Genomic DNA, 71,787 nt, shown 5'->3' with positions numbered 1-71,787 from the left:
TGTATGTCGTTTTTTATTAGTATATGTCTTGGACATTTATACATATAAGACACTTTTGATTAGTATATGACGGGAACTTGTGTATATATAAGACTCTTTTAAAAAAAAGACTCTTTTAAAAAAAAGACTCTTTTGATTAGCATATGACAGGGACTTGTGTATATATATAAGACTCTTTTCATTAGTGTATAACAGGGACTTTTGTACACATAATTATATTAAGATAATATGATTTTGATATGTTATTTACTTTCATTATATTTGTTTATCAGGTGCAAAACATAAATTGGTATTAATTTTGTACAGATAAATTAAATAAAAAAAATATTTCAATGGAAAAGTTATTCCGTCGAAAATTGAGGCAAAATTTTTCGAAGGAATTTCATTTATTTTTCGTCGAAATTTTTTGACGAAATTTATTTTCCGTTGAAAATTAATACAAGATTTTTCGATGAAATTTCATTTATTTTTCGTCGAAAATTCTCGACGGAATTTCATTCATTTTATGTCGAAAATTTTTTACGGAATTATTTTCCCGTCGAAATTTTTCAACTGAATCTCTAACTTCGTCAAAAAAATTGTTACCAATGAAAAGATATTCGACGACTTCATTTTCGTCGATAATTCCGTCAAAAAATTCATTTTCAACGAAATTTGAACCATTTTCGACGAAATTTTTCGTTGAAAAAAGGTATTTTTTAGTAGTGATAGCCAATAGCTTTCTAGTGACATGGAATGACGTGGCATATGAGATATTGAAATAACTTTTCTCTTTCTCGTATCTCTTATATTCTCTCAAAGGTTCCTTCTGTTAGGGCTTGTGAGGAAGAGAGTTTGTTCTTCTAATCTTGCATAAAGAGTGGTTATCTCAATTTGCTATTTTAGAGAACCTTGTTCTCAACAAGGGAAATCTTTTGATCGGTGCACTTTCTTGGTTGGTGCTCAAGAAGGGAAGTGATGAATCCTACAAGGGAGGTCGTTGAAGTTGTTTGGTGGTGAGCTTGTAGACCATGGTTGAGGAACTACATTTCCGGAACTGGCTCGTGTGGATTGGGAAGTTTCTTCATCTTGAGCTCTGATTCTTTGTTTGTGCTTACTGCATTGAATCTTGGATGGTTATTATCCAAGTTTTTATAATTGTTGGTTTGTTATGTGTAATAGGTTCTCCATATACTTTATTTTCATATCATTGTATCGTATGCTATGAACTATGTACTTATGTTTCTTGATTATTGAACAAAGTGTTTTACAGAGGGCGTTTAACCCTCTTTTAAGCCCCAGGACATAAGAAACTTGCTCAAGACAAGTTTCTGAACTTCTAAATCTTTCTGTTCTTTTTCTATATGCTTCTTTCGATTTCTGTTGTCTTTTGTTCTTTGTTGTTTGGGAAAAATATTCCCAGATTTATAACACAATCGATCGACATTTTGTCAAATTGGAGAGTAGTATGCCTCCATGCTCCTCAAGTCATTTTATATGGACCGATGGTCAATATTTTATATGGTCGATTAGTCGTATTTGATCAACTTAAAGTGGTATGCCTCCAAGTTCCTATGTGGTAGTCCTTTTATATGGCCGGATGGTCGGTATTTTATGTGGTCGGTCGATTAGTTAGCATTTCATCAAGTTAGAGAGGATATACCTCTATGCTCCTTTGGTGAGCATTTTATACAGCTAGATGGTCAACATTTTATATGGTCGGACAGTCGTAATTTCATTAAACTGAAGATTGATATGCCTTCATACCCCTCAAGTCACATTTTGTATGGTTGGATGGTCGACATTTTATATGGCCTGATGGTGACATTTTATATGGTCAGATGGTCAACATTTTATATGGATGAACAATTGGCATTTTATATAGCTGGTTGATTTGTATCTCATCAAATTAGAGTGATATGCCTCTATGATCCTGTAGTAAGTATTTCATCTGGTCGATCGGCATCATCTCGGCCACCAACAAATGTAGTTGTTCAATAGAACATTTATGCTTCATTTTAAACTCTTTCTATCTTCTCTTTTGATCATCAATACCTTAATACTTAATGGATAACATGCTCTTCCAAGTTTGCCCACTCCATATTTTTTTGGGTATTACAATCCCTATTACGGGCAATTCAAAAGAAGTTTGGTAAAGCACTCTCCAAAATGTGGAATGGTCAGTCACACACAATTATAGAATTAGAATAACGCTTCTTGGGCATTTTGTTCGTGTACAACACTTTTATAATCACATTATAAATATTGTAATTTGACTATATATTCCTCTCTTTCTTTGGAAATTTAAGTGTGAATAATGAGTAATTTAATCTCACATTGATTGAAATGAAATATTTATGCAAAGATTATTAAGTGAAATTACCCATTATGTATAAGATTTTTTTTGTCAAAATATGCATGGTATAAAACCCATTATTGTGATTAAGGTTTTCTTCCTAACTTATTGATAAAGATCTTCGAATTTTTATACTTTGGGCTCCTTTGTTAATGTAACAAGTGAAATTAAAGTTACTGATTTAGCTGGGTGTCATGCTTGAAGAAAAAATTATTAAAAGTTTTAAATATAAGTGATAAATAATAATATCCCCCGTTGATTAACAATTGGACTAAACAATCACAATGTAAAATAAAAAGACATATAAATTTTGATTTAAATGTGATGTCACTTGTTGTGAAGGTATTTTGTGTTTTGGTTGATAAGTTTAGCTAACACTTTTCACTTGTCTCACAAGGTAAAAAAGCATAATGTCCTAAAACTAGAATATAACAACGTTGTCGCTACCACATCACAGCTACCGCCATCACCATCCACTACCACCATCGCCGCAGCCACTGTTGTCACCACCATTACTATACCGCCACCACCACCATTGTCTTAGCCACTGCCATTATCACCACCATGTCATCGCCACCACCGTCACCAACCACCACCACCATCGTCGTAGCCACTGTCGTCATCACCACCATCGTCACCAACCACCACCAACATTGTCGCAGCCACTGCCATCACCACCGCCACTATGCGTCTATGCCCCCACCATTACCACCATCATCGCTGCAACCACTGCCGTCACTGCCATCACCACACCACCACCATCGCCACCATGCCGCTGTCGCCGCCACCACCACCATACCATATGGAAAGGAAAGTGTTGATCCGAAAAAAAATTATGCTTAATAGGAATTATTTTTTATTATATTATTTGTTGTGTTATCAAATACAATTCTCATTATCAGAATAAAAGTAGAACATGTTATGAAACACATTTTTTCTCTCAAAAACTGTTCCAAAACACAAAATATAAAAGAATTGTTTCTTTTCAGAAATAGAATAGTTATTATGCACACCCTTAATCGTTTAATGTGAAATAAAAGAGTTTATTTAATGTAAGCTTTTGATTTCTGATATAAACAGTTCTCTTGTACAAATTGATTTGTAAAAAATACTGAAAATAATATTAAAATATTTATCATAAAATTATAACTACAAAGTTTCTTAAAATCGTCATGATATCACATTATATTTTGTTATTGTTCATATTTTTATGAGGTTTTAGTTTGTCCTTTAACATGACACGAAAAACTTTCCTACACACACAACATTTTGTAAAGCCCATATTTTTTAAAGAAAAAGAAAAAAAGAAAAACTAAAGCACGCAAAATGAATCTCTATAACATTACACAATCACTTTTCATACAACATAACTCTTATAAAACCCTATTTTTATTGTAGTTTTTCTTTTAATATCTCCATTCCCTTACTTTTAGGCAGCTGTCCCCTCATCCTTCACAACAATGTGTGTCTCTCTCTCGTGAAAGTCAGAGTCGAAAAACTGCACTTCCGTAAGACGATATTCGATAGAACCACCAGTACCTCCCCGTTCAATTACCACTGTTGAATCCTTCTTCTATATCACAACACACGATCTGTAATTAAATCACTAATAAAAAAAAATCTAACCACGGTGGACATAGTTGATTACAGATTAGGCCCATTTTCTACAAAATTGTGAGTTCGAATTTTGCTGTCCGATTTGAGAACTTTTATTTCGTAGGTGATATATAATTCTTCTCAGAAATTCTCAAAGAGATTAAAGGATTTACCTAATTCTTGTGAGATATCGATATCTAATCCATATAAATTTGATAAAGAAAAGAAATACTAAGTCATTTTTCACAATATACCTTTTCATTATTAAATAAATTTTACATAAATTTATTACGTAATTTAATCTATTCTATATTTAGTAAGGTTTTAAAAAGAATTATTTAATAATAAAAAATATGTGAAAAAATCAAATAAAAAACTAGCTTACTAACTCGTCGTGCTTTAAGTTAAGATTTACCAAATCATATGGCTGTTGATCAGGCGAAATCATATTCTACAGAATACAGATACATATCTTGAGGGTTTCATTATCCTCGTTGCAAGCTAGCAGACCCCCTACTTCCCACAAGAGAGAGAGACCAATCGTGTCTTGGGCAGTGTTTAAAAACCCGGCCCGGTCATCGACCTGGCCGAAGTCAGGGGTCACGGGTTCAACCCGGGATCATGGGTCACTATGCTGATCCGATTTTATATATTAAAAAAATATAAATATATATATCTTATATAAAAGAGTTTTATAAGAGTTATGTTGTAGGAAAAGTGATTGTGTCATGTTATATAGATTCGTTTTGCGTGCCCTAATTTTCTTATTTTCTTTTTTCTTCAAAAAGTGTGGGCTCCACAAAATGTTGTGTGTAGAAAAGTTTGTTGTGTCATGTTAAATGACAAATGCAAACCCCTATATAAAAATATTAAAAAATAAACCACCAATCATCAAAGATTCAAAATATACTTAATATAATTCACCAATTACAATCACAAGTCAATATTACATAACCTAATTAAAGTATCAAGAGACCAAAGTACAAAACTCATATTCTAATGGGGTCACCACGCTGATCCAGTTCTGCCTCTTTTGAAAAGGTCCTGACAAAGGAAAATTTAAAGGAAGTAAGAATGAGTTTTTGTTTTCCATCGAAGACCATAAAGATTTCATTTGAATGGGTAAAATTCTTACCTTTTCTAGAAGATTCACGGCAGCAAGGTGAAGATAAAAAAATCTAGGTCGCTGGGAGAGAAAAGAACGATTAGATTTAGGTTTCCAAGCATTTTTATTTTATTTGTTTAATAAAACGATATTGTTTCATGGATTTTTTTTTTTAAAATAAAAACATGTAATGACTCCCTTTGACCCCTCTGACCCGGGAGTCACAGAAACTCGGGTGGGTTTTTGGAGTCGAAAGGGTCGATATGCATATAGGGTCCAATTTGTGACCCCAACCCTCAGAGGGGAGGGCTCAGGGTTGACCCGGGTCAACCCGGAAGCGGGGTGGAATTTTAAAACACATGTCTTGGGTATTACGAAGAAAAAATAAAAGATAAAAAAATCGAATCAAGACAGTCGTGTCTTTGTCTTGGGTATTTACTTAATATTATACAATCTTTCCTTACTTTTTTTATCAAAAAAAAATATTTATATATAAAAAAATATCAAGTTATTTTATTATCTTTTATTGAACAAAATTAATCTACATGGAAAGGATTGCACGAGAAAAAATGATAAGATTCGTGAAAAACATTATATTTCCTTTGTTTATTTTCAAAAAATAAAAATAAAAAATCATGAAAATTATTTCTATCCGACTAACTTTTTCTGTAGCATAGAGAACACGAAACACGTCATTTTCAGCGGTTTGGCATACGAAACAGAAGATGAGAGAGAGAAAATAGTTTTTGATAAGTGGGGGATGGTAGCTAGGTGTTGCTTGCCGTGTATGATGGTTGATCCCTTCCGTGTGTTACGTTGGATGACATTGACACAGATACTGTGTTGGTCCATTCCGTAGACAGACTTTAGCGCATTGGATTCGAGATTTCCCAAGCCAATCATAATTAGCCACGTACTCGTAGGAAGAAACATGGTTTGCCGAAAGATATTACTAAATATTCGGGAAATGCAACATGTCAAGTTACATGAAATTTGATATTGTTAGCAAATAATAGTAATTCAGTTCTCACATTAAAATTGAGTATACGAGGATAAGAGTATATGTTTAATCTTTTGAATGATTTAAAAATTTAATCATGAATTTGTTTCCAACATGGTTATTTTTCATAAATGATATTTGTGATTTATTTAAAAAAGTATTATTATGTAAAAAAATTATAATCATTTGAAGATAAATTAATAATAATAATTAATAATTACTTATTTTAATATTATTTTTGTTATATTTTATTACTATTAGTTTATTTTGGTATGATTATAATTTTAGAGAATGTGTCATATTTTATTTAAGGTAAAGTTACTCTTATATTTCATGTGATAACTTTCTCTTTTACATACCTTTCGATAATTGTGTCATTTTTTTTTTAGGTGATGAAACTTACAAATTTATCTCTATAACATAAGATAATTTATCTCTTTCACCGTAAGATTAATAAAATCTTTTATTTAATACAAGAAGATGGTACTCTCAAATATTTGTCACTTTGTTGTGCGTAGGGCTAAGGTGACGTTGGGTCGGACAAGACAATGATAGAGGCAGAGAGTTAGACGTCTGGTCAAGTGACCACCTCTGATCTCACCATCCCCATTTTAGAGTTTCACTTTTTTCTTTTAAGTAAATAAGAAAGTTATAGTCACCTTTATAGATCATCTATCATCAATAATAATAAATTCGATTTTATTTTTTTTACAGTCATACTAATTGAGTAAATCATTGATATTCTATTTTCATTTAATATTAATTAATTGTAATTGTAAATTATATAATAATCTGATCGTATATTTTTATATTATTAAAATTAATTTAATTTCTCAAATTTCATCATTAGGGGTTGGAATAACCGAAGTAACTTTATTAAAGACCAACAACCTCACTCCTTTTAACCTTTTGGACATTGCTTATTAAGGACCTACAAATTGACTGTAAGGTTTTTTTTTTTTTTTACTGTATAGAGGTATTATTGAATTAAGCAATCCTTTTTGCAAAAAATAAAGTTTAAATAAGTGTTAGTGTAAAAAACATTTTTTTTTTGGTAGATAGTGTAAAGGGAGACCGACCAAAGTGTCACGTTTGGACAAAAAATTTACCAGACTGTCACACCAACAGTAAATTTTGCCAAAATGTCACGCGACATAATTCGCTACACAGTGTAGCGAATTATGTATGCAAGTAATTTGCTACACAGTGTAACGAAATATGCCACATCAGAACGCACAGAACCAAAAATGACACGTGTCAAATTTTGCAAAATTCGCTACATAAAACTCCCGGGTCGCTTGGGGTATGCCGGTGTACCCCCATGAGGCCTAAAACCCCATGTAAAGCAAGCAGGCGAAGAAGGTGGCTCCATACGGCAAAATATAGAATATTGAATTTAGGGTAGTGAATTTTGCAAAATTTGACACGTGTCATTTTTGATTCTGACGTGACATATTTCGCTACACTGTGTAGTGAATTACTTGCATACATAATTCGCTACACTGTGTAACGAATTATACCGCGTGGCATTTTGATAAAATTTACTGTTGGCGTAGCAGTCTGGTAATTTTTTTATTCAAACGTGACAAAATGGTTACTCTCCCTAGTGTAAAAAACATTTACTATCAATAAAAAGTACATATATAAGTATGGAGTCGTCCTTTCGTAATCGCATGGAGTCGTCTCGTCGAAATCATTTAGTTGTGGACTTTTGTATCAGAGAAATCAGAAAAATAAGCCTTAGATAGTGTATTCAGTCCCGAAGTTTGACGGTTGTTGCTAGCATAGATTTAATTTAAGGCTGGCAACTACTCTATCTTGATCTATCGTGACATTTGAAGGACATTATATTTCTTAATAATAGATTGATAGAGGATTAAAAGTAAAATCACGTGGAACCATTATAACCCATTTCCATAAGCATGACAGGATATTCATCAACTTTCTGATGGAATCGGATAATTAAGGACTATATGAATTCTCTTTTCTTTAAGTTAGGAATTATTTTTAAGTTAAAATTTAAAAAAAAAATAAAAGGTATTTATTGATTACATAAAATTTTTAGTTTAAAATACATATTTCAATTTCTATCTTTATGTCTTTTTATTTTTTTTAAAAATATACAATTCAAGAAAAGTTAATAAGAACTAAAAAAAAAGCTACTAGGAAGAGCTTTTGGCTTTTTTACTTCATTGCATGAAAAGAATTTTTCATTATAAGAACTTTTCTCAAAACTTATTTGATCGCCTAGCTTCTACTTATAAAAATAAGAGAAATTAAAAATAAGAGCATCTAAACAGACACTTAGTTTTAACAATAGGTAAGTGTTTACATAACTTAGGGGGGTGTATTGGATTAGGATTTTAAAAAACTTTTTTGAGATAAAAAATTCTACAGATTTTAAAAGATATTTTAGAATTGGAGAGACTTTATAGACTTTTTTAGAAGACTTTTTTTACAGTCAAGATTTCATAGGATCGGATTTTAAAGGATTTTAATAGAATTCATAAGATTTGAAAGGACAATATGGATTTATAAGATTTCAAAAAACTATATGAATTTTTAACAAATATTCAAAATTACAAGAGTCAATAAAAACAAATAACAAAGAAATGCAATGATATTAATAAAAAAAATTAAACTTAACAACGGGTTGAAAATTATCTCAAAAATTACTAAGCAACAACTCTCCACATATCAATAAAATCTAATATAATTTTTAACAAACATTCAAAATTACTAAGCAACATCTCTTCACATATCTAGAGTTATACTAGTCCTCCAAGCATTAACATATTCTCGTTCCTACTCTTGGATTTGACCAACGGGTTGAAAATTATCTTCTTCATTAACTCGTGCTACTGAATATGAAGATGCATCTATTGATTCAATTGAAAATTCATCTGAACGACATTCTTTGCGAAGAAAGTTGTGTAGTGCTACACATGCTAACACAAGCTCTGTTTGTGTTTCAAATAGAAATGGAGGTGCTGACTTAAAAATTGTGAATCATGATTTAAAAATGTCAAATATCCTTTCAATTACATTTCTCAATGATGCATGACGGAGATTGAACAATTCATTTGCATTGTGAGAGTCATTACCATGACCTGTAAAAACTTGCAGATGATATCGCACACCTCGAAATGGAGCTAAAAATTGACGTCGATTGGGAAATTCACAATCCACAAGAAAATATTTACCTAATTATATATACAATACATATAAAATTAGTATTAAAAACTAAAAAAAAAATTATTATTTAAAAATAAATGCTTATCTTGGGGCACTTCAAGTCTATTCCTCCTTATTAAAGCATCAGTTAGTAGTCTGGAATCATGAGCTGAACCACTAAGAACATACATGAATTCCAAATCAAAGTTAAAGCTGCTAGTACATTTTGTGAAATTTTTCCATGACGATTACGATAACTGCTTATATCTCGTCCCCTCACCATTGCTGGAATATGTGTACCATCAATTACTCCAATGCAATCCTAAAATTATTCATATATAACAATAATTATATTAATGAAAAATACATATTATAATAATGACAATTATAATATAATAGTTATGATTAGATAATTATCACATACCTTGAAAAAAGGGTAAAACCTTGTGCTATCCCTTAATTTACTGGGCATAGTAGATCCCGGTTTAACCATCAAATCAGATGCTATTAAATTCAAGGCCTTCAAAATCTTATGAAAAATTTCACTTGCAGCAAATTGTGAGCGGCCAAATGTATTACGAATTACACAATATCGAGTATTTTGGCAGATAATTTATAGGAACGATGCAAGCATTTTTTCAACGGAAATAAATCTTGTATCCTTCAAAGGTGTTTTTTCTTTAAGAATTATGCATAACTTACGAAACACATCTGGATACATTCTATATACTTGTCGGAAGATAGCAGGATCCTCATTCAATGCCTGATGTATATAATCATATCTTATACTAGTAATTCGCCTTCTAGTCAATAGACGTTCAATATGTTCACCATCCATCATAATAAAAAATTGATTTAACACATGCATCAATGCATATATTGCCATCATCAACATGTACATGGCTTCATAGAATTCTTCATCTATTTCTTCATCAACTCTTTCTTTGTCAATTCAACGACTATTTCTTCTTCCTCTATGTCATTATTTTATACATGCTCGATTGTGACATTATATGTATATAAAAAAATATACGAGACTGCAAACAATTAAAAAAGAAGAAAATAAAATCCCACGTGAATAACTCAAATAATTCAATAAAAATGCAACCAATAATTCAAAACCTAAAAGAGTCACAATAAAAATCAATAATAGACGACAATCAGGGAGTCATAAAACCTGATACATATATTTAAAAATACAGATGGCAAAAAACAATGAAGCACGTCATTAATTATGAAGAAGGAATACAAAACCCTGATAAATACAGATGACAAACATAATCATTAATCAGGAAGGGAGAATACCAAAACTTGAAAAAATATGAGAGAAAAAGAACATACCTTGGCTTTGAGAAAAAAGTCTATAATAGATTGTGAAATGCTATTGAGAGGAATCTCAAGAAATCCTAGGGGTTAGGGTGAGATTGTGAGAGAAGCATCATATTTATATTTTTCACTAAAAAGTCTCACGAAATTCACACCAATAGAAAATCCATTAAAATCATCGAATTTTTGAATGCCACGAGATTATGATTCCATTGTTTAAAATACTGATTGAATACCAACGGATTTGGACGGATTCTAAAATAATTCTTTAAAATCCTAATCGAATACCACGTGACTTTTTTTCAATCCATTAAAATCCTAATCGAATACCAATGGATTTTTTTGTCCAAAAATAATCCATTAAAATTCTTTGAAATTCCAATCTAATACACCCCCTTTACTCAATGAAAATAATTATTTTTCTTAAATAGTATTCGGAGGAACTTTTTTTAAGATTAATGTTAATAATTAATTAATAGGATTTGCATTTGTCATTTAACATGACACAACAAACTTTCCTATTCACACAACATTTTGTGGGCCCCACACTTTTTGAAGAAAATGAAAAAAAAAATTACGGCACGCAAAACGAATCTCTATAACATTACACAATCATTTTTCTTACAACATAACTCTTATAAAACCCTTAATTAATTACCAAACATAGACTATATTTCTTGATATTGATAGAACTGCGAGTGAAAACGGGCCAACTTACTTCACTCAGGCTGGCTGACCATAAGTATAATAAGTACAAAATGAGTTAACTCGATCCCGCTTATTTTTGTAGTGAGCCAAAAAAATAACCAACTCGTCTCCATCTATATGAGTTGATAGGATATACCGGTTGGTCCACCTCCCAGATGTAGAATTTCTTTATAATATCCTCTCGAAAATAGAGGCAAAACAAGGAAACACCTAATTTTCCTTTTAATTTTTTAAATTAAAAAATGGATTAACTACAGTAGAATTTACATAACTTGTGAATCATCAAACATGTGAGCTAAATAATAACAATTCAAGATCTAAATAAATTAATTTTGTAATAATCTTTTAATGAATTGGACCCAATTAACTCACGAGCATAATCTATTTTGACAACTCTTTTAAGTATCGGACTTAGTGTAAAAATTTGGTCCATGGGGACAAACAGTAAACTAGGAACAAGAGCATAACTTCATCTTGTTACAACTTAGTTCGAAGTTATCATTTTAGGTAAATTATAAAAATCTTTACAACCCCTTGCCCACTTCTAGTTGTTTTTTCGCTTTGCATACATTGTAGATGGAGGAAAACATGTGTCACCTGACCAGATTCAGCGAACTTAAATAATATGAGCACCGGTATACATACGTGGTTAAAGACACTCAGAGAGAAAATAGTGAATACCGAATAGAAACGTATTTTAACACTTGCTTACTCCAATATGAAAAGTGGGAACACTTTGTACCGAAAAAAAAAAGTGTGAACCTTTTAGCTGTATAACTAATACTAACTTTAAGGTTGTTGTCGAATTTAAAATTCATAGTTTTATTAAGTAAAATTTACCATTAACAGGATCCAATAAAAAATATTTTCCTCGTAAGTAAAAACAAATAAACATTGGCAAAGATAGGGAATAAAGAAAATGGTAATGTGGCTCACGTGCCACTGCGACATGTAATGGAGCGTGCAACCACGGGAGCTCCACTCCATTGGACTGACAAAGCAGAAACAGAAAACAAGAACTGTAACCGGAACATGAAGCGCAACAAGATGCGATGCCTCGTATTTGTGGTGGTTAAGGTTAATAATATTTAATAATAGTGTTATTTTAAGAGGGTTTTAAAAGTGGGAAGTGAAGCGTTGTTAGATGTAATGGCGCGTGGGTGTGAGTGATAGCATAACATAAATTCTGATCCAAAACCCGCCCACAATTCCCCATAACATGTCCTTGCCTTGCTTTTTTCCTTTTCCTTTTTCCATCGGTTTCTGAAAGTAGTTGCATTGCCATTACTTCTCTTTACAACAAACAAACACACAAAGCACCACACTCTAACCAGCCCAACCAGGAATCTCTCATTTCTGCAACCAACCAACGTTCTTCTAACCCCAAACTCACACTCATTCTTCTCTTTTGTCACCCTCAGAGAGAGAGATAGTGTGTGTCTCTCTCTCTCTGTGTGCCTGTGTGTGTTGCATTGCAGAAATATGGGGGATATGTATCAGTTTGAAGAGAATTTCTCTTCGTCTTCCTCCTCTCAAGACGAAATCTCTCTTTTTCTTCGTCAGATTCTCCTCCGTTCATCCTCTTCTTCGTCTATGCCTGGATCCTGCAACTCCAACGCTGTAAATGCACAACCTTCTTTCCCATCGTCATCGCTCCAAGATGGTAAGATCTCGGCCCTTGATTCCTCCGCTGGAGTAAACACTTGCAGTTCAATCAAGGGTCAGGGTGGTTCTGCTGCAAATGTGTCTTCCTCGTCTGTGGCAGTGAGCGAGAACGAAACTGATGATTATGATTGTGAAAGTGAGGTATTACTTCTATTCTACACTTTCAGATTGAAGTCTTTTTTTTCTCTCTTTTTTTTCCTTTTCTGTAGTTGTTTGTATGAGTGTATATCTTTGTAGTTTTTCTCTGCTTGACTGCGAAGATAATGTAAGAAACAGGTTTGAGGACTAGAGGTAGATGCTATATTTTGCTTCTCAGCGAAAATTGTTTGTTATCATAATAGGTTCCCGTTTTGACATTGTTTTAATGGTAACATGGTTAACTTTTTGTTCTATTTGTATTTTGGCTAGGTCTATGGATGTTAACTGAGAGTGTAGCAAAAAAAAAAAGAAAAAAAAAAGGAATATAACTTTGATTCTTGGTCTTTTTCTACTCCGGATCTTTGTAAAACTTTTTCATTGGGGTAAAAAAAAGGGGCTAAATTTGTTGCTTTGGTTGGGATTTGAAGTGAAAAACTGCATCTTTTGCTATATTCACTTTTGAAGTACAATTGGTTGACAGTTTCTGAATGTAGGAGGGTGTTGAAGCATTGGCTGAAGAAGTTCCAACAAAGTCTGCTCCTTCTAGGAGTTCATCAAAAAGAAGCAGAGCAGCTGAAGTTCATAATTTGTCTGAAAAGGTTTGTGAATTTCTGTTGATGGTTGTTTGTTGTACTTGGGTTTGATTTTATTTATGCTTATGCAATATTCCTTGTGTCCTTTCACTCTGGCCTGGGGGCTGGGAATTGTTGAACAGCGAAGGAGGAGTAGGATCAACGAGAAAATGAAGGCTTTGCAAAATCTAATTCCAAATTCTAACAAGGTACACAAGCTTCTTCAACCTTATAGTTTAAAGGGTGCACTTTAATATTCATAAATTAGTCTCACAATTGTGGATTGTTTTATGTGTGTGGCAGACTGATAAGGCTTCAATGCTCGATGAAGCTATTGAATACCTTAAACAGCTTCAGCTCCAAGTACAGGTCTATATCTATTTTATATGCTGCATTATTGTCCTATTTGGGAGGCTGGGATCTTTATTTTCTCCTGGTCTTCCTAACTTAAATTGGAATTTAAGTGAAGATGTTAGGTCATGAGTTTTGATATTCTAGCCATTGTTATCTTGTCTGCAATTCTTTGTCTGTAAACAGTATGTATGGAAAACTGAACAATATTGGAAAATTTAAGAAAAGCCTAGCTGGAACTGTTGTCTTTATGCAAAATGTAAATGGCATTCTACTTGAATGTATAAACTGCTACCATTATGCTGAAGCCTGCAACAAAATCGTCAGCAATATTGATGCTACTTATAATTGCGAGTTTTAGTATTCAAAGTATTACTAACAGTAACATTTGAAGTGCCATTGTTTATTTTTGCTGCTATGATAAGCTAGTTAGTTTTTTGTTATTGCTGTTTGCATATATATATATATATATGTGTGTGTGTAAGCCTGAGGTGCGGTTGGAGTTGACCTGTAAATTGTAATTGTGATGAAGATATCTTTATAGAATTCTTTTAATAATATTTTTTTTATCTCTAACTAATGATAACAACTGGATAGGAGAATTAGCAGGGAATAAAAAATGACGTGTCAAGCTTAATTTTTTGTCTCTGGCCAATCAAGCAAATAGGAGTGTTGTTGCCTATTGCAAAGGATGGGTCTGATCTTATTGTGGACTTGATATTGACAATGAAGTTTACAGCAATTAACAAATGGACGCCTTTACTGCTCAGATTAAAAGGAAACCTTCACTCTAAATTAGCATTATAACTACTTAATTCTCAGTTAGAGAATCAACCTAAATCTTGATTAGTTTCATTATAAAAAATAAGGGCAGCATAGACAACAATTTTAAAATAATCTTGCTCGTCAGCAATGATACCTTATGGCCCTCCGAAGCTTTTTCTAGGGAGTGGGGTCATGATATTATTATTTTTACATATATTTAGATAAATGTGATGAATATGATGAACTAAAGCTTACGATTATTAAACTTATGTTATACTTTGAAATGGGTTTTGTTCGATAGAATTGGCTCTTGAATGTAGATAAGTCCTGAACTGTATGTGACCTTTATGATAATGTTTCAGATGCTGTCAATGAGAAATGGATTGAGTTTGCATCCAATGTGCTTTCCTGAAGGCGTGCAGCCTCTGCAATTGTCTCGGATGAATATGGAGTTAAGTGAAGGAAACAGGTCTACCCCTTTAAACATGACAGCAACTCTGCCTCTGCACCAAGAGAACCCCTTGCACTATGCATCCAATCTACCTAACAAACACACTCTGCCAAATCAGTCATCAGGGCCCTATCCTTCATTTATTAACAACTCAGAAACTTCTTTTGGACTGGAATCCCGAATCCCAGCGCATATAAATCCTCTTCAACCCAGAAGATCTTCTGAGGTAAGCTCAACCATGTGGAATGTCATATCTTGTTAAAAGTATAATTTCAGTCATTGTTACATGGTGTTTTCCCTTGAATTGTAAAGCCTATTCGTGGGGAAGACATGATGCAGCATCAGCAACCCAATGCAATCCATTCAGATACCAATCCATTAGGTGGTTCTCAAGGTGCGCATGTTTCTTCTTGTACAATTCAATGTAACTATTCCATTACAACAAATCTCATTACCCACCACCCTCTTTTCAGGGACGTTGGCTACAGTATCACTCTCCTTTAACACGCAAATATCTGAACCTAAGGACAACAACTCCTTACAAACATGCATTGCGGGAAGAGATCAGTCAGGAGGAGTGTTCATAAGAAATAACGAGCCCAACACTATTCTTACATCGCAGTTAAGTAGGTAATTGGTATATGGTGCACATAGCATCTTTGATGTATATCTTCATGCATGCAACTTGTCTTAAAAAGTTCTTCAGCAAACTGCGGACGGGAAAAAAAGACCTGCAATGGTAACTCGAAGACTTTAAAATCAGTTTTTTGGAATTTGCCAGGCTTCCAATACTTTTTGAATATTTGTTTCACATAAAAGCAGGAATCCCTTAAGCTTTATGTGATGCAATTAACAAGCCTCTGACGAATTTAACCCCAGCTTCTCAAGTTGATGAATTATCTATAATGTATGCAGAGATAACTGCCAATTGTTGTACTGTAAAATCTCCTATGATGATTTCAGCTTAAGATTATACTAATCTCCTATTTTTGAAGTTTTTGTGCGTCATTTTCTGAATCGCACATTGCATTCATATGATGTTGCATTTCTTTTTTCTTTTTATGAAGGTTGGCAGGGGGATGGTAGTATTGAAGACTTCTATTTTGTACCATACGTAAACTACCTTTAATGGCTTTACTTTACTGAAATATTTGGTAGAAAGTAGAAACTGATTTAGGTGCAGGATACTACGAAAATTGGAACCTGTAAAAGAATATCCGAAAATCAAGGATTTTCATCCAATCACGACGAAGCTTCTTGTTTGTATCACGTGCTGCATTGGCCTCCTTTAAGGTTCTAAGAAATCAGAGATTCTGAGTCATTTATCTGCTGGTTTGGAAGGAGATTTATTTTATTTATTTATATTTTTCTTGAAACAGCATCATCTACTAAAAGTTAGAAATAATTGATCCGTTTGAATATTTTTATTTTATGAGTTTCACTTATTTATGCCTACAATTAAAGACTTTTTTACTCGTTCTAAAGGTGCTACGGCATTCCACCTGAACATCCTTAGTAGTATATGCTAACAATACAGGGTAATAATTTATCTGAAAAATGGCTTCTATCATTGATAATAATGATTTCGTTTCTTAGCATGCATTTGATGTGTCCATTTTGACCGAAGTTGATCTTTAAGATACTAATCAATTCAACGAAATTAAAATGTATATTATTATATTCAAGGGGATTGCTCCGGTAATAGTCGATAGAGCTATCAAATCATTTGTCCATTGGTGTGAGTAATTTGACGCGATGTATTTTAAGTCCTTCTATAACACATGATTTTTAAAATTAAAAAATAAAAACTTCTTATCTATGTCTGTAATACTATTTAATTTACTTTTAAGATTCAAGTAAAATCATATGAAAAGTTGTTTTTATTAATTTATTTATGTTTTATGCCCTTCTAAAACATTTTTTAATACTATCTCCTTATACCTGGATTTCTGGGATGACCATAATATTTTTAATGAGTGGAGATATTCTTACTACTAGAAAAATTCACTACCAACCCACTACCTCCATAATCATCATTGAATCAACATTTTCTCTTTCTTCAAAAACTTTTTAGCATTCTCTCTCTTTGATCCAATGGTAATTGTGGAGGTAGTAGATTGGTCGTGGATATTTTTGGTAGTAAGAATATCTCCCCTCTACTTTTGTTAAGGCTCTTTAGATGATAGTTTGAAGTTATTTCTTCATGGGTCTTGAATAAAATAAGGTGAGAGTGTACCTTCAAAATATCCCGATACTCTGATGAATTATGATTCGGGCATGTTTAAGTTAAAGAAAGAAGATAAATACCTTCAAGCTTGTGTAGCATTATTTATGTAGCGTGTGAGAAACTATTTTGAAAATTTATCAAAGAGACCCAGCAATTAGGTGTGGTGACAATATTTGTCTATTTACAAAGATATATCTAGGTGACTTGAAATAGCTTTGTATATGAAGTATCAAAGCAGTATGGCACAATAATATTTGATTTAATCATATTCAGTTGTGTTTTCTTCGTGATGAAGGATGTAAGATTTGGGCCTAGAATCTCTTGAATACTGACCCTATTATATTGGTCCACGCCACTATCATTATCATAAATTTTTTGACTAGACTAAGTGGGTCATATTCAATTGCCTTTTTATCAATTATATTGGCCATGACTCATATTTCATGGTAAAAAATTTTGTTGGTGGGATTAGCAGGAAGCTAATAGTATAAATCCAACGCAACAGACACAAATATATAGGGATATGGTACGGTTGTGGACCTCTAATTTATTATAATTTTCCTTTTCTTAGTAATTTGGACTTAAGCTTTTTGTTAGAGTTTCTTAGTCATTTTTTTATTAATTAGACGCTATACACAAATAATAATGGATTTTGCCAAAAGAGTGGTGTGTGTATGCTGACAACATAACAATAAAGAAAGAGAATAAATCATATTTGTAGGTTTTACTTTATCTGTGGATATGAGAATTCTGGATCTTTTGTGCATCTTCTAGAAGCCCAAACTTAAGTGTGATGGTATCGTATTAGAATTAATACTTTACATTTGATATTATCTTTTGATTATATTAGATTCTTAACTTTATTATCTGGACTATATATTAGATAATCATTATATACGAGTCCATAACAAATCCTATTTATAAATTGATTGAGTGACTTGTAACTATTGTTGGTTAGGCTAATATAACATAGACAAGCTGCACTGCAGTGGGTGAATCATGTAAGTATTTGTGATCAATTTATCTTCTCTTTTCGATTCGTGTGTATTGATTTCCAACAAATTAGACGTCCCAAACGCTGCAGCGTTTAGTCAATACATGATTTTGAAATTCTTTTGGCACAGTTTGGGTGAAAGACACCAAAACTTTGTTCTGCAATGCGTGCATGGCCCTGCACTCTGGGTTCTTTATCTTAAAACTTTTTAGTCACACAGCTATTCGTTATAGTGGATGAGATTTGTTGGAACACTGTCTGCACGGTTCCCGAATCGCAACTGAACAATGGTTCTGTTGATTTAAAAAACGATTTGATTGTTGAATCGATTTAGATTAAATAGTTTGGGTTTGCCTTTTGCGGTTGTTGTTATCAATTTACAATTTACAATATGATTGTTTAATTTGATTAATTTCACACTACTGTCTACAAGTAAATGATCCCTGATAATTATATTGTGTGGAGGGATTTGGCATCAAAATGATCAAAGGCTAAAAATTAGAGAAAATGACAAGTACTGCAAAATTTTCATTTTACATGCAATTTTGATAAGAAGCAAGGTTGAGAATAGTATAGACATGCTATAAACCAAAGTGGTACTGTGCTGTGAAATGTAGTATAATAATGAGAGAAGGATAGCTAAAATTAGAGGAGACAGAGACAGAGACAGAGACTGCCACGTGTATGGAAAAGGTTGAAGTCCACAGAGGACAGGGAATCAACAAAAGTACAAACAAAAAGCATCGCTGAATCTGATCTCGAAAAGGAAACCCTTAAATTTTTTTCACCTTCGTGTTTTCCAGTTATTACTTGTCGTGTCCAAGAAAATAAAAAATTCACGCTTTACATAAAAAGTCGAATTTCTCTTCTCTCTCTCTCTCTCTCTCTCTATTCATTTTCATTGAAACGCTCTTCACTCCTAAGTTCATCTTATTGTGCGGGCTTCAGACTTGACTTGTGACCTTGTTTGTTATACACCAACAATGGCGGCGAATGGCTCCAAGAAGCAGCATCCGGTTCGGGCCATACCCGGACCCACGAACCCAATGGTCACGCCTCTGCTCACGGATCACTATCAATTCACCATGGCTTACGCATACTGGAAAGCTGGCAAGCATCAAGAACGTGCTGTGTGAGTAATCCAATCAAATCTTCTATGATTCATTGCATGATTCGTTGGCTAATTTTATTATTGAATATGAGTTTTCCTTTAAACTTTCTGATGCAATTTGATACGTGTTTTATAATAAGATTCGGTTTTAAGTGTAATTTTCTTTCAGGTTCGATTTGTATTTTCGGAAGAATCCCTTTGGCGGGGAGTATACTGTCTTCGCTGGTTTGGAAGAATGCGTGAGGTTCATTGCTAATTACAAGCTCACTGAGGAAGAGATAGATTTTATCAAGAAAAATTTATCTGATTCATGTGAGGTAAACCATGTTCATGGCTATGACATTCTTCGTTTCATTATGTGGTGGCTAGGTAGGCTGGTTTAAATGATATGCATGTTAACAACCACGAATGTAGAGGCTGCTTTGTAGTCTTTGTACTCCTTAAGCACACAGAACTATTGGTTCTTCTTTTTCTTTTTCATTCTTGTGTTTTGATTTGTCATTAATGTCATCAAAAAAGAAATACAACTGATGGTTACGAAGAATCAAGGAACTCTGTTTTTGGACAATTATGTTGCTTTGTTTCTTTATAGATGGCATGGGACCAAGTGTAAGGCCAAAATAATAGGGCTGTTGATATTGTTTACAATGATTTTGAGTAAAGTTTGATGCTGCTGGCATTTTTCTAATAAATTCTCCTTTCATAATAAATTTTGACTTTGGTAATTATTGATTAAATCATAGGATGGCTTCTTTGACTATCTTAGGGGAATTGACTGCTCTGATGTCGAGTTGTATGCTATTCCTGAAGGATCGGTGGTTTTTCCTAAGGTACCCATGTTGAGAGTTGAAGGTCCAGTTGCCGTGAGTACTTGCTTCCATTAAATACTCTCTTTTAGCATATAAAAAATTTAATTCAGATTTCATTCATGGACTATCTACTTCTTACATTAACTTGTCTTTTATACTGTTCAGGTTGTTCAATTGCTGGAAACTCCTTTTGTCAACCTAATTAATTTTGCGTCATTAGTTACTACTAATGCTGCAAGGCATCGTTTTGTTGCTGGAAAATCAAAAGTTCTACTTGAGTTTGGACTTCGAAGGGCCCAGGTTTCTAGTCTTACTGAAAAAATAATATATGAAATTGGTGAGTAAATTTAGGAAGACTTTCCTTTCTCAATATTTATCAAAAGAATGTTATTTTGAATGTAGGGGCCTGATGGTGGAGTAGGTGCATCAAAGTACTGCTATATTGGAGGATTTGATGCAACAAGGTATTATCTATTAAACAACATCAATTCTGGTGTGTTTGGCACTATAATAGGGCGAAATGTTCATTGTGTTATGTGTATATCTAGCGGTTATCGTGTTTGAGATTTTTGAGGACTAAACTCTTTTAAATGCCAATATAGTACAAAGTGTTAGTATTAGTTTAATCAAATATATTTTTAACTGATATTTTTTAATACCTAGCAAAAGATCAAAGATACTTAATTACTGTTGATTTAAGATTGCAGGGCATGATTTTGGCAGCATGTCGTGTAAACTCTGCTTATATATTACGGCAGTGTAACCGCTATTAGTTTGTACTTTATAATTGACTTAGGTCAAAGTTCCTCCAACAAGCTAGGCTTTTGTTTGGGGTGTGTTTACTATGACAGGATAGAAATAAATCATTTGAAGTGATTAATATCTCTTACCATGTCCCATTTTCAGTCATATGCATCAATGCAGCATCGAAACAAAACAAAAACAACTCCCCGTGAAACCCTGACTTGCGAGAGTAGGGGTGAGGAGATCCTTGTACACATCATTACTCTTGCATGAATGCATATTGCAAGAAATAAAATAACCGAAATTTGGTTTTGAGGTTTTGAAAGAGTAATGAGAGAACTGAGAGGCAAAATGAATGCTAGGATGAAGGATAAGGTTCAAACATAGATGTCAACTAATCTTAATTATAATATCATCATTTCTACCGTGACATGATGATCATGACCTCCCTCTTTACCATTTTGTTTAGATACGTTGAATTTATTGCTTCTTACATTTTCTTTTGTATAACTCGGCATTTTCATATGGCACACAATAGCAATGTTGCAGCTGCAAGATTATTCGGGATTCCCCTTCGCGGCACTCATTCCCATGCCTTCGTTAGCTCATTTATGGTGTGTATCCATTTCATTGAAATTTTGTTACATATTTAAATGATGTTTATGAAGATAATTCCAATTAATTCTACTTGTCATTTCATTTGTATTACATAACACAATATTGGTTAAAGAGCAAGATTTCTGTTTTGTCTATCTTTGCAAAATGCCAAAAGGGACAGAACTCTATTTGATTATTTCCAATTACTATGTCTGTTAAAAGGAGAGTTACACATTTGTACTGGAAGAAAAAGTTAAGTAACAATGCAGTGCAATTAACGCCTGGCAATTAGTTCAGGCATTTGTAATTCATCAAAAAAAAAAAAAAAAATTGCAGTGCAATTAGTTCAGACATTTATAAACCTCTTTGAAGTAGTAATGCTGAAATTTACGGCTGGCAAAGAGAAGATTTCTTTTACCTAAGGTTAAGATTGGAGAGTGACAAATTTAGTGGTAGAATTAAGAGGAAACAAGTGAGCTTACAGAGAGGAGAGAGAGATCCCATAAGTTCAGAGTTAGAGCAAAGGAAACTTTGACATTGAAATTGTGAGGTAGATCCCTTCTTATTATATTAATAGAATTTCAGTCTAGAATTTTTTATTTTATTTTTTCGTATCCTTGTGTGATTTCTGTTATTAGTATTGTCATACTTTTTTACCACTTGAGTCACTTTCTGTTATATTACCTTTGCTTACTTTTATGTGTACCTTGTCTGTTCTGTGATATGCAGAGCCTTGACGAGATTATAGACAAATCACTTCGTAGAAAAGATGGTTCAAGTGCATGTGAAGATTTTGTTAGTTTGGTTCAAAGATGGCTGAGCAAAATTCAGGTGTCATGATATAAGCCTTTACATCCTAAATGATATTTTTTATTGCAGCTTTTAACTAAATTCTTTTTTAGGGGAGTGGTATTTAGTTTGGTGTGGTGGCAGTTACCTTTATGACCAAATGCAGTGATGTTCTAGTATGTCTACCTATTGTGATTGCCATATCATGAAAGCTGGAAGCCTGAATTCATGCCAAAGTTGTAAATGATTACTATCTGATGGAACATAGGATAGAAATAGGAAGATATAGAATATGGATATTAGGATTATTAACTTTACGGAATGTTGTATTGGGAATTTATTGTGATTTTGGAATTCTTAGTATTTTTGGGGCTGTTAGGGTGTTTTTGATAAATTAGGGTTATGTGGAGTTTTTAATCATTTAGGACTTACATGGTTATGAAGTTGGGTCTCCTTATTTATGATTGTTGTGTGCTGAATTTTCTAGATTTGTAGACTTGATTTTTGTATTGATTAAGCATCACTATTCTGTTTCTCCCTCTTAGATCTAGTCCTTCCCCTGTTCTACTCTGATTCCCCCTCACCCCTGCCTTCTCCTTCAATTTTTTCCTTTTCTCCCTTTCTGCTTCACGTGACCATTTTTGTTGCATATATTTATGTTTGGAAAAAGTGTTTATCCTTTTAAATGACACAACTTATATCATTTCACTCTCATAAATAGGTGGGACCTACACCTTTATTTTTTTTGGTCAACTCTCTCTCCTCTTTTATCTATCTCTTTCTCTCTCTTAAAATGACACACACTTTACCCTTTATGTTTTGCACTCTTACAAGATCGAAGATGGATTTGTCAGTGTATAATCTATGTTGTGTTCCCACTATGCAGTGGTCAAATTCATTACGTGGCGTTTTTGCTGAAACCAATCAAAGCGAGCTGGCAGCATTCACATCATATGCATTGGCATTTCCTGATAGCTTTCTTGCCCTTATAGATACTTATGATGTAAGTATTTAATATTTCTTAGTAACTTTATATTTCTTGTAAACAGACATGTATAATCTTAGCATCATTTTAACCAGCAATGTCCCATGGTCGTGGGTAAATCTTGCTTATCCCTATTTTATGTCTTTAACTTGTTCTGGTTTAGTTTAGCTATTTCTTCATATAATCACATTTGCGTCTGTTGACAGGTCATGAGAAGTGGAATCCCTAACTTCTGTGCAGTTGCATTAGCTCTCAATGATTTGGGGTACGTCAAGAAGTTTTTCATGTTTATCACTATCACTTGATTAGAGGTTTAACATAGCTGTTTGTTAGTTTTCCCAGTTGATTTTGGTTGATGGGGACAAAACCTTTTTGCTTTTCTTATTGCTTCCTTGATTATTAGCTAAAATGATCTATTTTTTGTATTTTCTTCGTTGCCTTTCTGGGGTTTGCATGTATTTTGTTGCAAATGTTTCTTGTGTTAAGAAGCCTTTATCTGTGTTCTATTATGTTTTATTGTCGTTAATTGACGGTATTGTCTCCTCTTACATGGATTATGTCATAATAACTATTGGCTTCTACTAGTCTCTTAGCATCGCCCCACCCTTTAAAAAAAATAAGACCATTTCATCTTTTTCAAAAAATCATGTACTTGGTATCCATTGCTGAGTTTAGATGATGTCCTGTGCAGATACAAAGCAGTTGGCATTAGACTGGACTCTGGTGACCTTGCATATTTGTCTTGTGAGGTCAGGAAGCTCTTTTGCTCGATTGAGAAGGAATTTGGATTGTCCGGTTTTGGAAAGATGACTATCACAGCTAGTAATGATCTTAATGAGGAAACACTAGATGCTTTAAATAAACAGGTAATTATTCTTTGCAAACTAGAATTTTTAGCCTTTTTCCAATTGGTATAAAGAATTCAAAATGCAAGAATCACTAGTGACTGATGTCCCAGTATTTTATTTGTACTTTTTTCTGCAATTTTGTATAGATCAATATGAATGTCAATGGCCAATATATCAATCTGTCCTAATATTGAGATGCCAGTCCTCCCATTCAGCTGGCATGTGTTTATGGCTTATATGAATTTATCAGTAATTGATTGAACTATGATTTTGAGGTTGGCTGTTTGTAGTTGGGCCAATGGCTATGGTCAAAGGACCGTCAGCCTAAAAGTTAAGCTCTCCCTGTCTGGGTTCCCGTTTTTATTGTGTTCTTACTTTTTAATTGTAGTATCAGATAAAAAAAATCTTTTTAAGGTATAGAAGGCAACTCTATACGACTGAAATTTTGGTGGGTTCAAGTCAACATGGATGGTACCTTAGGTTAACATGTTGAAAAATTGGAGAGAAATGAAGAGTCAGTAAAAGTAAGAGAGATGGGGATAGTATAGAAAGGTTTAGGTGGAAGCACAATTTGTGCTAATCTCCCCCAGCCTATACCTTACTTCATAGTACTAGATTACAAGCATATGCTGCCAATCAGTCAAGCTCCAATCGGCCACCTAGAATTGTAAAGAACAAATTCAACCCAAAACTTTAAGCTGTTGGGTGAGGCTATATTAATGGTTTTATATATCTCAACACGCCCCCTCACACGAGAGCCCACTGGGCTTGAAGGGTGGACAATGCACAGGCCCACCTACTTGTGCGAAGAAAGAAATTCCACTAGAAATAAAGTGGGGAGCGGTGAGGATCGAACCCGGTACACCGAGGCTCTGATACCATATAAAGAACCAATTCAACCCAAAACCTTAAGCTGTTGGGTGAGGCTACATTAATGGTTTTATATATCTCAACAAGAATCAATCTCCAATTAATCACAATTCACCTTAGATATTAAGGTCAACAGTAAACCACGCATATATTTATAGGGTAAATTGTAAACAGCTTGGCGTTATTTATATTGACTTTGATAAAAAGGAAATATTAACAATGACATATAGTTTCTTATCCAAAAAAATTTATTGGATTGCATTTTTCCCTACAGGGTCACGAGGTTGATGCCTATGGAATTGGGACATACCTGGTTACATGTTATGCTCAAGCTGCTTTAGGTGTTGTTTTCAAGCTGGTTGAGATAAATAATCAACCTCGAATCAAACTTTCTGAAGATGTCTCAAAGGTTTGAAACACTCTAAACAGAACATGGTAGTGGAATAATCTACTCGCATTGAATTATAATCTTTTTATCCTTTTGTTCCTCTCTTTGATTTTAGGTATCTATTCCATGTAAGAAGCGAATTTATAGATTGTATGGGAAAGAAGGTTATCCCCTGGTAGACATAATGACTGGGGAAAATGAACCCTCTCCAAAGGTATTTTTCACTTAGTGTGCGTGACCCTCTCCAAACTGGAACAAAACATTTTATTTCGCGTCAAGTTTCCTATCTCTTGGCTAGTTACCATTGCCTCCACATGAGCCAATTCCGTATATTTATAAATATAGGCATAAATATCTTTTAACAATTTTTTTTGTTATAGGTGGGAGAAAGAATCCTGTGCCGTCATCCCTTTCAAGAATCCAAGAGAGCTTATGTGGTGCCACAACATGTTGAGGAGCTTCTGAGGTGTTACTGTGCTGGGAGTTCAGGTAAAAACTAAGATATAATTGAAAATCATGGAGATAAATAGAAGCTTATTGATAAATCTGAGCACTTTACCTATATTTGTTTGCTTAGGGAAAAGGAAACTTCTTATAACTTTTTTAAGGTTACCCCCTGACATTATTAACCAACTCAATTCTATTATGATTTTCTTGTAACTTCTAAACCCGCCTCAATTTGAGGATGAGCCTTGAAGCAACGCTTGGGTTGCTCTTTTGTGATCGGAAGGTTGCAAAACTAAAGGATAAAGTTGTCTACAATCGACCTTCACCCTTGCCCTTATCCCTTCATTGTGGAGAAGCCTTGTGTATAGGGAGATCTGTCCTTTTTTTAAACCTGCTACAGTAACCTCTTAAAACTAAAAATTGTAAACATATAATCTCCTCTGTAAATGCTATGGTTCCTAAATGTATCACCCCTCCTATGTGAAATGATTATATCATCAAATTCTTGTAGTTTGCTCCTCAAAAATATAAAGGAGCTTACCAGCTTTTATCCGCAATTCAGATATTCGGTAAATGCAGCTTATGACGGTCAATTTTTATTTTTCATTTTTAACATACTTATAATTTCTTGAAGATAAAAAGAGTGAGACTTTGCCACCTCTAAGGGACATTAGAGAGCGATGCATCAAGCAACTTGAGCAAATGCGACCTGACCACATGAGGAGACTTAATCCTACTCCGTACAAGGTCTGAAATTTATGCCTATTTTAATGTATGCTATAATTTTCATCACGAATTATTTTTAATATTTTTACTTAAAACTTTGAGCAGGTCAGTGTAAGTGCAAAGTTATATGACTTCATTCATTTCTTGTGGCTCAACGAGGCACCTGTTGGCGAGCTGCAGTAAAAGGAAAATAAAATGGCATGCTTCTTAAAGATGGGGGCAAAAACAGATTGCGATAGTAGTTTCTTTCTTATAATCACAGCATATACATGTATTCAAAATGGTTTCAAATTATATGATTCTGTACATTTATATTGGAGTACCCATTATTCTTTAAGAATATAATCAATAAATTATCCTTATCCCAAAATAAGCTGCTTTTCTATGCATTTTTTATTACTTCGTAGTATTGATTATAGCTAAACTGGTATGTCACAACAGTTCATGTACTGAACCTTAATGCTTTTCTTAAAAGGTTGTAAAAAATATTTCGCTTGCCGAATTTAAACCCATAATTTACGGATTATTTGAAAACGTATACGCCGGTGTTGTACCACGTGAAAATGTATCTTGTTACATTCGCCGGTGTTGTACCACGTGAAAAAGTGTATCTTGTTACATTCTTTCGTCATAATTGATTTGTATTTGAATTACCGAAATTCTCTTACATATCTCATAATGCTTGTGGATATGGAACATCACAATATAAAATTTTATTCTAAATCTACACAAATTGTGCTTCTTAAAATAATTTTATTAGATGATGCACCCAAGCTAATCGATTTGGATTGGGCTCAAATTGGATAGGGGTGTGCATGACAATCATTCTATTTTCTAGCATTGTTTCGGAAAAGAAACAATTCTTTTTTATTTCTGTGCCTTGGAATTGTTTTTGAGAAAAAAATATGTTTGATAACATGTTCTATTTTTATTCCGAGAATGATAATTGTGTTTGATAATACAACAAATAATATAATAAAAAAATAATTTCTATTAAATATAAAAAAAATTTGAATCATCAATTTCCTTTCCATATGGTGTGGTTGTGATTAGGGGTGTGCATGGAGCGGTTCGGTTTGGTTATTGTCAAAAATCGAACCAAATCATTTTTAAACGGTTTGGATTTTAAATCGAACCACTTTTTTTAAAAAAAATCAGTTTTTAATTTGTCCAAACCGGTTTAAAACCAGTTTATGGTTCATAACCAATTTTGATTTTAAACCGGTTTTAATTCAAAATCGGTTATGAACCACAAACCGATTATAAAGTTTAAAATCGATTTTATAACAAAAAAAAATTTTGAATGAATAGGATACAGATCAATGAATTCATAATGTAATTAAATGAATTCAAAAAATTGAAACCGGTTTTATAACAACTTTAATTCATAATGTAATTAAAATCGGTGTTAGTGACTTTCCCATAAACTGGATCACATGTAATTCCAAATAATGTAATTAGGGCTGCAGAGCTTGCTTTTTCTTGATTTTTACATGTATGGAAAACATAATAGTTGTTCATACAAAAACCAACAGAAAAGTTATGCAAGTAAATTAGTGTATTTTAGATATGTCTCCAAGGTCTTTCTGCTAGGCTTATACTGTATAAGTTATACATTCACTGTGCCTATAACAATCCACAAGATGATCAATGGTCAATCTTGCAGCTTGCATAAAAGAGTAAACTAACACTGGACCCATAAATTGAAAGCCACGCTTTATCAAGTCCTTGCTGATAGCCTCTGCTTTTGGAGTCCTTAGTGGGACATTTCTTGGGTACCTGTATCTGTTAATCACTGGTTTGTGATTTACATAACCCCATATATAGCTACTGAATGATCCATATTCCCTCACAATCTGTGGACAAAAGACCAATCAATAACCAAACTTAGCTATGAAGATCATGTCATGGAAAATCGAACAGCAAAAATTTGGATAGACATTGATTCTGTACTTGCCTTCATAATGCATTTGGCATTGTCTACAATGCATCTAACTCTGCAATCAGCTAACAAAAGTGCTTTGTTTGATGCTATCTCCATGATTTCCTTCTCCTCCATTTTGGCAACAGTATTAGGATCAAATCCGACAAAAACTTGTCTATGTCAAGCATAATTGTATAGATATATTAATTTAATTACAAACCAGAGAACCTTCATACAAATAATATTTTTCCACACAGTGTTTACCTAAGAATTTCCTTTCTTTTTAGAATTTTCGTCCAGTTGTAATCTATCAGCAATCCTGACATTGCAAGCAGCTCGAACAATTTACTGTTTCATGATTTAAGCAATTAAGGGAGTTGGATCATACACATAACCAAATGTATCTAAATAATTGTGTTTTTTTAACAAAAAGAAAAAGTTGCAATACACTTTAACATTGCTTACTTGTCATCGTAAGCTGGAACTCCCCAACACACTCATCGTGAAAAAGAATAGGGTTAAAACGTAAAATGATTAAAAAACAGAAATGGATATAATTTCGTTATCCAATGTATCCAAACCATTTGATAAATGGACAACCAAACCATATTTAAAATTAAAAAGTGGATATATTTTTTAACCGGTTTTTAAAAAAATCAATTTTTTATTTTGGTTTAATTTGGTTTTTAATTTGGTTTGAATCAATTGGATATTTTGCACATCCCTAGTTGTGGTAGTGGTGGCGGCGGTACGGTAGTTGTGGTGGCAGTGACGTGGTGAAGATAATGGTGGTGGTTGTAACGGCAGTGGTTGTGACGGCAGTGGCTGCAACGACGGTGGTGGTAATGGTGGCAGGGACGGTGGTAGTGGTGGGGATGGTGGTGGTGGAGGTGACGGCAGTGGCTGCGACAATGGTGGTTGGTGGCGACAACAATGGTAACAGTGGCATGGTGGTGGTGGTGGTGGTGGCAATGGCGGCGGCGGTGGAGGTAGGCGACAGTGGTGGTGGTAGTTGTGGCGATGGCGTGATGATGGTAGTGGCAGGGGTGGTGTAATGGTGGCGATGGTGGCGGTGATGGCGGTAATAGCTGTAACGATGGTGGTGGTGGTTGGTGGCGGCGACAGCGGTGATGGTGACGGTAGTGACAGCGGCAATGGTAGTGGTGGTTGGTGACAGTGGTGGTGGTAGTGGTGGCAGTGGCGTGTGATGGTGATGGTGGCGGTGACGGCAGTGGTTGCGATGATGGTGGTGGTGGTTGATGGCGGTAGTGAAGGTGACGGTGATAGTGGTGGTGGTGATGGTGGCATGGTGGTAGTGATAGGTGGAGGTGGTGGTGGTAGTGGAGGAAGTGGTAATGGTGGCGGTGGCGGTGGCGGTGGTGAGGGGTGGTGAGGGGTGGTGACGACGGCACTAGTGGTACGATGGCAGCGGCGACGATGGTGGCAGCAGTCGTGTCAGGATGATGGTGGTGGTGGTGATGAAGGTAGAGGTGGAGAGTGATTGAGAGATATAAGTGTCTCATTTTGTGCCCGGGAACCAAAAAATATAAATTTTCTAATTCCTTTTTCTGCTCTCCAGTACAAAAATTAAACTGCTTCATCCCGGGAACAAAAAAATAAACCGATTTTACCAAACGAGATTCATATCCATTTATGTTCTCGGAAACAGAAATTAAAAAAGAATTGATTCCGAGAAGGTTGTCATGCACACCCTAGGCAACTCGAAATGAACTTCTGAGCATAACTCATCGTTTTGCCATGGGCATCAACAATTTTGAACTTTCCATAATTTAGGGCTTCATAATAATTGTTAATTATTTACCTTTTTGTTATTTCTCTGATTATGTTTGAGTATGTGTTGATTGTGCATTATCTCCTTTGATTGTGCATGATTCTTTTTGATTCTATTTGATTTTGTTTTTGTTTTGTTTTGCCTATTTAAGGCTAGAAGAACCCTATTGTTATTTAATTATTTTTGGTTAATAAAATTCAGAAAAGAGAAATAATATTTTCTCGCAATCCTTGTTTTCAGTCTTTCTTTTTGTTTAGCCAATGAGTTACTGCTTCAAATTTATTTGGTAATCAGAGCTCTGGTTGTCACATAAATAGCTAAACAGAACAATGGTGATCGAGGTCGAGATTATGGACGACGAGGTTGCGGCGGCAGTAGAAGGCGTGGTAACACCCTTAATGGCAACAACAAACAAACACTCATCGACGCGCGAGACGCTACAATTGTAGCTGCAATGGCAGAACAAGACAAATGAATTCAAGAGCTCGAACAACTGCTTGCCCAACACAGGTTGGACGAGTCCGATGAAGGAAGAGAATCCGAAAGATCATCTCATGTGGAGAAAAAGAGCGAAAACCCATTCTGGAACCAAGATGCCAACAAGGACGAAGTGAACCTGGCGATCAATCCTTTTTTGCTAATATTGGGGTGAAGATTGAGATCTCGAAATTCGAGGGCGCCCCTCATCTACATGATTTTGTCGATTGGTTGCGCACCGTCGAAAGGGTCTTTGACATCAAGGACTTGACAGAAGACCAGAAGGTGAAATTGATTACTATCAAACTGAGGAAGCATGCCTCAATTTGGTGTGAACATATTAAGAAGCCACGAATCAGAGAAAGGAATTCAAAGATCAAGAGTTGGAATCTGCTGAATTTGACCATCTACGGATGCAATGTGATATCGCAAAGGAGGACGAGCAATTGATTGCTCATTACTTGGGAGGATTACGAACTGAAATTTCAGATGTCGTATACCTGCAGCAGTATTGGTCATATGAGGATGTATGTCGACTGGTTTTGAATGTAGAAAGACAGTGCAAGAGAAAGGAGGTACTTCAAAATTCCAAATCCAAAGATGGCATGGGGAATGATCCTTCATTCAAGAAATCTTTAATTTGCAAGCAAAATTATGAACTTGGGCACAACGAAGATAATAACCTCGTGCTCCATGGAGATAACGATTTAGCTTTTGGTAGAAGTTTAATTGGAGATCGTCAAGGGCAATCAAACTTAATGTTACCTCGGGCAGAATTTTTCTATGACGAATCACAGATGCGAACACTGAACCAAACCTTTTGGGATCGTATATAGTTTTGTCCACTTACTCCCTTAGAACTCGCATCATTTCTAGTTTCCAAACAGTTTAGTTCAAATGTAGATGAACATACCAAGCATGTCAAAGAATTACATTCACAAGTTCTACCTTTAATTAGAGAATTTGGTGTATTGTACCAGAAGAGTTGTCACCTGGATTGATTACCATCTAAAGAAGTTGATATCAATGAAGACGAAACAGATTTATGGGCGAATCTTTTCCTAGCTGGGGAGGATGATGCACCCAAGCTTGCCTACTTAGATTGGGCTCAAATTTGGATAGGCAACTCGAAATGGGCTTCTGAGCAAGACTCGTCGCTTTGCCGTGGGCATCAACAGTTTCGGCTTTACAATAATTGTTATTTATTTACTTTTGGGAAAAATGTGTGTCATTTTAAAGGATGTAAAGTTGTGTCATTTTAAGAGAGAGAAATAGATAGATAAAAGAGATGAGAGAGTTGACAAAAAAATAAATGTGTGGGTCCCACTTTTTTGTGAGAGTAAAATGACATAAGTTGTGTCATTTAAAAGGATAAATATTTTTTCCTTTACTTTTTTATTATTTCTCTGATTATGTATGAATTTATCTCTTTTGATTGCGCATAATTCCTTTTGATTCCTTTTTCATTGTTTTATCTATTTAAGGCTTGAAAAACCCAATTATTATTTGGTTATTTTTGTTTAATAAAATTCAAAAAAGAGAAATAATATTTTCTTACTATCTTTATTTTCAGTTTTCTTTCTATTTAGCCAACGGGTTACTACTTCAGCATTATTAAGACCCGTTTGAATGGACATTTTTTTCTCCAAAAATTGTTTTTTTTTTCAAGAAAAAAAAAGTACTTCTCACTTTAAGTTTGTTTGGACACAAAAAAAGTCAAAAGCCTACTTTTTTTAGAAACTAAAGATTTTAACTTCTTAAAAAAGAAGAAGTCAAAAGCCAAATATTTTTTTCAAAATATAAATAGCGTTATCCTTTATAAAAAATACTTATAAATTAAGAAAGACATAAAAGCTACTTACAAACAGGGCTTTAGTTAGAAAGTAAAGTCAGTTTGTTAATACCCCTCTTTACAATAAATTGATGAGCTTTTGTAATATTAACGGACATTTGCAAAACATTTGATATATTGTTCAGTGGACAATTGCCCAATGAAGAACAAATCATTACTGCTGCTTAAATAAAATACAGAGGGATATCATTTTGCGTAGAGACGTTAGTCATTAGACCTTTGCTGCTTACATGATTTACCCAATCAGGCTTGCTTAAAACACAAGGATGGAGACGATATCACCATGACTCCGTTGGTAATACGACGTCCCTTTTGCTGGATTATATAAATCGAATTTGGCATATAATTTGTAAATTAAACTGAAATGAGCAGGTCCTGCAGCTTCACCCACCCATAGGCACAACGATCCCTGATCTTCTGTACTGTTGATGCTGCCAGATCAACCATCGGTCTAATTTTAATCAACTCTTTCTCTAACGGTATCCTAGATTTTGCATCCATCTGGAAAAGTAAAAACATGCAACAAAAAAGGGGGAAAAAACATAATTAATAATTAATGACTAATCAAGTTGTATAATCATTATTATTCATTTATTTAACTTCAATAATTAAAATGATTGGTTTGCTTCAGCTTTTAAAAATTATCCCAATAAAAATTTCTCTCGCATAATTTAGTGAGTACCTTTTCTATACAACAAACAGTATCCAACACATGGCAAAAATATGAGAGCTGCTTGTACAAGTCTGCTTCAGTGTACTGGAAAAGTAACCATATATTTAGTTAATTAACAAAACTAAAATATTAAAACTTCGTTATTATAAATCAGATATATGAAAGAAATTTTAATTCAACAAGTTCATGGAGTGAAACCTTTCTTTGGAGACGCCCGTTGCAGCGAGGATAATTTGGACAAACAGTTCCTCTCTCTGAATCACCAACCAACCGAAGGTTGATCCTTCGCGTGGTATGCTTACACATTTCATCATCACACTGGATGCAAAGTCAGCTCAGGATGGTGATATCTAATTTTCACAGGCTAATAATATTCAAAATATATTTTAGAGACGTTAATTACCATTAGTAGACCTCTATAGTACATTAAAACAAACTTCTCCGCTTGCCTTTTGACCTGATATGAAGTATAATGAACTATAAGCAGATGTTCAGGAACAATATTCTATGCTAAACCAATTCAACAAACATGTTAATAAATATTACTACAGCTAATCTATTTTTGAAGATGATCCATGATCTGAAAGCAGCGTATAAAACTTCCTAGCTGAAATGCAGTTGAACAAGACATTTTTAAAGGCCTTAAATCCAAAATTAGTTAAACCTGATTGGCTATCATTGCAGGACAAATTCTACCACCACTATCTTCTGGGCATTTAGGGCAGCACAGCTTACGCCAGAAAATGTAGTCAGATTCCTCCGTGCCTAAACTGGTTGGCTTTTCACTTCCCAACAAACAAATAGATTTGAACACAGGTGGGCAGTCAAAAGTGCCAGAACAGCTGGGACATGACAAGACCAACGGCTCACATCCCCGATACCTGCAATTAATTTTATTGTATTCAAACCATTAATTAATAATTATGGCTAGAGAAATCTATCAGTATCATTCACGAATCACTACACAGAACTTCAAACAAAAATTCTATAACTTGTTCAAATCTCTGCAAAGAACTACTGAACTTTAAAAGGGGAAAAAATGTTGTGCCCGTCTCCAAATTACAATTGGTAGCAGTGCACATTTAAGAGACTTGTGATTATTAATGGGACAGAAATTTTAGAATCAAGATGTTACCTCTCCTCATCATCAGCAGCAAACAAGAGTGAGCTTGAAGGATCACCACCTAAAGCTTCACTTGATTTATGTTGAAACTGTAAACCAATATAGTTTGCCAATTCAGAAGAACAATTGATATAAAAATAAATTACTTGCCTCTGAATGCTGCGATAAACTAGGAAGTATATTTTACCTTTGAAGAGTCAAGCCCTAAACAATCAGCCAACCTTTCTGGGCTTGTGCCCTGAATTGATGCACAAAGACGTGATACCACAGGATGAATCTGCAAGAGGGAAATGAAAAATACTCAAACAGGGTATAATACTTGGTAATCATTGTTATTTATAAAATTAGCTACTGAAGTCTAACAAACCTGTTGCGACAGATAGTAATCAATGTCAATCAGCCATGTCCCTTGTTCTTGTTTTAGTTCATCAGGATGCCTGGCACGTTGAGCAATGCCCATTGCACTGCCTGAATTACAGCCCTACTCAAAAGCCGAACATAATATTAAAAATACAAAGATGCTGAGACTGCATATGACCAACACCAAATACCTAATGCAAACAACATATTTTCAAAGCTACACCATTTGGCCTTTGATTGAGAGCGACTAAAGGACAAACCTGCTCATAGCAAATTATATAAGGGATTGTATCACCAACAGAGCAACCAGAGGAGTAACCTTGTTGCTTCAATCTTTGTGCCACCTGTATGTTGAGAAAGAAAAGCATCCTCATAATTGATTAGATCAGCTAAGCAAAACAAAGATGAGATTGTTTCAAGTGATAGAAAATTTAAAATAGCTTGGACTCACAAGAACATGTGGCTGGTTTTTCGCATCAGGATAAGCATCAGGAGGTTTAGTCAATGTCTTTGTGATGACATATTTCTCTAATGGTACTTGTCCACTCCTCATTTCTTCTTGCTTCTGTATTACAATTGACATTCATTAGTTGGCACTAAAAGTAACCTGAAACTCCAATTTTAAAATCTTAAGTTAAAAGGTGGGGCAAAATTTAATGGAACAAAATCTCCAATAAACTTCAATACACTCTCCAATGCATCATCATCCACTAATTCAATCAACTTGAGATATACAAACAGGCATTCAGGGTTTTAGACACCCAGCAATAGCATTACACTCTTCTGCAGAGGGTTTAGTGAACTCATAGCCACATGCGTCATAATTTATAATTCTCCAATCACATGGTGGGGTATTATAAACAAAGGTCTAATAATCAAGACATCACAATTTACCTTCATGAGAGAACTGTGAATTGATTCGATGACATCTTCACATGACCTGTAAGCATGGGAGCCACAATATTAATAGTTACTTGATAAATGAGTCAATCATGCATCTGAAATAGCCAGCTTTGGAAAAGTTAAAATACTAGAGAAGAGGGACAGAACATAACATACCCTCCCGACAAAATTTGAGTCAAACAAAAATCTCCTAATTCTTTAGCTAATAAACTCCAGTCGCGACGAACAATGTCAAGACCTTTACGTTCAATAACCTGCACCATACGTTAATCCCACTGGCATGTTCTTCCCAATATGTTAGGTAATACAAAAGAATAAGATTTAAGTATACCTCGTATGGTGTGCCATCTTTGAACTGCACCTTTACAGCTGCATATTTCTTTTTCTTAAGGAGTAACATCCTCTTATACAAACCGTCAAGATCAATTTCCAAGCATCTATATTTCTTATTGACCTAATGACAAATTAATGGAAAAATCACAGACCAGAAGAACATTAGATGAAGAAAGAAAACTAGAAAGGAAAACCATCATCTATTCTTGAAACATGCACACATGCCAAAATTATCTTTAGTTGCAAATAGTGCAAACTGCAAACAAACATGGTAAGACCTCATTGCAGCAGTGTCCAACTTTACATCCACTATGCGAACTCACTATAGACAGGAATGCTCTTTTGTATTTCAAGTCAGAGAAAAAACTCATTAATATTTTATAGGGGAATAACAAGGTCTAAAAGCTGGTTCTGGCTCTAAATACTGTGTTGCACAAGATTAGGGCAGAGAAAAGGTGATGTGAACCTCAATCCCCAAGAGTTCATTATAAAGGTTTAAAGGAGCTTCTCAAAGCTAATAGTCAAATCTTACCTCTTGAATAGCTTTTCCAGCCATTGCCTTTGCTTTTGCAATATCATCTAGCCCACTGTAAATCATTATAGAATCAGTATCACCATAGATCACCTATAAAACAGAATGCAGTACCATAATTAAGAGCTAATATTCTCAACCAGCTAAGTCAAATAATCGATATACAAACTAAAACCGTATGATACTTCAAGATGCAGTACAGTAGAAATAACCTCTAAATTCAAGTTATTCTGAACAAGATCAACAGTACTCTGCAGGATCTCCCTTCCCTGTACGACCATTAGACATGTAAATGAAAACATTTTTTTGGAAAAATATTTGAGAATGGTAGCCACTGGTTATGCTGAATAAGCCAGCATATTCTTCTTACTTGTAGGGTTATAAGCTCAGCTAGTGGCTTCGCATAAAATCTTGAATTGGAAAATCCCAGGCATCCATACATACTGCATCACACCCCGTAACATTTTACATACAGAAGGAAGAATGAAATACCAATTTTGGGCATTCAGAATTAGAGGTAAGAAAAGAAATAAACCTGTTTGCAGTAAGCTTCAGTGCTTGCTGCTGAATGTCCAGTTGCTGAACTTTAAGACCAGATGCAGTCTTCATCCATGACTTTACCATTCTCCTCCTTTGAACCAGATTTTTCAGCAACTAGCACAACAAACAAATTCAAAAGTATAAGTATTCATCTAATCTCTCCAAACTCCAGAAGGCGCAGGGGGCAACAACCGCCCATGTACAGGTAATAAAGTTATTTCAGATTTCTAATGCATTCATAAATTTAATGAAAAATAGACATGACACTAATGTGAACCCATGCAAATGCAAATAAATAAAAATAGTAGTAGCAGATATAAAACTAGTAGTTTAAACCAATCTGAAAAGTCCTATAATTCTGGGAGAATGTTTTAAAAGAAAAAATTGTTTGTATCTGTGCATTTTTACCTCTGGCAAGACTCCAGTTGTTTTACTAGATGGTAGACGAGGAAAAGATCCGTCTGAAGATCTTTCAACAGTTGTGAAGCAGATATTGTATTCCTGTTATTCAGCTGTGTCAGTTGCAAATAGTAGAACTGCCGTAAATTACAATTAGAGGGAAAGTGGACAAGTAAATAAAATAGAGAAAATGACAAGGTAGAAAGAAAGCGATATTAAAACCAAGCATATTTTGACGGAATATTATTAACCTGAATGATAGAAGGATAAAGACTATTGAAGTCCAGAAGTAATATATATTTGTCATATAGACCCCTCTTTGGCTCTAAAACCAGTCCCCCGGCATAGGAAGGACCCTTTTTGCTTTTCTTATGATCACTGTCAGGAGCATCATTATCATAGTTCGCATCATCAATACCCGCTTCGTCAAAGTTGCTATCCTCAACACCATTACTTACTCTCCGTTTCGTCAATTTTGTTTCTTTTGCATGGTTTGGAAACTTGTCTGGCACAATATATTTCTTTGCATGGAAAGCATGCAACAAAAGATACTCCACTCTTTGTGCCCGAGCACCCTGAAATAGCAAACATTAGATGTGAACCTCTACCTGCTAGATCGTGTCCATCAAATTAAGCTAGCAAATAAATGCTACAAGGGCACACCTGAAGAGTTTTTCCCCACAGATTACCACTTATATTAGTCAGCTGACGTGTGAGAGGAAGAACACTCAAATGAAACATGAGTTCCATAGACAACCATGCATCAGTTTCGCCATATTCAATCTGAACAAGTAGAGAATACTATGACAACCAGCAAAGAAGCAAATACGGTAATTATCATGTTCGATCAATCAAACATTCCAGATGGCAAAAGTAATTTGTTTGACCAACACTTTAATTTTGCAAAACAATAATCAGTTAAGTTAAGACAATCCCATAACCTATAAACTTAGATTATAAACTCACCAAATTCTGCACTGTTCATTATATTCATTAAATATTCCATAGAACAAACTACTACCCAAGTCTATCACTCTCAACAACTCAAATAGTAAGCCCACAAGCATTATCAAGTTCAGGCCACAGCTAATGTCAACAATACGAAGTATGGGAAAATGAAGTGTTAACATTAACGACCATAACAAATGTCATATTTCAATACTGAAAGTGATTGCAACATATTGCAGAATGTATCTAAATTTTGGATTGCCAAAATAATTTCTCATTTGTCCAACAGAAATTGTGTGTCCAAAACAGTGATGCAGAAAATCAGAATTGAAACATTTTCCACAACAATTAAGTATTTATCATTTGAAAAAATGATCCATGTTTAACCTTCACAATGAGCACTTCAAATAGTTTTCCGCAAGATTCAACAATTAAAAAAATGTTGAGTACACTGGCACTTACAAGCTCCATTAGGGATTCTGCTGATTGGAACTTCTTTGGAAGTTCATGTGGAGCAACTTCCTTCCGAGACTTGTTCAGCTGTGTTTTTGCAAGTTGAGTTAAAGAATAACTAACCTGGAAGAACCAATGTAAAAATGTTACTAACAAATAAAAACCAGGATTCCTGCTTGACATGATTTGTAAACAAATATTTTACCTCCTTTAATAGGTCACGGGCACACAAGTATGTATCACAAAGAAGCCGACCAGCAATGCAAGACATGATACCAGGACCCGCTCCAGAACCAAAAATCTTGCTTCTTCTATCAAGCTTTGGCATCACAGAACGGTTGAGACGGCCTAGTTTAGACCACATGCTGCTTGGTACTTTGCAAGCCTGCATACGTTTTTTTAGGGTATTGTTGAGATATATAAAATCATTAATGTAGCCTCACCTAATAGCTTAAGCTTTTGAGTTGAATTGGTTCTTTACATGGTATCAAAGCCTCGGTGTACCGGGTTCGATCCTCACCGCCCCCACTTTCTTTCTAGTGGAATTTCTTTCTTCGCACAGGTAGGTAGGCCTATGCATTGTCCACCCTTCAAGCCCAGTGGGCTCTCGTGTAAGGGGGCGTGTTGAGATATATAAAATTATTAATGTAGCCTCACCCAATAGCTTAAGCTTTTGGGTTGAATTGGTTCTTTACAAGTATTTTAGACACATAAGCTCCTTCAAAGGGTAAAATGTATGTCGGATGAATGCAGCAGGATTTTATTTTTGAAAAGCATATTGGACTTTCAAGGAGAAAAGAATTTATAGATATAGGTCATTCAGGGACAATGGCCGCCACTTCCTTGTACATATGATGAAAGCAACACCAGGAAATTGTATTTGGAAATTCAGGATAAAACTCGAAGTTATTGAGTTTAAAAATTCAAACAGCAAATTGAAGAACTGACTGAGAAGATAAGGTTTTCTTAATGCTTATTAAGTAAGGGAAAAGGGTGTCATTTTAAAGGATGTAAAGTTGTGTCATTATAACTGAGAGAAAGAGATAGATTATAGGGGAGAGAGAGTGGACAAAAAAAATAAAAGTGCGGGTCCTACCTCTTTGTGAGAGTGAAATGACACAAGTTGTGTCATTGAAAAGAAGAAACACTTTTCCCATTGAGTAAACATGCAATGATGCACCAGCTAAAGATTTTCACATAAAATTATGAGGAACTATGTCCATTCAACAGTTAGACACCAACCCCAAACTCTAGAAAATTGACATAAAAAAATTACCCCATATTGAAAAAGTTTTGGAATAGCTACATGGTTTCTTTTTTTATCAAAACAAATTCAGACCTCCATATGAATTCTAAGACTCTATTAATATTGTTCGAAGTTGCATGTTCAACTAGAAATCTTCCCTACATACCCTTCATTATCAACTCTAGCAAAGTAATTTTGGTCTTCGTGCAATCTTCATACTATTTTTCTGCCTTAAGAGTATCTAAATGATTGGTGTTATTATTCAAACCATCTTAACCAATTATTTCTCATCCAGATATTATTCATTTGACAATGAAGAATTATAAGGCTAAGAACAGAAAGACAAAAGTCAATTAATTTCTATTCAAAGTGAAAAAGACATAATTGACAATAAATTGTTTATGAGAAGCGAAAATTCCCACCTGGGATCTGTGGAGAAGAACGTCCAGGTCAAATCCAGAAATATTATGTCCAACAAGAACATCACTATCGGACTTGTGTAATTCTAACATCAGGCGATTTAACAAAGCTCTTTCACTGAAAACAACATTAACACATAGGTCAATCCTTGAAGCAAGCATAAAATTTGAAGACAAATTTTACAATTTCTAGACAACACAATATTTAAAGTCCAAGCATAACATGAGGTCATGCATACAAGTACAATGCTCAAACTAGCGACCCATCCATTAATGTTCCCACCTGCTTTCAACACACAGAACATTTGACCCAGCTTTTAAGTTTCTGTCCGTAACCTCCTTACTGAATCCCATTGGAAATATATTCCCATCAAGTTTACGAATAACAGAAAAATGGGTCAGCATTCCAGGTCTCTTCCACTCTGAAGCCAACATAGGAGTGTCAATCTATAAAGTCAAAGAGGCAAGGTTACTGCAGATCATATTTCCAGCTCAACTATATCTAACATAGTAGTGGAATAACTAGATAATATCTTAAAATCTGATAATAATATTCAAACTATCAGTGAGGGCATACATGCATATATATTCACACACAGAATCTAAATAAGTGAAGTGTTAAGTTCAAGCTTCAATTCATTTTAACATTCATAGAATACAAAACATTTAGCCTAATGCCCATTGTATCAGCTCAGATGATTCATCCACAAGCATAGTCAAGCCCAATTGACTATTTGCATAAGCTCAAGAATGCCAAATCATTAATTATTTAGTATAGCTGCAATCATCACAAGTCCCAAAAAGTTGTCAAAGGTTCAAAAGAAACAATAAATTTGTATTCCTATGGTTTTTTGAATATTCACAAAAAATCAATACTACATCAGCCGGAATATTTAAACACATCAAATTGAGAATGATTTCTTGAAACTACAAGCTTTACATTCGCATAGGTGCATGTTAGTGACAAGAGAACATGAGCTTAAGTTGAATCTAAGTTACCCATTTTGAACACCCATATGCATTAATAACAAACAAGAATAGGGTCCTTCAACAAGTGAACTCATTTGTGAAAGCTTTTAGAAAGCACTAGTTTGGTAATTCATTCACCAGGAGGCCATCATTTGCCATTCAAAATATACCAAATGTCAGATAATGAGTTTGAAACGTATATATGTAGCTCTCACTATTCATATCGTGTGTATATAAATATGTAACACAAAAAAATGGCAAAACATTGATAATTTTGCCAGCCATATTCAAACTCGACAAGCATATTGGAAGTAAATTAGGCCTAGCTGAAATATAAGTGAATACTACGTATAAATCATGTTGAATATCATAGATACAAGAGGAAATGATAGTAAACCTTGTTGTATTAAACTACACAACATTGGTGCTATTATATAGCAAACCAATTGAAGAATACAAAGAGACACACTCAATGTGGGACTTCTACACTATTAACACTAACACTCTTAACACTCCCCCTCAAGCTGTAGCATATAGATCATATGCTACAAGCTTGATACATAAATAATACTCCCATTAGGAACCAAAAACAACAATGCTACATCAACGAAATGAAATGACTAAGTACAACAAATCAACTGGAATGACCATCAGTCTGAAGAGCTGATAAAGAGACAGTGCTGGAATGGACATCAGAGCATGGATGGTGCCGGAATTATCATCGGCAAAGACAACTGAGCTGACCAGGACATCAGCATCAAGATCCCTCTCAGACATTTCATTTAACAATTGGTGAGCAGTCGTGGTTTCCCCTTGACTATGCTACAAGCTTATACAAGAAAGACCAAGTAACATAACATCAAAATAAATCTCCTAAATGAGAAACCAAAAATCAACAATGTGCTAAAAATGGCGTCGAAATGAACATCAACATGGAAGATGCCGGAATGATCATCGACAAAGACAATTGTGCTGGAATGACCATAAGCAACATGGACGATGCTCCCCTCAAGAGGAACTTCTAAACAGTGCCGGAATTATCATCGGCAAAGACAATTGTGCTGGAATGACCATCAGCAACATGGACGGTGCTCCCCCTCAAGAGGAACTTCTAAACAGTGCCGGAATTATCATCGGCAAAGACAATTGTGCTGGAATGACCATCAGCAAGATGGACAGTGCTCCCCCTCAAGAGGAACTTCTAAACAGTGCCGAAATTATCATCGACAAAGACAATTGTGCTGGAATGACCATCAGCAACATGGACAGTGCTCCCCCTCAAGAGGAACTTCTAAACAGTGCCGGAATTATCATCGGCAAAGACAATTGTGCTGGAATGACCATCAGCAACATGGACAGTGCTCCCCCTTAAGAGGAACTTCTAAACAGTGCCGGAATTATCATCGGCAAAGACAATTATGCTGGAATGACCATCAGCAACATGGACAGTGCTCCCCCTCAAGAGGAACTTCAGTGTCGAAATTAACATCAGCGGAGACAACATCAGCAACTTGGACAATGTTCCCCCTCAAGATGGATGATGAATCGTATAAATACTCCATCTTGGGAAGAAAGAAGATTAAAGAAAAACAAAGCTTCGCGGAATCGGAAAAGTCGCCGGAGAAGGCGGTGGGTCGTCGGAGACGGTGGTGAATCGCCGAAAAAGTCGCCGGGAAGTCATCGGAAAAGTCACCGGAATGTCGCCGGAGACGGCTGTCAACGGTGGACGACGCGGTCAACGGTGGTCGGTCAACGACAACGGTGGTCAACCCAACAACTTCCCAAGGATCATTCTTTTCTGATGTGACAGATCAGTCTAAGCTGCAGTCACAGAGCATACTAAGAAAAACCCGAAAAAGAAATAGCAACGGGAATCCCTCAAGGAGGGTGATATCTCTCTATAACCATATTGAAATTATGGAAAATAGAACTAAGTTAAACGGATTAAGATTCCTCTTGTTAGGCTCTGATACCATGTTGAATATCATAGATACAAGAGGAAATGATAGTAATCCTTGTTGTATTAAACTACACAACATTGGTGCTATTATATAGCAAACCAATTGAAGAATACAAAGAGACACACTCAATGTGGGACTTCTACACTATTAACACTAACACTCTTAACAAATCATATTGGGAATGCACTTGAGCTCATGACACGAGATAAGCTAGCACGCTATAGTATATGTAACAAAATCAAATCAAAGTGATGGTCAGAAATCCAAACACTAAAAAAAAGCACTCTAAACAACCTTAACCATATTGCAACAGACAACGGATGCAGATACAATCTCATTTATGTTCTGTTTTTCATTTAAGGTGGTTTTCAAGTTTATTGCCGTGACAACCACAGGAGGAATCTCGAAAGCTATTTTTGACGAAGTTGAAGTCCTTATATCTTTAGGAGAGTCAACAGTAACTTCAAATTTGCACCAGCTAACCTGTAAGCACAAACAAGCTACTAAGATTAAAAAAGCTGGCCTCCATATAGAACAAAAGACAATATTAAATATATTACTTTTAGTATATGCCCAACTTCAAAATCTCACCCTTTGAGAAGCTGAGCGGGAGGAAAAGTCTGAAACCTGTAGCCATGAAGGCCCCTTTATCTTTCTTTTTATCAGAAAAAGCTCGAGCGCACTGCAGATGGTGATACAGTCAGTTCAACCATTTTTCTAACAGAAAATACTAGTACAATTTACAGACTTACTTAACACAAGTAGGGGAATTTAGTGGCAACAAAGCATTTTGAAAACCCTAAGCATGATATATCGTAATTTATAAGAACTACTGATCTTCGGGAAACCAGACTGATTAAAATGTAGGCTTCAGTCAACAAAGTACTATTTTTCTGTTCACCAAAGTTCTTAATTTCTAAAATCATGTCTGCTCCTAACACCAAAAGAGAATTAAATCTGCTCCCGTAGCATTATGCTTCAGAGATCCGGGCAAGTATTTGAAATGTGCATTTATTGAGAAAATTTGTTTTATCATAACAAAAAGAAATTCCAAGGTTCTGCCAGATTAACTCCTCAAGTATTCTCTGATGCATATTACGGATTTAAATGGCTACAGCATACTGAACTTTGCACGTACTTAAAATCTCCCTGCTGCAATCGAAAAGAGATTTTATGTACCATGACATTAGGTCATAATTTGAGTTCCTGAGTTTCAGAAATCAAATAGCATGTTCTCATTATATCTTAAAATATCACACAGGATAGTTGCTGAAAACTTACAATACCTGCAACGAGTGCCTAAAACTGCACAAAAACTTTCTCCTTTGAGGTCTACTGGAAGTACTGGATCCTGCAATGGTTAAAATATTGTGAAAATTGAAACAAATTACACATGCATAATAATCACGTGCTATATCTTTAGAAAATAATTTTAAAATGGAGAAGGGGCAGGATTCGAGTTTACATCCGTATTTAAAATCAACAGAGAGAATATCAAAGATAGATTTTGACATTTTTTTTGCTTGAGAATGTTCATAAATTTAATACTGTACCTTGAAAGGATAATTGACTTTCACCACATAATTTTCACCAGCAGGAATCTCAGATCGTTCAAATGCATATTTCCTCTGCAAAAATGAGCAAGGAATTGGAATAGAAAGATCAGCAATAAATATACATGGCACAAAAGCATCACATAACTCATTTATGCACTCCAAGACATCAGAATTATTTAATCAGCAAACCTTCACAGGTGCCATGCTAAAGGTAGAAACATTCAGATCCAGCAGATGTTTTGCTATCTCATTCTTTAAACCAGATACCGCATCCTAAAATTTAAAAGAAAAATTGGACAAGACAGAATGATCAACCCCAGGCTGACAGAAAAGTAGGGAAGAAAATCAACAAAAATTACATAAATGTATGCCGGAGATCGACAAAGTAAAAACATACTTGCAGTTTTTTATGGAAATCTGCAGGAGAAATTCGAGACTCTTGGACATCTTTCTCAAGCTTCATCATCTCATCCGTGTAATGTAAAGGGCGACTTGGAATTGCGTAGACACACCTCTGCATGTTCTTCACAACAATACAGCAACTCTGATACAAATTTCCTGCTTTGACCTAATTCTCAACAAGAATGCTAATAGTCAAAGTCATTTTCCATATCCAAGTTACACACTCATTGGCAGTAAAGAGTAACTGATTGTTACATAGACCTCAGCTTTCCATTGGTCAAGTCCAAAATGCAAACCAAAATTAAAAATTTAATTTCACACTATGGCTTGACAAGAATGCTAATAGTCAAAGTCATTTTCCATATCCAAGTTACACACTCATTAGCAGTAAAGAGTAACTGACTGTTACATACAACTCAACTTTCCATTGGTCAAGTCCAAAATGCAAACCAAAATTAAAAATTTAATTTCACACTATGGCTTGACAACTAGCCATGTTGATGACACCTTGCACCAGAAAATTAACATCTTATGATGAAAGAGAACATATGCAGCATCATGCATTATGAAAGTAAAGGTGAAAACAAAAACAGTGGAAATAAGATAATTTGTCCCTTGCTTCAATTAGAATCACGCTCACGAAAATATGAGTACTAGGAACACCATACAAACGGTAAACATAATGTGAATGGAGAAAACATCATCTTGTACACTTAGAGCAAACAATTAGAAGTACAAATAGCTGTGACTTGTGAGAATGTATTTATGACAGTAAAGGCACTAGAAGCGAGCACTAAATAGTAAGGGAAGCCATAAAATGTCACAATTTCTCTCAAGTGAATCAACAAGAATGAAAATGATATCAAAGTAAAATTGTAGACCACCTAAACGGTAACAGGGGAAACTTGAAAAGAACAAAACGAATATGCATCTCAAATAAAAACAAAAATGTTGTCATATTGTCATAACAAACTTGAGAATACAGTCGTGATTCCTGATACTTTGTTTGGTAACAAAATGCAGAATATGATGAGAACTAAAAATGAGGCAGCGAGTAACATACAACCAATCATGAAATTAGTTGCCATGAAACTCAACAATCAACATGGACATTCAAAACCAAAAAATTACCTTCCCAAACAAATAAAGGGTGCCCATATTGGCTCCATAAAACTCCTCGTGGGCATCAAGTATGTAGAAAGGTAGCGATCCATCAGCCTCCAGATTGAACTCTGATTGTTGTTGGTTATTCGAAGCATCCCTCGAATCAGCAACATTGATCTCCCCTCCACCAGCACAACTCTTCGCTGCTTGCCAACCAGCAGTTGCACACAATGCCGGGTCCTCCTCTTGTTCAACTTTCGCATTCAAAGTAAACACCTCTTTTTTCATAGCAGGTTTTGCTTCTATTTCAATGTCCTTAACCACTTCCTCCTCAACTATATCCCCATAACTCGGTTCCACTTGCAACATTGATGACTGGTCATTTTCCGAACTTCCATGCCCTTCAATTTCCATGACAGCTTCTTCGCACTTTTGCTCTAACCCAATGTCGCAATCATTATTCTCAACAACCCTAGTGGATTCACCATTTCCTTTTGCAGAAGTTTCGGATACAAAAGAACATCCAATCAAATCAGAAGACGGCTTATCGTTGGCGCCAGACAATGAAGTCACTTGCACCCTTCTACGCCTTAATTTATCGTTCTCGTCGGGTGCAAACTCCGCGATAACATTATCGACGATGCTGTCGCAGGATTTGTCGTCTCTGCTTTTCTTGAAAACAGAAGAAGTGAACATGGAAGACAGTCTCTGCCCGCCCATCATGGCGGCGGCAGCTGAGAGCGAAGAAGAGGGTCGTTTCGGCTGAGGATCTTTCTTCTCGAGTTTCTTCCGTTTGGGCCTCTCCGATTGGCCGTCGGATTCGTCGGAGGAGAGGGTGAAGCCAGCTTTCGACCAATCCTCTTCCTCGCCTTCGTCACCGTAACCGAGACCGTCATCGTCAACGATGAATGCACGTGCCTGTTCGCGGCGCTTGGCAACGAGGGCGTTGTACTCTTCCTCGGGGACAGAGTCGTAGATAGGGTTTTCTAACCTGATTTGGGGTCCACCGCCGTCAGATCGGGGACCTCCGCGGAGACGGGCTTTCAGGCGCTCCAAGGCTTCGCTGCGGGCGGCGGCCTCCGCTCCTCTCGGCCTTCGCTTACCGGTTGTAGCCTCTCTATCCCCCATTCTCTCTCTCTCTCTCTCTCTCTCTGAGTGTGTATGAGAGAGAACAGTGCTGAGCTAGGGATTGTTAAGTACTGCGCGGGAAACAAATTCTGGACTTTTGGCGCGCAAATGAGTTAGGACACATTGACACTTCGTAATTTAGGTCAGGTTTCAGATTTGGACCAAGCTAAAACGGAATCATATAGCAGGTGGGTGGGTGTGATGGTTCAGCATCTCGTTCCTTAAGTAAGTGGTGGCCAGCTCTTCATCGTTTTGTGCGTTGACCCGGGGTGAGGAATTAGTCTCATAGCTATCGGCTATGAGGATATCCAGATGTAATCCAAAAAAAAATAAAAAAAATCATATAATAAGGAGTAAGATATCTTAACAATTAATTAGAGTTATTACTAGTGTTATTATCAATCAATTTTACTCTTAAAACAATTATATTGATCCAACGGTTATATTTTATTTTTATCTTTGTATGCTTATGATTTCTTAGATTTAAATATGGTAAATCACAATCATACAAAGATTAAAATAAATATAAAGTAGTAAATATGAGGAATTATAACCATACAAATATGGAAATAAATATAACGTTTGATCAACATTATCTAACAATGAAATTGATTGGTAGTAACCCTAATTGGTTGTTACAATATCCTACCTCATCATAAAATTATTTATTCAGATTAATATTTTTTATGTTATAATTTTATTTTATATATATATAAAGGGGTCGCTTTTTCGCTTACGACAGGTTAAATTGGGAGTTTATTCGACATGTTTTGGAGGAAATAAATATACCTGCTCACTTGGTTAACGTAATTATGGAGTGTGTCACTACAACAGATTCAACATTCTATGGAATGGTAATAAGACAGAGAGCTTTCAAGCGACTAGAGGTATTAGACAGGGTGATCCCTTGTCTCCCTACCTATTTGTCCTCTGTATGAAAAAATTATCGCATATAATTTATGATGCAGTTATCCAGCACAGATGGAGCCCTATTGAAATAAGCAAAAAGGGACCAGATATATCTCCTTTAATGTTTGCAGATGACCTCATCTTATTCGCTGAAGCTAGTGCATATCAGATACAAAATGTGGTGCATTGCCTAGATGTTTTTTGTTCGGCCTCAGGTCAGAAGATTAGTGCTTCAAAATCTCTGGTATATTTCTCAAAGAACACACCTGAAAATTTGAAAAATGTGATTACACAGAGATGTGGTTTCAAGCAGGAGAGAAAAATGGGCAGGTATTTAGGGTCCATTTTGAAGCATGGTAGAAAGACTACTGCACATTACACTGACATATTGGAGAAAGTTAAGAATCGCCTTAATGGATGGAAGCAACACTGTATCTCCTTTGCAGGGCGTGCCACACTTGCAGGGTCAGTAATCTCGGCCATTCCTACTTCTAGCATGCAGCATGACGTATTACCAGCTATGGTGTGTAAAGAAATTGTTCAGCTTCAACGGCAATTCATATGGGGGGATTGTGATGATAAAAACAAGATCCATTTAGTGGCTTGGGATACCGTCTGTCGCCCAAAATCAGTGGAGGGTTTGGGACTCCGTAAATCGCAGATTCATAACACTGCCTTCCTTTATAAGCTTGCTTGGAATGTGCTTAATAATCCTACCTTTTTTTGGGTGCAAATCCTAGTTGTAAAGTATGGACGTGAAAAGGATCTATACAGAGAAATCTGTGTCAAAAAGCATGACTCCCATTTGTGGAAAGCGCTTGGTAACATCTGGAATGATTTCCTGAGTATACTTTATTGGGAAGTGGGTGATGGGACCAATATATGTTTATGGACAGACAAGTGGGGTGCCTTTGAGAAGCCTTTATTGAATAAGGCGAGAGTCCAACCCCCTGCGCATGATTTGGACCGTAGACTAAAGGACTGCACTAACCGAACAATGACAAATTGGAACATATATTTCCTTAGGTGGTGTTTGGTTGCGTTCTTTTTCAAACTTTCCTATGCATCCGAAGGAAGCATTCCAGAAAGCACTCGTTTGGTTCCATAGATTTAGTCTAAATCCCCACCAATCCTAATTGCATTGCATTTTGAATATGCAAGTGGAATGATGGTGTTTGGCACTGTTCAGAAAGAATTCTTGGAGGTGGTTTTTTGTGAAAACCGACAAAGGCACTGTGTAGACAATATCTCAAACAACCATTATACCCTCCAAAGACACAGATTTTTTCTTGTTTTGAAGGTAAAAGGTAGGATGTTTGTTTAAAAAAAAAAAATTAAACATAGGGGTATTTTCGTAATAGCACTGTTTTTTCTCATCTATATTTTACCTACAGCCAAACATAGACTTCATAAATGTTACCTAATTTCCCCGGTAATATTTTTTTCAACCAAACAACTTTTTTTACATTTTCCTACCAAATTCACTTTCCAACCATTTCCCCACTATTCTTATTTCCCTATTATTCATAAAAATTTTCCCTCAATCAAACGCCCCCTTAGAGAATTCTTTGATGAGCCTCTTGTGCAAAGAATTTGAGCAATCCTACCCTCGAGCCCTTTGGATGGTGGGGACAAATTGCTTTGGCGTAAGCTTAGTGGTAACCATTCCATTGTTAAAACTGTATATCACCGATTATTAGAGACATATAATATGAATAAAAACCCCATATGGAAGAGGATATGGACCTGGAAAAGCCCACAGAGAGTCAGAACCTTTATGTGGACTGCAACTTATGAGTGTTTTCCTACGATAAGCCGTATAAGCAAATGGACTCAGGGGGATAAGTGTTGCTTCTACTGTCGAACGGTGGAGGAGAGTCATTTGCACGTGTTGCGTGATTGCCCGAAAGCAAAGTGGTTGTGGATTCGCTGTCTTTCCAGATACCGACACACTGATTTTTTCAGCGGAGAGTATGGAAGCTGGTTTAAGAAGAACGTGATACTTGTTTGTAATGATAATAATCTTTCCAAAAAATGGATAGATTTTTTCTTTATAGGGTGCTGGTCGCTGTGGTACTGGAGAAATAAATCGATTCATGATCCTGATTTTCAGTTTCCTATATATCCAGAGAAGAGTGTTATTGCTTTTGTGGATAACTTAGGAAACCGAGGAATACACAACAGTAATGTTGAAAATAGATGCTGCCTAGAGGTCACTACCGGTAGATGGATTACACCAGAAGAGGCGTGGGTGGAGCTAAATATTGACGGAGCTTATTCACATTCAAGGCACAAAGCTAGTTGCGGTGGATTGATCCGTGATAGTAATGGGTAATGGAAAGGGGGCTTTGCCTATAATATTGGAGATTGTTCCCCTCAAGATGCAGAGGTCTGGGCTATTCTAAAGGGCCTAATTTACTGTTGGTTTAACCAGTTTTCTCATGTAATAGTAGAAGGAGATAACTTGGCTATCATTCAGCAACTACAACAAGTGCAACCCATCACCAATGAGTCTTATTCGTTCAATAGGATCAGGCAGTGGACTGAAAAAGATTGGCAGATCCGTTTCGTACATGCAAGGAGGGAAGCTAATAAATGTGCTGATTGGCTAGCCCAGCTTGCGCTTTCACGGGAGGAAGGTTTCCAAACCTTTAGATTTGTCCCACCGGGATTAAGTCAACTTGTTGCTGCTGACAACAACAGATAGTTTTCGTTTAGTTCTTTTTCTATCTTGTATTTATGTTGGGATTTATGAATATTATGTTACATGATGAAGCTTACATCATGCTACACTTACAATGCAAGTGGGCCCCATAAGTTTTTTTCAAAAAACAAAAAATAAGAAAATGGTGGGACCCACTTGCATTGTGAGTGTAACATGATGTAAGCTTCATCATGTAACATAATATTCATAAATCCCATTTATGTTTCCTGTTTTTCTTTCTGTCTTGGGTCTATGACCCTCTCTTTTTACCAAGAAAAACAAAAAACAAGGTTCGCTTTTTATGCAGTTACTGCAGATAATTTATCTGAAGTAAGTCAATTACGACGTCGTTTTGGGACGGAAATCATTGTGTTTTTGTAATTTAAATTTATTTCAGGATTATTATAGTCTTTATAATTATAATTTTCCAATCTTTCAATCCCAAAACGACGTCGTTTTGGAAGTAAATGCAGAAATATTTTTCTGATATATAAAAATATATGGGGTCATTTTTTGTTCTCTTCTCTTCACGTAGCTCCGTATGGATCCCACACATTTTTATATATGTGTTGAAGATAATTTTATTTTCTACAACATCCGAAACATTAATCACTTTTTTATAGTAACCTTAATCACTTTATTTAATGTCAAAATATACATTTGTAATATTATTTATATGGGAGAAGTTATATTTACTACTTTTTTTCTTACTACTTCTTATTATCAAATCTTTTCCGTCAATCTAACGGTTATGATTTATTGGGTCATACTTATTAATTAATTATTAATTTTTAATAAATTATAACCGCCAGACTGACGGAAATCAACAATTAAGATTTAGTAATATGAGGTAATAAGAAAAAATATAATAAATATAATATTTCTCTATTTATTTATGAAATGTTTTAATAAATAAGAAAGGGTTTATGGTTATTTTTAAATACTTTTATCATTATATGTTTATAACTTGCTTTAAATATTATTATTATTATTATTATTACTGGAGAAATGATTATGCATGCAACTCACTTGTAAGTTTTGACTTTTTTTAAACAATAAATGAAATTAAATCAGCTCATAATTTCGAGTTTTGACTAAAACAAGAGATGTTAGTTGGGTAGCACTTTAAACTACAAGGGTGTTGTTACCAAAAAAAAAAAAAACTACAAGGGTGTAACGCATCGGAAGTTCTGATTTTCTCTCGGAGTTTTGCAATTGCCGGAGAGAGAAGAGGGATCTTTTAGCTTAACATTAGCTAGTTTTATCCGCATATCAGCTGTTGATACGTAATTTTTTAAGATATATGAATTAATTAATTATTAATTCAAAATAAATTACGATCGCTTGATAAATAGATAGATAAAGGGGTAGCATCTTTTAATTCCAATATAAAATTAATTTTTTTTACTTTTTATCTTAATCGCTGATTTTTATTTTATACAATAATTATATTTTATTTATATATAATAATTAACTATAATTTAATAAATTACGACTACGAGATAAATAGAAATTAACAGCTAAAATAGAAAATAAGAGTTTTTAAGATTTCTCAATTGTTGTTTTTAATATTGTATTAAATATGAAGAATAATAGTTATATAAATGTAAAAAAAATATAAAGTATTAAATATAAAAACAAGAAAGAAGATTTTTAAAAAATTAAATCAAAACCGTTGGATCAATATAATTAATCAAATGATAAAATAAACTAGTAGTAACATTAATAATAATAATATCCTCTCTCTCTTGTATAAAAATTATATTTATATATTTTTTATTTATAATCTTGTCAATATATTCAGAGAAATACACAAATAGAGGAATATACCATATTACATGGGCAAATTTGTAAGAGTTTGTGAAAAATAAATAAATTATAAATATAACTCTCTCTCTTATGCTTTTTATTTATAAAAAAAGTCAGTTATTCTTCTTCTTCTTCTTGATTTTTAAATCAAAACTAAACGCATGCAAAGTAGCTGGATGCAATCTAGCGAAAAAATAGAGCATACTTAACAGTTTGGCTAATCGTAGATTTCACACGTAACAATACATACTCACTCCAAACAAGACAGTCACAGTCACAGTCACTGCAAATTGGGTTCCCATGAGGTCCCACCATGCCAGCTGCCATTGTCTCTGTCTCCTTCCCTACCCTTTCTCTCTTCTCTCTACTCTGTCGTCTCTATGCTTACCTCTTTCTTTCTTCCCTTCTTCACTTTTTCGTGAGGAAAAACCAAAGCAATGCCCGATCATCCCACTCCCACCATGAATGACCAACTCTCCAACCCAACCTCCATCTTCGGTCTCCGTTTATGGGTTGTTCTCGGCGTTTGCGTTGGCGTTGCCATCGTCCTTCTCCTCTTCCTCATCTCTATCTGGCTCGCTTTCAAGCGTTCCAAGACCAACCCTTCCATCCCAGATGTTTCCAAGGAGATCCAAGAGATCAGACTCGACCATGCCCTCAACCTAAACGGCCCTCCACTTCAACCCGACCCTTTTCCTGAACCCGACCCACTTCCCTCCAACGAACGCCAGGCCCTGCTGACACTACTTCCCCCCGAAGAAGATAACCCGTTGGGGTATAACAGAATTCAGTTTGAGATTGGGAAGAACCATAGGATTTCATACCCTGAACGTGCCTTTGTTAGGTCCAGTTCACATGACCCGAGTGGAGAGGCTCGACCCGTGGATCAGGTTCCTATGGTGATTCCTGAAGTTTCTCATTTGGGTTGGGGCCATTGGTACACTCTCAGGGAGCTTGAGGATTCCACCAATGGCTTCGCACCTGAGAATGTTATTGGTGAAGGCGGCTATGGAATCGTTTACCATGGTATCTTGAAGGACAATAGTCATGTTGCTATTAAGAATTTGCTCAATAATAGGTGAATTCTTTAGTTTTTTTTTTCAAACGATGATTTGCATTGGAGTAGTTTTCTTTATATGAATGACATAAATTTAATTAATTATAAGATTGGTGCGTGAATAATTGATAACGCTAGGGGACAAGCTGAGAAGGAGTTTAAGGTTGAAGTGGAAGCTATAGGACGAGTTCGCCACAAGAATTTAGTGAGGTTACTAGGTTATTGTGCTGAAGGAGCTCATAGGTATTATTATTCTATTGATTTTTCCTTAACTCTTATGCTCCGTCTCAGTGTAACTTCTATACACTTATCAGGTTAATTTCTCATCTTCCCACAGAATGCTTGTGTATGAGTACGTTGACAATGGTAACTTGGAGCAGTGGCTGCATGGGGATGTTGGGCCTTGCAGTCCTCTGACTTGGGAAATTCGAATGAACATTATTCTGGGAACGGCAAAGGGGTAAACAACAAATAGACTTACTTTTTCCAGCTTTGATTCACTTTCTTTTTTCTTGATTTTGTTTTTTTTCCCCTAAATTTCATCAACCCCCAACTGTCCTTCTTATTGGTCATTGTTCTGTTGGCAAAAATGCTTTTCCTTATCATAACTGTTATATTTCAACAGGTTAACTTATCTTCATGAGGGGCTGGAACCAAAAGTTGTTCACCGTGATATTAAATCAAGCAACATTTTGCTTAATAAGCAGTGGAATTCAAAGGTGTCAGACTTTGGCCTTGCCAAACTACTTGGATCTGAGAGCAGCTATATTACAACCCGTGTCATGGGTACATTTGGGTTTGTACAGTCTCCCTTGTCTGTTGTCTCACTCCCTCCTAGAACTGTTACAAATGATGAGTTGCCAACAATTCCCTTACTTATTCTTCTTTTGGCAGATATGTAGCTCCTGAATATGCAAGTACTGGCATGTTGAATGAAAGAAGTGATGTTTATAGTTTTGGAATTCTTATTATGGAAGTAATTACAGGCAGGAATCCAGTTGATTATAGTCTGCCTCCAGAAGAGGTTTGAACTATTTCACTATTGTAAGTACATCTCTGTTATTGCCTTTTCACTTGTAACTGAAAACTCAGAATTTTCAGGTGAATTTAGTTGACTGGCTCAAGAAGATGGTTAGTAACAGAAATCCAGAGGGAGTGTTGGATCCCAAGCTCCCTGAGAAACCAACTTCAAGGGCACTAAAGCGGGCCCTTCTTGTAGCCTTACGCTGCACAGACCCTAATGCACAAAAGCGGCCTAAAATGGGGCATGTAATACACATGCTCGAAGCTGAAGATTCCCCTTACAAAGAGGTAACAATCATTTCTGCTTAAGTTAATTCAACTTCAGTATGGTGCTAGTTAATGAATAAAGGAAATATAGCATGTTCATTGTTCTTTCATTAACCGGTAGCATAAATTTAGATGTGACAGATAAGGAAACATATTTTAAATTTCAATAAAGACTTAGATAACAGGCGATCCCCGGTTTGTTAAATTAAATTACCAATTTGTGGTTTCCTGTCTCGGCCTACTATGGAGTTTTGGTATCAGATTTAGTTTCTAATTTAGTGTTTCGATTTAGGGAAAAATGTTTCTGCAGTTACCGCAGATAAGTTATCTACATTTATTCCCAAAACGACGTCGTTTTGATATTGAAATCTAAAAAAATTATAAATATAAAGACTATTATAACCCTGAAATAAAAAAATTAAAAATAAAAAAATTACAAAAGCACCATGATTTCCGTCCCAAAACGACGTCATATTGGGTTTACTGCAGAAAAAGCGAACCCAATGTTGGAAGTGTTTATCATAGTTTGTGTGAATTCTTGAAATAAATGCGTATTTAAAGCAGGACATCATGTGACTAAATATTTCAACAACTAGAGACATTTGTATTCATTTCTGCTATAGTAACCTCTTTGTCATGTGTGGTTCTTCAGCTTATCTACAAGTCCTGAGTTTGATCTAGTTTCATGAACTAATATCCACCTTACCGTGTTCTCCTCCTGCATACTAACTGAACCCCACCAAAGTTTAATAAATGAAACTGCGGCATGTAAAAAAATACCACTCCGAATGTGATAAACAAGAGTAGTTTGCGCCCCTCATATTTGATGTTCTCACAGTTGAGCTGTTTCATTTTTAATTATTAAACAAGTGTTATCTTCTTATAGGATCGCAGGGCTAGAAGGGATGCAGGACATTTACTTAACAATAGAGTAGAGGATGGATTGAAAGAGGAGGTGACTGTATCGGTTGATGATTGTAAGCTTGATAACGGGATGTGTGCCAATGAGACAAGATCAAACCATCCAGTAGAAAAGCAATAAATTTGCATAGCTGTCTCTTTAATGACCAAAAAGCTTTTGGTACCCGTCCTCCCTTTACAACCTGTCACTGCAAAAGCCTAAACAATTTGCATCCATCGGGCCTTTAACATATTTTGCTCTAGGCTCTTTGCGCGATCTATACCTCGGCCTACACTCACATAACCCCACAACGAGATTTCTCCGATTTCTCTCTGTCCCATGTCTTTTATAAGGGATGATTGTAGCTTGAGGTTGGTCATGTAAATTTTAGCCATATTGTTCGATTCATCTAATAAAAGAATGTCATGTTTCGTTGGGTATCATGTTTGAGCTGCTTGAACATTATTTGATTAAAATACACTTGCATTCTCAACATTGCTTTTACTGAAGCGAATTTCTTACACCTATAAAGTCGAGTTGAGATGTACATCAGATTAAACGCCAATACATCATGCCTAGTGTTTTTTTTTCTGAGGTCCATTATACTGCATACTAAAGAGACACGCCACATTCATGTTAAGTAGTTAGTTGGCATAGATGACAAATTATTTTCCTTTCAATGTGGTGGTCCTTCAGCCCCATTTTTTGCTCGAGTGGGGAACTTAATGTTGATTTGGAAAGACCCTGACAGCTGGTTAATGAGTTCCATTAATGGAATCATCTTTAGAAGGCATCCCATATGTGGCCAGCATAATTGGATTTTGTCCCGTGGAAAAGAGGAAGCCCCACAATTGAAGCATTTTGGATCTAGTAAATCTTCAACTGATCTTCACTTGTATGATCATTGTAAAGAACCTTGGGATACACCACTCCAAAAGTTAGCTCAAAGGGTGGGAGTGCCCAAGGTCTTATAAATTTCACATTAGTTGCACATACAACCAATGTAGGACTATATATCTCAACACGTCCCCTCACACGAGAACCCATTGGGCTTGAAGCGTGGACAATGCAACAGGCCCAGCTTACTTGTGCTAAGAAACTCCACAAGAGAAAGTGGAGAACGGCGAGGCTCTGTTTTTTACAATCACAAAAACATACTTTTGAAATGGCTTGCTAATGCTCAAATTTGGAAGTTCACTTGGCGAGTTATTAGCAATAAATCGAACTGCATTTCTTAAGAAACAGCGGGTACAACCAACAGATGTTTCCTAGATAAGGAGTTCTTTCATGTGACAAGAATTTATTAAGTTCTTGGGGATGTCAATCATTAAACAATCAAGTCATATTACAGCCATGAAGTGCCGTCTGATAAAAATTGACTCGGATTCCATACAATACTCGGAATCAAATTGGCCAAACCATCTAGTACAACATACACACATACCTATTTTCACATGATTAAAAACTTCCCAAACTTAACAGCATTCTATAACCATGCCAAGAAAGTTGTGGCCGAAGTTACTATAACGGACTGCATCAGCTTAGCCATTCTACCAACATAAGCAGAGCTCGCGTGATTGTTATCTTGTGGCTGCTGGTTTCCGCCTGAGGCGGCTGCTGTAGCAGGTGGAGGTGGAGAAATGGGAGGAACATCACAAGTGCCAAACGTAGCGTTTGCCTGTACATATTAACACACAATTAAATATAAGAAGGTTTCCAATTCCAATGTACATTACTACAGTTTTAATCATCCTTACACATATTGTTGAGATATATAGTCCCACATTGATTGGATGAGCAACTAATATAGCCTTTATAAGGCTTTGCGCACTTCCACCCCTTGAGCTAGCTTTTGGGGTGGTGACCTCAAGGTTCTTAACATGGTATCAGAGCCTCACCGTCCCCCGCTTTAAAAAGTGGAATTAAAATAAAATAAAAAAAGCACAAAAATGTAAACAAAAAATGGGCCTGTGCAATTTTCACACTTCTAGCCTAAAGGGCTCTTGCGTGAGGGGGCGTGTTAAGATATATAGTCCCACATTGATTGGATGGGCAACTAATATAGCCTTTTATAAGGCCTTGGGCACTCCCACCCCTTGAGCTAGCTTTTGGGGTAGCGAGTATAGGATTAGCTTACAATAGGATTAAACCTACATTTCCTACTATAGGATTAGCTTACAATGGTAAAAGCAGCAACTAAGCATAAGGTGGTAGAAATTAAACCTTGCAATAAGCAATGCTGTCACACCCGCAAGTGAGATGGCCGTTTACTTCATCAACAGCTTCTGGTGCTCCTCCGCCATCACTCCTCTTTAACATCATTATTATCATCAATAAATTATGAACTGTTTTGCTAAGTTTGAGAGTAATTAATAACAAGCATGATCAATGATTTGATCAAAATTTGTACAAAGTAGGAAGTAACTACCCGGTAATAATCAACAGCAATGAAATTTGGCCACCGGTTGCCGGTTGCTTCACGGCAAGTCTTCATCATGCTAAGTAACGGAGCCGAATTGTCAGCACAGGCCTGAGATCGATTTGGAGCAGAATGAAAATAGTTGAGCAGAACCAATGACTTAGATGTTGTGTTCATTGCTGATGATTCTGCACGGTTTGGACAAGAACCAGCTTTCATGCCTTCATCTCCGTCTAAAATTCCGACGCATGATCATGATTAGTTTCCAGCATTCTTAAAAAAATAAGTGCATGCATGAAAAACATCTTTGCAATAAAAATATTTACTCACACTGGTTTTCTACCACGTATGTCCACTGGTAAGCAATGCCCTCAGAAGCTTCCTTAGATGATATGGAGGTGAAAACGACCAAGCGCTGATTGGTTTGGACCATGTCATGTAAGGTTGGCCATTCTCCACCGTTCTTGGGCATACGAGACACTGGTAACATGTACTTGCTAAGGCCTGAAGCAGTGAAGATCTTAGTTAGGCCATGAGGAGATGTGACGTAGTCCTCAATGAAGATGGTGACAATTTCTGATGGATTTGAATCAAGAAATGATCGAATGTCGTTAAGCACGTTTATGGCAGGTTGCTGCATGTAGACATAGACATTTGGATGTTAAAACACAAGAAGGAATGAATTAATGGACCAAAAGTTACGTATGTCATTGATGAAATGAAGGAAGCAGATATATAATAGAGCCACGCACTTACGAATGCAGTGAAGTTGAAACATTTGCCTTCAGCCGAGTGACACAACCAGATGTCGTTTAGAAAATCATACATATCTAACATAAATCCTCGAACGCCATTCTGTCAATATATGTATATCCATTAGAAAGTGAAGAAATAAAGCGTAAAGGGGTCATGCAGAAACTAATCCAACAACTAGCGGGGTTTTGATTTTCCTTAATTTTATTTCAACTGCAACTCGTATAGCTGCTATTTATGTTCTCATTCAATTTTTATTTACCGCTTTAAACAAAGTTTATTCACATGGAAACAGCTGATTGTTCAATTTTATTTTATTTTTAAATAAAAAATTATTAACTTATCTCACTTTGTAAATTATATATCAATTTATCTTTCTTTAATCAAAATTAATCGGGACTCATTTTAAAATCAAATTTTACACATTGAATGACTCTTTTCACAACCCGACATAAGGAAATAGTATTAAATTAAAATTTAGTATCAAATTGAAAATTATTATTAAATTTAATCGAGCAATATTTTAGAATTCTTTGAAATTTAAAAATATCAAATTCATTATTAATAATATCAATTTAATTATTAATTTTTTTCCTATTCGCTTAAAAAATTCAATATTTTCTTGACAAATAAAAAAATTAAAAGAAAAATTAATAATTATACTATTATTATTAAATTTAAAATTTACAAAAACTTCAAAATAAGATTTAAATATATTAAATCAAATTGTATGTATAGGAGAGAAACATATTTCAAAATTCTTACGAATTCAAACAAATTTGACTCAACAAATTATTAATTTCTTCCTTGCTAAAATTATTTTTGATAATAATAATAATAGGAATTTTGAAATACTTTCATATAAAATGAGAATTATATTTCAAAATGAAGAAAGTTATACTTACAACCTTTTTTTTTACAACCTCTTACAACCATTTCTTAACTCCGTTGATTTCCGCCAATGAACGATTATTATTTGTTGTGAATTAATAATTAATTAATGAGTTTAATTTGCGAAAATCATAACCATTGATTGGCGGAAATCAATAATGTTAAGATATGATTGTAAGAGGTTGTAAAAGAAAAAGGTTGTAAGTATAACCTTCTTCTTCGTGCAAATTTATAAACTTCAAAAAATAATGGTTATAATTTTAAATGTTATTTGATTAAATAAATTTAATAATAATTTTCAATATAATATCAATTTAATACCAATTTGGTCGATATTTACTCAAGTACTTTAAAGAATGAAAAAATAAATAAAGAAAAAAATATTTATGCAGTTAATGCAGATAAGTTATCTGCTTTATTCCTAAAACGACGTCGTTTTGGTATTGAAATCTTAAAAAATTATAAATATAAAGACTACTATAACCCTGAAATAAATTAAAATTACAAAAACACCATGATTTCTGCCCTAAAATGACGTCGTATTTGGCATACTGCTGATAACTTATCTACGTGCAGAAAAAACGAATGCATAAATAAATTGATGATCACGTCCGATGGTAGCCACGTAACCAGTAATTGAATTAATAGTTGCAATAATTCCATAGAAAGCTATTTTGTTTGTTTGAATGGAGAAAGAACAAATAAAATAAAATAAATTGTAATACGAGTCAGAACTTTTTTAAAACACGAGCATCAACCATTTGTTAGTTGTCCTATATAATATTCCTAATTTACCAATAATAAATTAATACTAGTTGAGGGGGAATTTCAGTTTCAATCCTAGTTCTTTATAGCACAATGCACAAACCTATGCTCTGTTTTTTAAATAATCCTTTGCTGCACATTCCTAAAGACTATTCACATCTAGGGATTACTATATTATGACAGAGAAAAAAAAAAAAAAAAGAAAGGAGGAGAATCTTACTTTGAGTTGATCAGCAACCGTGTCTTCCTGGTTCATTGGGGCTACAATGAAAGACCCTGTGGCCGATCTCGCCCCGGCCAGAGCAAAGGAATTGTGGGTCGTGAGCCATGAATAGCGATCAAATGATAAGCCCTTCTTCTGAACATGATTTTAACAAAAAAATTAAAATAATAAGCATAAATTTGAACAACATGGAAAAAAAAAAAACTCACATGAATTGGGAAAAGAGACCAACTTTAGAAGTGGGGCTTAAAGGCTGTATTCGGGAACATCTGGGTCGGGTATTCCCATTTGCAGGGCATGTCTGGCAGCTGAGACCAGCATCGCATTGGTTGTCTGACCCGCAAGTTTCTCCGATCTGCTACCTCGGACTCGGTCAGAATAACCCATAAAAATAAAAATAAAAATGCTAATATTCAAAATTCAAAAATCTGATTAGAAATAGGACCTTGAGGCTGGACGAACAGGTGAAGAGACAAATAACGATTAGAACAAGTTGGATTCGTAAATTAGAGATGCGAATGGTACTACGTAACAACAACTGCAGAAAACGAAACATCATATGGATTTTCAAGAGGGAAGGATTAATTTATAAAGTTAAAAGGGATTCAGAAAGACACAATGAATATTTAATGCGGACATAAATGTAATAATATAGCTAATACATAGGCTTAGTAATTTCTTGCCTTCATTCTTCTTTTCCGCCTTTCCGGTTTGAGAGTTTAACTTCGAGGAGTGAGGTTTTTGTGCAGACAAACGAATCAGCACTGTTTGTTGGTAATGAAAGGACGATAGATTTGGTGAGGGAGGAAAACTGGGGAATTAGGAACCAAACGCGTTACATTGATTGGTCACAAAACAACACATTAGGTACATCTACTATTTCTTCATTTCTTTCCGGAGTATTCACCTTAATTTGTGCATTATTTTTATTTTACTTCTATTTTTTACGGGTTCAAATATATATTTTTATAAATATTTATTTTTAATTTGATCCATAAAAATATTTTTAATTCATTCTTTTTCTGTATAATCATATTCACATTTGTTTTCACCTATAACATTATGATATTGGTTTTCAGTTATTCTATAATATATGAATCAAATTAAGAATGTATATTATCTCCGTTTAATTTGGTCTCTATACTTGAGTGTTATAGCACTAACAAATAGTTATATAATAACAATAATAATATGACTAAAATTTTAAATTAAAAACAATTGCGGTATAAAAACTTAATTGAAATCTTTTTTACAACAACTTAAACAACAAGAGTATCACAAGAATAAAAATATTTTTATATCTTTTTTAAATTTTACTCGGCAGATGGTTAAAGGTAGAAAGGTTACTTTATGAAAATAGATTAGAAACACGTTTGATAAACAATTTCTTTGCCAAATCAAGATATACTTAAAATAATAATAACGCGTTAGTCCTAACGGTAGTTATTGTTATGAATGATTAATTAGTTTGTATTCAGGAATTGGATTAGCAAATTTTTAGAAGATAAAACCGTTGTTAGTTGTGAGGAGTGTACTAATATTAGAGTTTTACTTAATTTTACTTTCAAGTTTTTTTTATTATAGTACTAGTATTAAATTTTGAATTCAAGTTTTTATATAAATTACTCAATTCCTTGTTCTGTAGCTAACTCTCCAATTAAGATGTGTTTAGTGACATCTTTAATTTTTAATGATTATACAAAATAAATAATATTTTTCAATAATTTAAGAAATCAGTAACATTATATTATATTCAACGTTTTCCTTGCCAATCTTTAAAAACATTATTTATGTCTTTGTTTAAAGGGGGGGGGGAGGTCAATAATTTGCACTTGAAGAGCAACATATTAATATGATAGGGTTTTGATTCCAATCGTCTTAAGTTACATAGTAAGAAACATTTATTATATTTTATTTAATTATTTTAATTATTGCTTGATAATTTTTTAAAATTACTTAATTTCAAACTCTAAAGACACACGCATGTTAACAGGAAAAATTAAATATAAAATGAAGTGCAGTACTATAATAAAATGCATTACCAATGACATGGAAAACTGTCCTGAAAAGCGAAAGGACACGGCATCTGGAGCGAAGCCAAGGCCAAGGCCCAAGGAGGCAGATAAAGATATATTACAAAATTGGAAGGAACGTCGCTATCCCCGCCACTTGACATGCTTAATGCGAACGAAAGGTTGTCACTTGTTGTAGTCTATGGAATGTGTCTATTTCGACCACTTCATATGATTAATGCAAACGAAATGTTGTAGTTCTAATTTCAAACTTTGCTTTCATTGCTGCTCAATTTTTGAAGTGCTGAATAGGCATTAGATGTCGTCATTGGACAGGAAATGTCTCAGCGAATAATTTTTTCACAGGATAATATTTCGAAACATGCTTATAGTTATAGCCACAATGGTCTCCCTTTCATTTTTATAGAAATTACAATACTTACATATATGCTTCAGTTTCAGCCTTTATTTATAATTATACGTTTCCGACTTGAGATATGCTTGATCAAATGAAAGCAATAGATTGTATAAATATTTACCTTGCGTTGCCTTGACCTTGACCAATAACAAAAAAAAAAAAAAATTGGAAAAATAATTTATACAACCCAAAAATTTAAGTTAAGAATTTTATAATTTTTCTAGTTTGAAATATGAATATAACCCCACTGCACCAAGAGTTAATATTTAAATTTTAAAATGTAAAAAAATTGAATAATGCTTATAGCATGCCTTTACTATATTTCAAAGGATGTTTATAGGTCTCCACCCAAAAAAAAATGTTTACAGGCTTAGTGCTCAAAAGAAACTAAAAAAGCGAAAATGCTTTGGCTTTAGCGTTTACCTATAATTTATTATGAATTTAACATTTTTGTTTTTCTTGCGTATATTTTTTTTTTCAGCCACATTTTTTTCATAATGGGACTCACTCACTCACTGTCATGTGTGTGTGACAGAAATTTTTTTACAATAAAAACAAAAATATTTTTCTCATTTATCATAGGGAAATATTATATATTTATAAATTTTTTGTTTACAAACTACACTCTGTTATGTCTAACCTATTATACCTATTTATTTCAAATAGGGTTATTTCTGTCATTTGTTAATTAACCATGTAACTGATTGCTGAGGTGGCATAGTTAGTTAGATTAGTATTGTGTTTAGATTCATTTTCCTGGAAGCTTATAAAGATAAGCTTGTGTATTGAGATACCTAATTTTTCGCTAATCCAATTCAGAAAAATAAAAATGTCTTTCCTCTTCCATTCTGTTATAACCGGTAATACACTCTTGAATAGAGTATTATCGATTAGGAATAAGGTAGTTTGTAAGTTTGTAAAAAAAAAGAGTTCATAAACAGATTTTTTTTCTTTATTATATAGTTCAAACATTAAGATGTGTTAAATTAAATGAAAACAATAATTATATAAACGTATATCTTGTATTGCCTTGACCAAACATAAGATTGATGGATAAGGAGGAACGGTGTAAATAATTAATTCAACGTAATAGGTGAAAACAAATTTATTATATTATATTAGCGGTATGAACATAATGATATAAAAATAAGAAATTTTATTTTAATGTTAAGTATTGATTCATTTGCATCTATATGTTCGTATATTTAACAATAAAAATATTAGATATCAATAAAATCAATAATTAAGATTGGAAGTATTGGAGATTATTTCTTTATATTATATTATTTCCTAAAAAATATTAATACATTAAAACAGATGGCCTAAATTTATATAAAACCACGTATCCAGTTATATAAAGAAACGGATGAAAAATTATATAAATAAATATTTAATGTTGAAAGTTGACTGTCATGTGGAAGATCTTTGTTGGTAAACGTCAATTCGAAATACAATTATTTGTTCAATAAAAAAATGAGGGATGTGGTATTTGCAATTCTGTTCGACTGAGTCATTGAATGGTCGACAGGTTATTATATTGCCACGAATTTTAGGTTGAATATGTCATTCATAGCATATACTGCTTGCCGCTTTAAATTTGAGGTGATTTTGGTATCAAATCATCTGGATACCTAATATAACATACCAAGAAAAATCATGTAGCATATAAGATATATCAGTTGTTCTCCTTCTCCCCAGATCCCACGCCAATTTGTATTCAATGCTCACCTTTCCACGTACACGGTCCCACGAAATTACCGGGACATAATTAGAGGTTGTTCTTAACTTGCTTTAACTTGCTTAGGCGAGTTTAGGCAAATAAAATTCCTAGCACCGTTTATTACGATGTATTTTTTAGGATTTTCGAGAAATTGAGAGTGGTAATCATATTTATCCACGTTTTGGGACAAGTTTTTAAAAAAAAATTCGGGAATCTGATTTTTCCGGAATTTTATTTTGTGTGTAAATTTTTTTGAAAATACTATCCAGGAGATGATATTCTATGATTTATATGACAAGAGAAAATTTAATATAACTAAACATAGTATTAAGAAAATTAATCTAATATTTCCGAAAATATTTTAGTCTACCAAACACATTTTTGCTAAGATTCCCAGAAAACTCATCTCTCTATCATATTCCAGGAAATCGTGATTCCGCCTCGCTAAATCGTTACAAAGCCTAGACGAACAAAAGTCCTAATTCATCACGGTGAGTCTAGGCGAGCAAAAGTCTTAACTCGTCGTAGCAAGTCTCGGCAAACAAAAATACTAACTTGTTACACCGTCTAGACGAACAAAAGTTCTAACTATTTGATACGTTAGGCATGTGATAAACTATGAGTTTATAATGTTTTAAAGGATTAAAATAACTTTTACATCTAGTCAAAAGCACGAAAACTTATAGTTATTAATCTAAAAAGCATGAACTTTAAAATATTGACTTATTTGAATGATTTTTTCTTGTTTTGTAGGACAATTGAATTGAATTGGAATATTGGAACAGTGGTTAAGTTAAAAGGAATTAAAAAGATTAATGAGAAGTAGTCATTTAGTGAAAATCTCCATAAATCTATCTTCCGGCCAACTTAGTATCCAAGATGATAGATGTGGATCTTGTATTCTACATAGAAGTTGTATATCTCTCTTTTGTCTTGCCAACGAGATCAAGATCATATCAATAGAACAAGAATAGCTCAAGTTATACCCAAAATACGAAATTATATTTTTGTTATTAAAATAGTTGTTGCGACTCACGGCAAGTGCACCGATCGTACAAGTAATATAATGATTGAATAAGAGATCGTTCCCACGAGGATTATACTCAAGCACTAATTCACTATCGCAACTTAAGTTGGACAATCAAAAGTGTAGTGTATCGGTAACAGGATTTGAATTTGAAATTTGAAATATTAAAACTAATTAATTGCAAGAATTAAAAGCAAGAAATTAAAGATTTGAATTAACTAATTTTTTTTTTTTTGGAAATAATAGGAAATTAAAACAAAAACACAACAAAAAGAAACTAGGCACAAAGCCTAGACCAGTGAACACCTATAGTGTCACCATACAGACTATCAATACAACCTGACGGTGGACAATCAAATTCCTGGATTACCCAAGAGAAACCATAAGAGTAAGAGGCTAGAAAGTCCGCTACTCTATTTAAAAGAGCATAGCTAGGGTTTCGATTTCCTTCAATCTCTTTATTATGTTTGAATTCCTTCTTTACGTTAATCGTCCTTAATATCAATCTAATCGATCATTTCTTATGTAATTAGGGCTTAATCCCTTGTTACCCTAAACTTTCACAATCTTGCAAGAACCCTAGTTCCCGGTTATTATCCGAGAAGGTGAGCATTAAGTTCAAGAACCATAAAGATTACGCAAACTCTATGTCTATTCCTAGAATCATAAAGTGTACGATGAAATTATCAGATAAGGATCACACACCAACATTCCTAGTGTCATGCATTCACCTAAGATCAATATATAAGATTCAAGCCTATATAAAGCATTAAAAATAGATAATTTCATTCATGACAGAAAGGAAAATTAACATAACGAATTGTTCAAAGCATAATAACGAAATTGAATTCCGTCTAACCCTAACTACTAAAAAATCTAGCCAGACATAGCAATATCAAGAACGAAATAAAATAGAAAAGCTACCCCAAACTCCATAGATGAATGGTGAATCTTCAATATCTTCAGTGCTGACTTGATGTTGATCCGTCTCCGCCGTTCACGAACATGAATTGATTGATCTTCTGCCTTCCCTCTGCCTCTAAGTGTCAAGAGCTCTCTTCCAATATGAAAAACTTCTTAATTCTGACCTCAAAATCGCTTGTTAATGGCCAAGAATCGTGCCCTAAGTGAATAACTCGAATTGGGCATAAGTTGGGTTTCTAGGGCGCTTAAGCCTGGTCATCCGTGCTTAAGCTTCCTCATTTACGAATGCAGAATCAAAGTTCGCGCTTAAGCTTGCTGGGGCGCGCTTAAGCCTGCTGAGGATTGCATGAAAAATTAACGTGGCGCGCTTAAGCGCGATGGAGCACGCTTACGCGCGCTCTTCGAGCTGGAACTTCCTTCTTGCAGCACGCTTAAGCCCTGAGTTGGGGGCTTAAGCGCCCAGAGGCCGAGAAGATTTGCGTATTTAGGAGGCTTTAGCTTCCTAATGGGAGCTTAAGCCTCCAAAGGCAGAGGTCATTTGCTCTTTGATTGGGATTTCTTGACTTCTAGGGGGCTTAGGCCTCAATGTGGGGGCTTAAGCCTCATCTTTAACGACTTGATAATCTTAATAAGATCTTCAAATCTTTTTGTTTTGCTCTTCATCTATCCATATCTTCATATTTGTTTCCTTTTGTCATCAAATCCCTTCAAAACATCAAATATAATTTAATTATTTCATAATCAGATAATGTTCATGATTTTATGTTAAAACCCTAGTATTTGACTTGTTCAACTTGATAATTTATATTAATTTAACCTATAAAAATAAGATAAACTAAAGGTTTATCAATAGCGCGTTTTAGCGGCCTTTAAAGGCGCTTTAGCGCCCATGCGGGACCTAATTAAGGCTCATTACATGGTTTTCACGTAAAATAATGATTCCTACACCTATTTAAGATAATCTTCACAAGTCTTTGAGATAACTCGATACTAGAGGTATAGTTTTCATCGAGGAAGCATGTTCTTCATGCTTTTGAGAGTCAGAGATGAGTCAGAGGCAAGATTACGCTGAAATTCTTGAAGATTCTCCGCGCAATCACACCAATGGATTTTAGGGAAGCTTTCTTGATTTATCGTGTTCTTGTTTCTACTATGTTCGGCTAGTTTTTCTTTGTAGTTAGGGCTAGATGGAACTCAATCAAATATTTGTTATGAATAATCTTTAATGTAATTTTTTTTATATTGATGAATTTATCTTTTCTTTATGCCTTCTATGATTTTGATCTTGTAGATTGATTTAGAGTGATGGTATGACAATTGGGATTTTGGTACATGAACCGTGCGTGATAAATTCATCGTCAATTATTATGATTCAAGGGATACACATGAGAATAATGCAATCTTTATGATTCTTGGATTTAATGCTTATTTTCTTTGAAGAACAGCAGGGGAACTAGATTTTTCTAAAGAGAGTAAAGAATTAGAATGTTAAGGGATTGAGTCTTAATTAACTTAAGGGAATCGATTGGCGATATGAAAAAGACGCTTAATTAAGGTTTTTAATTCATAATATAAATGGGAGATTGGGGGAAATCAGAATCATAACTGCGTTTCTTACTTGTCAAGTAACTCAAATTTTTCTTTCTTGCTTGTTATTTAGTTTAGTTTTCATACAATTCTCATGTTCAATTGTCCAACTTAAGCATAAATAGTGAATTAGTCATTGAAATCTAATTCTTGTGGGTACAATACTCTTACTGATACACTTTATTACTTATACGACCGATGCACTAGCCGAGTTCGCAACAACATGCATGTTCGACAAGCGTGACTTTGCGTCATTCACACGTTGATACGTGGCACAAAAGTTAATATTTTGACTGTACTTCGGAAGGCCGTGACTTTTGACTCTGGTGTCCAAATCAGGTATTTTTTTTATTCCACATATTTTTTCGAGATCTACGTAATGACATCTCATTGAAGGGGATTCAGACAAAAAAAATCCCAATTTTTTTTTTAATTTAAGATATTTTACCGTAAAATTTCGGAAGACTACACTTTTAACTCGGGTGTCTGAATCAGGTGTGATTTTTTTATTCCATATAATCAAAAAAGTTATATGGGAAGATTGAACTCATGTAATCAATTACATGGACTATTACTCAAGTGTCCGAAATATATTATCTTTTTAAAAAGATTTTTGAAAAAATGTTAATATAATATAATATGGTCCCATTTTTTGGAAAATATATTTGACCAAATCCCATTTTCAAATATGCCACACGTAGCTGTTGAAAAGTTACGTGGAATAGAAAAAAAGCTTTTGATTCGCACATTTGAGTCAAAAGTATGGCCTTTCGAAGTTTTACGGTAAAATATCTTAAATTCAAAAAAAATTGCCCCTTCAAATGTGATTTCATTGTATAGATCTCGAAAAATTATATGGAATAAAAAAATCACTTGTTTCGCACATCCGAGTCAAAAGTTACGGCCTTTCGAAGTTTTACGGTTAAAATATTAACTTTTGTGCCACGTGTCAGCGTGGGAATGGTCTAAAGTCACGCTTGGATGGGGCGCGACTTTGCACAGGTTGTGCCTGTGCAGGGCACGACATGTTGCGCTCACCAGGGGCATGGCTCAGTGCAATAGATTTGTATATTGGTCCAAAATTAGGATTGGCAAAACGAGCCAACCTGGCTCTACCCGGCCCAACTCACATGAAACCCGAAAAAAACGAGTCGGGTTAGGGTTTGCTCAGAAAAAAAAAAATGAGTCAGAAAACCCAACCCAACCCGACGCGATTCGGGTTAGGGATGGCTCAAAAATATGGCTCGTGGGTTGGCTTGAAAAAATAGCTTGCGAGTTGGCTCGCGGGTTGGCTCGAAAGTTGCTCGCGGATTGGCTCGTTTTCAGCCTATTAGAATGAACCTGTAGTATCAATGCACTAGCTATGTGGCTTCCATCAGCTTAAACAAAGGGTTACAAAAAGAGACATAAAAGTAAAACATTCTAGTTTTGAATTTTCTTCACAACAAATTTGCACCAACATCAAGAAACAATTAAGACCACTTGTTATCAAGTGGGTAAGATATTTGAACCAAACGGAGCCAGCACAGCCTAATAATATAAAAATAGCAGGGATGTGAGAAGATTAGGGACTTAGGTTTAGAGAAGGAAGAAAGACGATGACAACATGTGTGGATTTTGTCCATTTTTATATATTATATTTTGTATTTTTTTATAAAAAAAAAAACTCAACCGGCGAGCTGACCCGTGGGTTGGCTCATTTTTTTTCGAACTGGGTCGGGTCGGGTTGGCAGCTCATTTTTGCCAACTCAACCCGGCTCATTTTTGATAGGTTACGAGCCAACCCTATCCAAAATGACTATATTTTTGTAATTTTTATTAAAATAATAATATATTATTTTTTTGTGAAATTTACCATTTTTTCGGTACATAAATTAACAGTTTTATTTAAATTGTAAATGTAATTATTATTAATGAATGTGAACAGATTATAAATTTTCTATGCAGAAATTATAACTTTTTACTTTTTTTATTACAAAAAAAAATATAAATATTACATTTAAAATAAATCACACAAAAATATAAAACACAAAAGTTCATAATTACAAACCTTAACCCATCGTGAAGATCAGAATAATATTCAAAAAATTAAAACAATTTTTTTTATACATGAAAAAATCTTTAAAACAAAGAGAAGAAAATTGACGACCACCTCTAAAGTGAGAAGTGGCCGAGGAATTCACAAGCAAATACAAGATAAGCCCGAATATATATGGTAGAATCATAACCATAGAATACGGAGATTTGAAAAAACACATTCGTCATTCATGTCCGGGTGATCAAGCATAAGATTTGTCAATCAATACACGCAGTAGTTACCCTTACTTAACATGTGAATAAAGTGAATTTGCCAATTATTTCATATTCGAGACATCAATGATGGCTGAGGAGCTTTCTCACTATGATTAGTGAGTAACACAACATCAAAATTAGAGTCGCTTTCAACAACTAACTTCCTGAAAACATAATTAATTTACGATGTTATCAGTTTAATCAACCGACCTGATATAGTATTAAAGTATTTATATTGTTTACTAAAAAAAATATTGATATTAAGGATCCA

The 71,787-nt window shown here is 34.7% G+C and overlaps 5 protein-coding genes and 1 pseudogene across 6 annotated transcripts; 3 read left to right on the top strand and 3 right to left on the bottom strand.

Annotated features, from left to right (window-relative positions):
• The first annotated feature begins 12,726 nt into the window (after nucleotides 1–12,726).
• LOC133287825 (transcription factor SPATULA) lies at nucleotides 12,727–15,820 on the top strand. Its single transcript, XM_061485513.1, has 7 exons — nucleotides 12,727–13,050; nucleotides 13,542–13,646; nucleotides 13,763–13,828; nucleotides 13,923–13,988; nucleotides 15,098–15,412; nucleotides 15,499–15,610; nucleotides 15,675–15,820. The coding sequence occupies exons 1-7, from the start codon at nucleotides 12,727–12,729 to the stop codon at nucleotides 15,818–15,820; spliced, it is 1,134 nt and encodes a 377-aa protein (XP_061341497.1).
• A 3,504-nt stretch (nucleotides 15,821–19,324) lies between these two features.
• On the top strand, nucleotides 19,325–27,015 carry LOC133288088 (nicotinate phosphoribosyltransferase 2-like). 2 transcript variants are annotated; one of them, XM_061485793.1, is made up of 15 exons: nucleotides 19,325–19,539; nucleotides 19,688–19,835; nucleotides 20,262–20,348; nucleotides 20,493–20,627; nucleotides 20,730–20,791; nucleotides 21,610–21,685; nucleotides 22,398–22,499; nucleotides 23,344–23,460; nucleotides 23,649–23,707; nucleotides 24,134–24,308; nucleotides 25,435–25,569; nucleotides 25,664–25,762; nucleotides 25,929–26,037; nucleotides 26,630–26,742; nucleotides 26,827–27,015. In XM_061485793.1, exons 1-15 carry the CDS (start codon nucleotides 19,391–19,393, stop codon nucleotides 26,902–26,904), a joined length of 1,644 nt encoding a protein of 547 aa, XP_061341777.1. In that variant the 5' UTR covers nucleotides 19,325–19,390; the 3' UTR covers nucleotides 26,905–27,015. The 2 variants fall into 2 exon arrangements, with proteins under 2 accessions (XP_061341777.1, XP_061341773.1); XM_061485789.1 differs by having other exon boundaries at nucleotides 20,262–20,381.
• Nucleotides 27,016–28,284: 1,269 nt separating this feature from the next.
• Nucleotides 28,285–31,124, bottom strand: LOC133287815 (uncharacterized; annotated as a pseudogene).
• Nucleotides 31,125–33,117: 1,993 nt separating this feature from the next.
• On the bottom strand, nucleotides 33,118–47,815 carry LOC133287806 (DNA polymerase alpha catalytic subunit). Its single transcript, XM_061485490.1, has 31 exons — nucleotides 46,715–47,815; nucleotides 45,579–45,749; nucleotides 45,371–45,454; nucleotides 45,179–45,253; nucleotides 44,912–44,976; nucleotides 44,217–44,307; nucleotides 43,920–44,108; nucleotides 40,979–41,142; nucleotides 40,699–40,813; nucleotides 39,236–39,415; nucleotides 39,040–39,153; nucleotides 38,293–38,412; nucleotides 37,881–38,204; nucleotides 37,639–37,731; nucleotides 37,226–37,344; nucleotides 37,061–37,133; nucleotides 36,903–36,959; nucleotides 36,691–36,783; nucleotides 36,157–36,279; nucleotides 35,982–36,079; nucleotides 35,817–35,862; nucleotides 35,374–35,487; nucleotides 35,183–35,266; nucleotides 34,930–35,043; nucleotides 34,750–34,839; nucleotides 34,575–34,651; nucleotides 34,104–34,320; nucleotides 33,843–33,896; nucleotides 33,638–33,757; nucleotides 33,449–33,523; nucleotides 33,118–33,267 (listed from the first exon to the last, which is right to left on the bottom strand). Exons 1-31 carry the CDS (start codon nucleotides 47,813–47,815, stop codon nucleotides 33,121–33,123), a joined length of 4,587 nt encoding a protein of 1,528 aa, XP_061341474.1. The 3' UTR covers nucleotides 33,118–33,120.
• Nucleotides 47,816–53,584: 5,769 nt separating this feature from the next.
• LOC133288375 (probable serine/threonine-protein kinase At1g01540) lies at nucleotides 53,585–56,915 on the top strand. The gene is made up of 7 exons (XM_061486113.1): nucleotides 53,585–54,315; nucleotides 54,433–54,537; nucleotides 54,632–54,754; nucleotides 54,920–55,090; nucleotides 55,189–55,318; nucleotides 55,396–55,605; nucleotides 56,471–56,915. The coding sequence occupies exons 1-7, from the start codon at nucleotides 53,675–53,677 to the stop codon at nucleotides 56,624–56,626; spliced, it is 1,536 nt and encodes a 511-aa protein (XP_061342097.1). The 5' UTR covers nucleotides 53,585–53,674; the 3' UTR covers nucleotides 56,627–56,915.
• Nucleotides 56,916–57,852: 937 nt separating this feature from the next.
• On the bottom strand, nucleotides 57,853–62,092 carry LOC133287790 (PI-PLC X domain-containing protein At5g67130-like). The gene is made up of 8 exons (XM_061485472.1): nucleotides 61,982–62,092; nucleotides 61,769–61,891; nucleotides 61,534–61,671; nucleotides 59,661–59,759; nucleotides 59,235–59,538; nucleotides 58,914–59,137; nucleotides 58,709–58,795; nucleotides 57,853–58,163 (listed from the first exon to the last, which is right to left on the bottom strand). Exons 1-8 carry the CDS (start codon nucleotides 62,090–62,092, stop codon nucleotides 57,972–57,974), a joined length of 1,278 nt encoding a protein of 425 aa, XP_061341456.1. The 3' UTR covers nucleotides 57,853–57,971.
• Between the last annotated feature and the right edge of the window lie 9,695 nt (nucleotides 62,093–71,787).

The sequence above is a fragment of the Gastrolobium bilobum genome, unplaced genomic scaffold, assembly GCF_033153095.1.
Source record: "Gastrolobium bilobum isolate Gb01-03AN ecotype WA unplaced genomic scaffold, APGP_CSIRO_Gbil_v1 utg2810, whole genome shotgun sequence".
Classification (NCBI taxonomy): Eukaryota; Viridiplantae; Streptophyta; class Magnoliopsida; order Fabales; family Fabaceae; genus Gastrolobium; species Gastrolobium bilobum.
This window is presented reverse-complemented; position numbering and strand designations above follow the sequence as displayed.

Coding starts and splice junctions, on each gene's coding strand:
- LOC133287825 (XM_061485513.1), top strand. CDS start 12,727: ATGGGGGATATGTATCAGTTTGAAGAGAATTTCTCTTCGTCTTCCTCC. Junction 13,051..13,541: donor ATTATGATTGTGAAAGTGAG/GTATTACTTCTA, acceptor TTCTGAATGTAG/GAGGGTGTTGAAGCATTGGC. Junction 15,611..15,674: donor TTCTTCTTGTACAATTCAAT/GTAACTATTCCA, acceptor CGTTGGCTACAG/TATCACTCTCCTTTAACACG.
- LOC133288088 (XM_061485789.1), top strand. CDS start 19,391: ATGGCGGCGAATGGCTCCAAGAAGCAGCATCCGGTTCGGGCCATACCC. Junction 19,836..20,261: donor ATTTATCTGATTCATGTGAG/GTAAACCATGTT, acceptor ATTAAATCATAG/GATGGCTTCTTTGACTATCT. Junction 22,500..23,343: donor GATGGCTGAGCAAAATTCAG/GTGTCATGATAT, acceptor CCCACTATGCAG/TGGTCAAATTCATTACGTGG.
- LOC133287806 (XM_061485490.1), bottom strand. CDS start 47,815: ATGGGGGATAGAGAGGCTACAACCGGTAAGCGAAGGCCGAGAGGAGCG. Junction 45,750..46,714: donor CCCTTTATTTGTTTGGGAAG/GTAATTTTTTGG, acceptor GTTGAGAATTAG/GTCAAAGCAGGAAATTTGTA. Junction 44,977..45,178: donor AAGTCAATTATCCTTTCAAG/GTACAGTATTAA, acceptor TAACCATTGCAG/GATCCAGTACTTCCAGTAGA.
- LOC133288375 (XM_061486113.1), top strand. CDS start 53,675: ATGCCCGATCATCCCACTCCCACCATGAATGACCAACTCTCCAACCCA. Junction 54,755..54,919: donor ATTCTGGGAACGGCAAAGGG/GTAAACAACAAA, acceptor ATATTTCAACAG/GTTAACTTATCTTCATGAGG. Junction 55,319..55,395: donor ATAGTCTGCCTCCAGAAGAG/GTTTGAACTATT, acceptor CAGAATTTTCAG/GTGAATTTAGTTGACTGGCT.
- LOC133287790 (XM_061485472.1), bottom strand. CDS start 62,092: ATGTTTCGTTTTCTGCAGTTGTTGTTACGTAGTACCATTCGCATCTCT. Junction 59,760..61,533: donor CGGTTGCTGATCAACTCAAA/GTAAGATTCTCC, acceptor ATATATTGACAG/AATGGCGTTCGAGGATTTAT. Junction 58,164..58,708: donor ACAGCATTGCTTATTGCAAG/GTTTAATTTCTA, acceptor TAATATGTACAG/GCAAACGCTACGTTTGGCAC.